The sequence below is a fragment of the Dipodomys spectabilis genome, unplaced genomic scaffold (genome assembly GCF_019054845.1).
Source record: "Dipodomys spectabilis isolate Male_0828 unplaced genomic scaffold, ASM1905484v1 ptg000002l, whole genome shotgun sequence".
NCBI classification, from domain to species: Eukaryota; Metazoa; Chordata; class Mammalia; order Rodentia; family Heteromyidae; genus Dipodomys; species Dipodomys spectabilis.
Genome location: NW_024870679.1, coordinates 46399135 through 46460082, shown reverse-complemented (window position 1 = coordinate 46460082; position 60948 = coordinate 46399135). Strand labels below are relative to the sequence as shown.

Below are 60948 nucleotides of genomic sequence, written 5' to 3'. Positions count from 1 at the left end.
GCTCTTTATCTGACTTACATAACTATAACCCCTTTGTATATCACCTTTATAATAACAATAGAAAATAAATTTTAAAAGATTGCAATCTGTTTTAAAAAAATGCCAGGTAGTGTGGGACTCAAGTGGTAGAATGCTAAAAAAACTAAGAGCACAAGAGGTGAAGTTCAAGCCCAAGTACTAGAACAACAACAACAAAACCCCATTGACTTTGGCTATATTTTTTAATGGTTTGTGGACAGATTTATTAGTATAAATTATTACATATTACTTGACAAATTTATGTGTCTCATGTCTCTAGCAGGAGGACACTAATAACAGCATGACATCTTTTCTTCTGATGAACAACAAACTATTATCAAAATGAAGCTTTAACAATATAAACATAAAGTAAAACTTGCATAAGGAAAAAAACATTATTAGCTGTTAGCACACAGTATAATAATCATTATCAACATGAAAGGAAATGTTTGGCAAACTTGACCTAATTTATAAACATGGTAGGGAATATTTGCAGATACTTTCTCACTAAATGAAAAAGACAACATTGGTTAAAACACTTCAGAAACTTCCTAAAAATATGTACAAAAATCCTCAAGAAAATATACATAAAAAAGTAAATGGTACAAAATCCACATAATAAACATCAGTTGATCTGAAAAAAAGGACTATGATGATTTTCATTGTAAACTTGACTGGACTTAAAGATACCTAAGTCTGGTAAAGCACACTTCATGGTGTCTGTATTACCATTTCCAGAGATGATTAGAACAAGAGGGCTCTGGATCCAATGAATTGACTCATGCCTTGAGTTTATAATACGGTGTCATCACTAGGAGGTAGGAGCCTATGTTGAAGGAGTAGGGAAGGGATGCCCTAAGGGGCTTTGTCTTGCCCTGGCCTCTTCCTACATAGGCACTCCTTTGCTCCTATTTGCCATGTAAACTGCTTGCTTCACCATGATGAACAGACACCTCTGAAATCATGAGCAAAATAATTGTTCCCCAAGTTGTTTCTCTCATGTATTCAGTCACAGTGATGAAAAAAGAATGGTAACAAAGAAGCTATATAAATATATAAGAATCTTCCACAAATGTCTAGTAGGAAAATACTAGCAACTAACAAATTAATTTTTAGTGGCACATTAACCACATTACTTTAAAGATATTTAAAATTAAGTCTCCTGGCTTATTAGAACTACAGCTTGCTTTATGCAAGGAACCAAAATAGTTAAAAATAAAAAAAGATAAAAGTTACTACCCATGACTAAAAAGGACACTACCTCATGTCCTATTACTTGAACCTTAGAGGTTACTTTAACACTTCTTTTAGAAGGTGAAAATTGGAAATATAGTCTAAGTTCAAATCCTAATGAAATAAAACAATCCATAGTCCAGAGGTCTATTTTAAGAATGACTTACTAGTAAACACAATATACTTGTAACTTTCAGAACATCTTTTTCAGTTTGAGCAATTTCTAGAGCAGTCTATAGAAATTACTTTGCATCAAGCTCTTCATAAAACTTTTTTGTAGGATTCCATCACAGGAGGAATTTGCCAAATGTTGTTTTTAATGCTCACAAGATTTTTTTTTTTTGTCCTAGGTAAGCTCTTAGTTATGGGATGACAAAAGACTTTTGCACATTTCTTCTTACCACAGTAGGCCATTTTTCTTTTTAATTTTAATTTTTTGTGAACATACTGTGCAGAGGGGCACAGTAGGCCATTTTTCACTTGTGAATTCTGTGAGATGATTAGAGACATCCTTAACACTTTACACTGATTCTAATTCTCTTTCCTCTGTACTGTCATGTTTGTTAGAAAGGTCATGTAACAATGAGGCATTCTCACATTCTATTTTAGAATTCTCTACCTTGTGAGTCCTTTCATGTTTCTGAAGGGAACCAGAGCAAGTGAAGGCTTTCCCACATTGCTTACACACATAGGGTTTCTCACCAGTGTGAATTTGTTCATGTCTTCTAAAATTACTCAGAGAAGAAAAAGCTTTTCCACATTGCTTACATTTGTAAGGTTTCTCTCCACTATGGATTTTTTCATGGCAACGAAGGGAACTGTGACCAGTGAAGGCCTTACCACACTCCTTGCATTTATAAGGTTTTTCTCCAGTGTGAGTTCGTTCATGTATTCTAAAGGAACTGGAAGAGCTGAAACCTTTCCCACATTGCTTACACAGAAAGGGTTTCTCTCCAGTGTGAGTCCTTTCATGTCTTCGAATGGAACTTGTACAAGGGAATGCTTTCCCACATTGCTCACACACATAGGGTTTCTCTCCACTGTGAATGCTCTCATGATATCGAAGGGAAGTGCGACTAGTGAAGGCTTTATCACACAGTTTACATAAATAGGGTTTCTCTCCGGTGTGATTTCTTTTATGTGTTTGAAAGGAATTGTAATAGGTGAAGGCTTTCCCACATTGCTTACACACATAAGGTTTCTCTCCTGTGTGAGTTCGTTCATGTTGCTGAAAATTAGTCAAGTGACTGAAAGCTTTCCCACATTGCTTACACACATAGGGTTTCTCTCCTGTGTGTGCTCGCTCATGCCTTCGAATACTACTCAAAAAAGAAAAGGCTTTCCCACACTGCTTACACACATAGGGTTTTTCTCCAGCGTGAATTCCTTCCTGGTATTGAGGGACACTGGAACAAGACAAGGCTTCACCACTTTGGTTATACACATTTGTTTTCTCTTTGTCATTTTTTTCATGTATTTGACTATAATTATGACTCCTGAGGGCTTTCTCACATTCCGTATGTTCAAAGGGTTTCTCTTCAGTATGAGTTGGTTCATGCTTCACAAAGCATTCAGGATAACTAACAGCTTTCCCATATTCCCTGCATTTATACAGATTCTCTCCACAGTCCTGATATTCATAAGGCTCATGTCCAGTTTGAACAGTGATAGGCACACTTAGGAGTGAAGGACCAATGAAGACATCACCACACACCTGGCTTTCACACCACTTTACTCCAGGAGGAGTATCATTCACAACAGGATCTGGAATCTGGCTAAAGACTTCTTCACCTTCTTCACTATGTTCACAGAGTCTCTTGAGCACTTGACTTCTTATACTTCTCCTGAAATTTCTGTAGTCATCTTCAGTGTTCTGGTCTTCCTGTGTTTTTCCTAAAGAAGTCAGGTTCCTGAGGATTTCCCACATCACATCTCTATAGAGTTTCTTCTGGGAAGGATCCAGTAAAGCCCACTCCTCTGAGGTGAAGTTCACAGCTACATCCTCAAAGCTCACAGACTCCATTTTTGGCCTCTGTGGTACTTAGTATCTTCTTCTTGGACCCAGGGGTCAGTGAAGTTCACAAGAGCAATGGAGGATAGGCCAGTTGGGACACCTCTCAGTAGTCAAAAGAGGAAAGTGAGTAGGGTAGTGTCAGAAAGGAAGACTCAGAAAGTTATGGAGCAGTTACAACTTTTTCTATAAAACAAACTTAATAGGTTTGTAAGATCAAATCAATAATTTTAGGAACCTGTTTGTAGATTAAGGAAATCAACCATAATTTCAGCTAAATAAAATTATTTCTGATAGGGAATCCTGTAACTTTCATTTTTGCTGCTGAGGAGCACAATACGCGTATACTCCACCATTGAACCATACCCCAGCACAACAATTCTATTCTTATTTTTTTGTATTGGACCTGCATCTTGAACTCCTTGAGCTGTTTCGCTCAATGCTAGTACTCTACCATGTTAGCCACGGCTCCACTTCAGTTTTTTTGGTGGTTAATTGGGGATAACAATCTCACAGACTTTCCTGCCTGGGTTGGCTTGAAACCATGATTTTTTAGATCTCAGCTTCCTGGGTAGTTAGGATTATAGATATGTATGAGCCACCAGCACCCAATTAATAATTCTATTCTTAATAGACAAGATATACTATGTATCATTTTTTTTGCACTCGTACATGTGATTTTAAATCTCTAAACATGAAATATGTTCTGCTATAGATTACTACTGCTATTTGTAGTAAATGTGAAACAATTAACACATAAAAAAAGATTATTTGTGCATATTTTGGCTATAGGTTTAAGAACTATTGCTCTCTTCATAATGGAAGATTTTATCTGCCTCCTATTTGCTAGGATTCAGAGCTACGATGGCTGAATAAACAAATATGGGGGATTGGAACCTTCTTGGAGGTGTTCTGGAGGAAGTCCATATTCACTCTACCATGATTGGAAAGATCTGGCTCACCATCTTGTTCATATTTCGCATGCTTGTTCTGGGGATAGCAGCTGAAGATGTCTGGAATGATGAACAGTCTGATTTCATCTGCAATACAGAACAACCAGGTTGCAGAAATGTGTGCTATGACCAGGCTTTTCCTATCTCCCTCATTAGATACTGGGTTCTACAAGTAATATTTGTGTCTTCACCATCTCTGGTCTACATGGGCCATGCTTTATATCGACTGAGAGCTCTACAGAAAGAGAGGCATCGGTTAAAAGCTCAATTGAAAAAAGAACTGGAGGAAGTAGAGTTTAAAATGCCTGAGGATCAAAGAAGACTGGAACAAGAGCTTTGCCAGCTGGAGGGGAAAAGGAAACCAAATAAAGCTCCACTCAGAGGAAGCTTGCTTTGCACTTATGTGATACACATTTTCACTCGCTCTGTGTTTGAAGTTGGGTTCATGACTGGACAGTACTTCCTATATGGATTTCACTTAGATCCTCTATTTAAATGCCATGGCCACCCATGTCCAAATATAATTGATTGTTTTATCTCAAGACCAACAGAAAAGACAATATTCCTATTATTTATGCAGTTCATAGCCACAGTTTCACTTTTCTTAAACATTCTAGAAATTTTCCACCTTGGTTTTAAAAAAATTAAAAGAGGGCTTTGGGGACAATATAAATCAAAGGATAAACATAATCAATACCATGCAAACAAGTCAAAGTTAAACCTAGCCAAATATCAGGGCACACCAACAAATTCACTGAAGAGATTCTGTTCTGTATCTGATGACAACTTGTTGGTGGAAAAACCAACACACACAGCAGTACACCAGAGTTTAAATTCATTTTCTGTGTTTCAGGCAGCTCCTAACAGTCACATTTTGGATGAAGAGGAAAATAATGGGATGTGTACACTTAGTACCAGCTGTAGTGTCCTTCATCCTATAGACTTAGGTAACAACAAAGGCACTCATAAAGTATCTGGAAAAGAGGTTAGTGGTAAGAATTTAAGGAAACAAGGAGGAGATTCCCAACCAGTTGACACTCCTGATTCTTTAGGACAGTTGTCCTTTGAGCCAAAGTCTGTTAGAACCTACAATAATCCTCCCAGTAAGTCAGTGTCCCTGAGGAACAACTTCATTGGTAGGCGGGTTTCCACAGACCTTCAGATCTGAACACATGCTGTCTTTTGGACATTCTATATATTATTCCTACCACAGAAGTTGCCTAGTGGTGGAGGAGGAGGAAGTAGATAGCTGTTAGACAGACAACTGCTAGTTTCCTTCAGAAACTAAAACAGTTCTAATTTTGAATTTTGATAATTCCAAATTAAAAAACATAGGATAACTAAACCAAGATTTCTTTATCCTCTCTTCAAAATATGTGAAAAACTTATTTAGAGAAAAAAAAAACAAACACATGCTCCAAACAGGGGCTAAATGGTTTGGGACCAGGTTTTCTTGTGGCTTTGGAAATTTTTTCTTGATCTGTATAGTTTTTCCTTTTAGTTATTAATTTTTTTCCTTTGGACACGAAATTGATTTTGTTTGCTCTTTTATTAGATAACTTAAGAGACTTGCTGTTGAACTAACACTTGCAAACTGACGGGTGTTAAGTACAATCACAATGCTATCTGGCAAATAAAAATGTTAAAAGGGGCCCAGGCTGGCTTTCACAGGTTTTGCAGCCTGGGGATTTACTTCCGGGATTGGAGTCTGTTTCGGCTCTACTTCTGCTCCGGCAACCTCGCCCATTTACTACTTGTCCTACGTGGGTGGTGTGAGGATTAAAACGAAAACTCTGTTTAGAACGCGGACCGACACACAATTCTAGCTCAAAAGCGTAGCTTGTTAGCACACGGCTTACTTCCAGAGGCCCCTGGGAGTCAGCCACAAAAACAGCTTTTCACAGGAAAAGCCGGGCTTCAAACTCGATCTAACCAAACACTCCCTGCTCCAGCCATGAGCGCCCGAGCCCCTGCGTGCGTCCAGCGCGTTTTGTTCCCCCTCCTCTTTTTTCGGACGAAAGCCAAGAAGCCCGGCACAAACAGATAGGCCGCCACGACTCCCAAGGCCCAGGTCAAGAAGGGGCGTCCTCCACCTCCCCACCTCCCAGGGCCAACCCTCCCCAAGCCGCGGGCCCGCGCTCCGGCCCCGCCCCGGCACCACGCCCACCTGGGGCCCCACCTGGACACTTGCGAGGAGCTCCCGAGCCCAGGCCTCTCCGCTCAGCAACCGCCGCGCCGGGGGACCGGAAGAGGAAGGCTAGGGGGAAGGAAAGGGCAGCCGCAGGGGCGGGCGTACGCAGCCTCCCTGGGCTCGGACTGCCATGGCAGAGGCACGGCGTCCTGGTCGCCATGAAAACAGGCCCCGCCCCGGCCACCCGGGCCCGAATCTGGTCACAGCGCAGGCGCACAGCCCCCGGCGCGCATGAGCAGTGCTCCTCTGAGCCCGCCAGCCCGAGTCTCGGCGCCAGCGACGCCGCTGTCACTATGGCCCATTACAAAGTGAGGGGGGCGCGGCGTGGCTGGGGGCGTGCGGGCGGTTGCCAGCCGCTGGTCGGCTCCGGGTGGGAGCTGGGGCGCGCGTGCAGGTTTTAGGGGCTCGAGGTGGCGAGGCGAGGCGAGGCGGGGTGGCCGGACTCCCAGCGCCTTCTTCCTGCTCCGGCCCCCGGGCTCGGGTCACTACCCCGCGGTGTCTCCTCAGGCCGCCGACTCGAAGCGTGAGCAGTTCCGGAGATACTTGGAGAAGTCGGGGGTGCTGGACACACTGACCAAGGGTGAGCGTGGGCCAGGACAGGGCTCCTTGGTGCTCTTCAGTGCGGCTCCCGAGGGGCTGGGGCGTGGGGACCCGAGGGGAACAGGTGGGGCCCGTGCAGCCGGGGATCCGGAGAGGTGAGCCCGGGGGCGCGGCGGCCCAGCGAGCCCGGCGCACACCGCCGCCGGATGCCGCCCAGTCCGGCCCGGCCCTCGAGCCTCGCTCCTGCCACCGCTCGCCGCGAGGAGTGAAACTCTTGCAGCTGTTGCAAAGTCTCTCCAACTTCCGTTGCTTTGCCTCGAGCAGTTACAGTGGACATGTTTGCTAAAGACCTTGAAACCCCAATCCCTCCCGCCCTCGCACACTTGGCGGAGTCTTAAGAATCTTAACATTTTTCCTCGAACCAGGAGCTCCTGGATAAACGACCAGATTTGAAAGTAGGCTATAAAGTGACTCAGTGGGGTTAAATTCCCTAAATGGGCAACTCGTAGACAACTTGGCTATCCACAGGCTTTTCAACTTCCATTCCTTAAGACTGATACAGCAATTCTTTTGTGTAGATTTCATAACTAAAGTAGAATTGACAGTTTAAGGAGCTTGAGAGCACTCTGAAGATGATTTTGTTGACTGTGTGCGCGTGCACGTGTGCATGCGCGCTGGTCCTGGGCTTGAACTCCGCTGTTACCGGAGGTTTTTAAATTTTTTTTTTCTCCAGGCTAGCACTCTACCACTTGAGCCACAGTTCCACTTCCAGGTTTTGTTTTTTTTTTTGGTGTTAACTGGAATAAGAATCTGATGGACTTTCCTGCCTGGGCTGGCTTCGAAGCGCTTCTAAGATCTCAGCCTCCTTTGTAGCTAGGATTTCAGGCATGAGCCACAGTGGGTGCCCAGCTATTGCTGACATTTTTTTTAAATGGAAGCATACTGTTATTCCGTATCTCTTTTGTCTTGAGTTTGAGTAGGTAAGGTGCTTGAAACCTGAGGATTCCAAGATTGTGTAATATTGCTTTCTTTATTAGCTGAGCATTAAGTAATTTGAAGGCCTTGTAACATCTCAGTGCACTGGGTAGGATTTTTCTAGAGTTAAGTGAATTGCTTGGTGGATGAGGACCATGGTCCATATGAGAATAGGAAGATTAGAAAGCAAAATAATTTGGTTATCTTATGGGGGAAACAAAGGTTAGGGGAAAATTGGGAGAATGGACAAGTTTTAGCAAGAAGCAGGGCTTTTAGTTCTCATACCTGGATGGGTTAGCAATTTTGAATAGCTACCAACTTTGGTGAAGGTAGATTTCGCTGTCTTTACAAATAAACTAGCAAATACTAAGAAACTACTTCATAAAAACACTGTGCTATGTTGTCTCTGGTAGTGTCACAGATGCTTGGAGTGACATTCTCTCAAGAAATATGTTCCTTCCTTTCAGTGGATACAGTGGTGAAGTAAGGCCTAGTTCTTATGAGTTTGTATGGGAATTAGGGAGACAGATGATCTGCAAAGAAACGTATAGTGCTATGTCAGATAGCGGTAAATGTTCAGACTAAAGTCTTGGTACACAGTTAAGGGAATAAAGTTACATAGAGTACTGGGGACAGCCTTGCTTATGAGATAACTGAGCAGAGATTTAAATGAAACAATGTGGACAGCCTTGCTTATAAGATAACTGAGCAGAGATTTAAATGAAACAATGTATGATGTCAAGAACTCTTGGAAATAACAGGTCAGGCATCCCTAAACTGATCTGAAATCCAAAATGCCTCCCCCCCCCTTTTTTTTGTGTGTGTGTATGTAGTAGAGCCACACATTCTTGCTTGCCTTTTTTGCTCAAAGATGGTGTTCTTCCTCTAGAGCTATAGCTCTACTTTTGCTAGTGAATTAGAAATAGTCTTTGTCTGATTGTGCTGGTTTCAAATGTCAATCTTCAGGTCTTAGCCTCTGGAATAGCTAGTATTAAAGGTGTGAGGCACTGTTGACATGTAACTGTATGTGACATGTCAGTTGAAATACAACAGCCTAAAAGTATTGTATAAAATTACCTTTAGGCTTTGTATATAAAGTGTATTTGAAACAAAAGATCTCATGTTTACTCTTTGATTCTATCCCCAAGATATCTCATTTTATGTATGTGCAAGCATTCCAAAATCTGAAAAAAAGCTGGAAATATTTTTGGTTCCAAGCATTTTGGATAAGGGATACTGAGCCAAGATAAGAAGGCCAAGGTGAGCCGGGCGCTGATGGCTCACGCCTGTAATCCTAGCTACTCAGGAGGCTGAGATCTGAGGATCGCTGTTCAAAGCCAGCCCGGGCAGGAGAGACCAGGAGAGACCGTGAGACTCCTATCTCCAATAAACCACCAGAAAACCGGAAGTGGCGCTGTAGCTCAAGTGGTAGAGCGCTCGCCTTGAGCTGAAGAGCTGAGGGACAGCGCCCAGGCCCAGAGTTCAAGCCCGACGGCCGACCAAAAAAAAAAAAAAAAAAAAAAAGGCCAAGGTGGCTAGATGGAGTTAATAAAAACAGTATAGTAAAAGGCAGAAAAGTGACAGTTTGGAAAAACTGAATGCACAGAATATGCACAGGTTATAGCTATTCAAGGATTTTCCTTCATTAGTGATGGAAACCTGGAGATTTCTTTTCCTTTGCACACTTGTACACAAGAATCTAAGCCCTCAGTCTCTTAAATTTCCAGTCTCCTGAGTAGCACCAGATAACAGAATCTATTGGTTTTGAGCTTTAAACATATATGCTTTGTTTTTTTTTTTTTTTGGTCCAGTTGTGGGGCCTGAACTCTGGGCCTGGCCGCTGTCCCTCAGCTCTTCAGCTCAAGGTTAGCGCTCTACCACTTGAGCCACAGCGCCACTTCCGGCTTTTTTCTTTTTGCTTATGTGGTGCTGAGGAATCGAACCCAGGGCCTCATGCATGCAAGGCAAGCGCTCTACCACTGAGCCATACTTCCCAGCCCAACATATATGCTTTGTACAGATTTAATTTACATTATTTTTACCAGCTATTTAAGGAGGATTTGAATTTGCTTCTAACATTAGAACACTGTAAGAGAAAGGGTAAAGATGGGTCAGCTCAACATTGGTAGCTCATGCTTGTAATCCTTGGTACTCTGGAAGCTGAGACCTGATGATTGTGATTCAAAGCCAGCTCCCACAGGAAAGCCCTTGAGACTATGATCTCCAATTAACTACGAGAAAACTGGACGTGGCACTGTGGCTCAAGTGGTAGAGTGCTGCCTTGAGCTGAAGAGCTGAGGGACAATGCTCAGGTCCAGAGTTCAAGCCCCATGACCCCCCCCCCCCCAAAAAAAAAAAATACAGTATTATCATCTCTATCACTGTCTTTTTAAACTGGGTTTCTCTATTAGCTTCTTATATCAGACTTGAACACAAAAGCTTCAGGACATCCTCTAGGCCCTGAGTTCAAGCCCCAGGACCAGCATACACAAAACAAATCGTTTGGAAGAGGAGACATTTTAGTTTTTTTTTTTTTTTGCCAGTCATGGTGCCTGAACTCTGGGCCTGGGCACTGTCCCTCAGCTCTTCAGCTCAAGGCTAGCACTCTACCACTTGAGCCATAGCACCACTTCTAGCTTTTTCTGCTTATGTGGTGCTGAGGAATCGAACCCAGGGCCTCATGCATGCAAGGCAAGCACTCTACCACTGAGCCACCTTCCCAGCCCCATTTTAGTTATTTTTATATGGGTACTAAAAATTTGAGTTTATTCAATGAATGTACAAAGTAGTACTCATGTGAATTATTAGATATGAAAATATGACAGTATATTTTATTGCTGATCTGAGTGTACTAATAGTTTTTAGTTGGTGCTTATTTAGCATGCTGTATATGAAACTTCATGCTTAGAATACTTTGAATAGAAAACTTATAGGGACAGTGCCAACCTCTAAGAATCCTGGCTTCTGGGCTGGGAAGATGGCTCAGTGGTAAAGCGCTTGCCTTGCATGCAGGAGGCCCTGGGTTTGATTCCTCAGCACCACATAAGCAAAAAGAAAACAGCCGGAAGTGGCACTTTGTCTCAAGTGGTAGAGCCTTGAGCTGAAGAGCTGAGGGACAGCACCCAAGCCCAGAGTTGAGGCCCCACGACCGGACTCCCCCCCCCCCCCAAAAAAAAATCCTGGCTGCTAAAGCAAAAAGGGGAACATGATTTGGTACGAAGCTTTCTTTATCTGATTAAAGGAAGTGTATTCATCCATAGACAAGCACAGGAATCTTAATATTTACATTCTGCAGTTATCAACCTCATAAGTTCCACTGACCGATTTAGTAGCTGAAGGTAAAAGTAGTTGCCAGTTCGATTTTCCATATTGTCTTTATTATTTTAAGTTATTAAAAGATAAAAGGGACACATGAATTGGTTTAGCACAGGACTTCTTGAGCTGTACATATGCATTTTTTGTAGAAGTATGTATTTTTTGCTTTTTGTCAGACTTCAGAGTTTCATGCTCTAAACTGTTAGCTACTGCTTTAAGACATTAATAAATTCTAGGAGGCATTTGCTTATCAATAGATAAGCTAGTGCTCACAGGAGCTGTTATATATATTACTGCATATTATATATATATATGTGTGTGTATATTTATATATATATATATTTTTTTTTTTTTTTGTCGGTCATGGGGCTTGAACTCTGGGCCTCGGCATTGTCCCTTAGCTCTTCAGCTCAAGGCTAGTGTTCTATCACTTGAGCCACTGTACCACTCCTGGTTTTTTGGCTGTTAGTTGGAGATAAGAGTCTCATGGACTTCTGGTTTTTTGGTGGTTAGTTGGAGATAAGAATCTCATGGACTTTCCTGTGGGAGCTGGCTTTGAACCACAATCCTCAGATCTCAGCCTGCTGAGTAGCTAGGATTACAGGCGTGAGCCACTGGTGCCTGGCTCTAATATATATTTTAAAGCTGATCTGAGAACATTGATAAATGGTCTTTGGCTGGTGATTATTTAGTATGCTGTCTCAAAACTTCAATCTTAGCCTGGTACCTATAGCTCATGCCTGTAATCCTAACTACTCATGATGAGATCTGAGGATCATGGTTCAATGTCAGTCCAGTCAGGAAAGCCCCTGAGATTGTTTTTAAAAATTTAATCTCCAATTAACCACCAAAAAGCCATAAGTAGAGCTATGGCTCAAGTAGTAGATTACTAGCTTTGAGTTTTTAAAAAAGCTCTAGGGCAGTGCTCAGTCTTGAGTTCAAGGCCAACTACTGATACAAAAAAATCCCCTTCAGTCTGGACATTTTGAATTGAAAGATTCTTCTCAGCCCTATTGCTTTTCTCCTAAAATCTCTGTCATTGTCTTTTTTTTTTTTTTTTAGGTGAAAGCATTTATATTACATTTTTATTTTGCAAGAAAACAAATTATGCAACTTGTAAAAATTAAACAGTTCATCAAAATCTTTTGGTCTACTGCATAGAAACTGCTGCCATTAAAATCAGCTGGGCACCAGTGGCTCACTCCTCTAGTCCTAGCTACTTAGGAGGCTGAGATCTGAGGATCTGGTTCAAAGCCAGCCCAGGCAAGAAAGTCCCCACAAGACTCTTATCTCCAATTAACTACCGGGAAAGGGGAAGTGGCACTATGGCTCAAGGGATAAGAGCTCTAGCCTTGAGCTGAAGAGCTGAGGGACAATGCCTAAGCCCAGAGTTCAAGCCCCATGACTGACCAAAAAATAAAAAATAAAAAATTATACATCATGATCTCTATCACTGTCTTTTTAACCTGGGTTGCTACATTAGCTTCTTAGTCATTATCCTTGCACTTAAGAAAGTGCCTGCCAATAAGCAGTCTGGAGTGACTCTGTCAGTCCTCTGCTTAAAAAGGTTTAATTATATGCTTGTTGTTCTTAGGTTCAAAGTCCAACCAAACTTATATGTCCCTCCCTAGTTTGGATCCAGATCTTTCCATTCACATAACCCATAACTCCACCTAGCCATACTGGAATTGTTCTTGTTCTTTTGTCTCCTAAACCTTCCCTTGTCTAAACCACTTATTGCCAAGTCTCTGTCTTCTTTTCCCTTTCTGGAGCCTTGTGCTCTGTATCAATCATTCCAGTGCTGCTATTTGTTATTCTATTCAATTTTTTGCTTATCTTATGCAATGGATTCTAAGTTTTAAGGAGGGACCTTGTTTGATGTGTTCACAACTGTGTGGATAGTCTTGGCATGTAATTGTTGTTACACTTAGTGAATTATAAAGCATTTCAGCCATTCAAATTTAAGACTTTAATTGTTGCTTTTTTCTTGCTTTCTGATTTGCAGTGTTGGTAGCCTTATATGAAGAACCAGAGAAACCTAATAGTGCTTTGGAGTATCCTTTTCATTTTTGGAGTCAGAAAAAGGCACCTTATTTTTGAAATTCTTATTTTCTTTCACATTAGATAAAAACTTGCCAGGCACTGGTGGCTCTTGCCTGTAATCCTAACTACTCAGGAGGCTGAGATCTGAGGATTGCTGTTTAAAACCAGCCTGGGCAGGAAAGTCCATGAGACTTTTTTTTTTTGTCGGTGGTGGGGCTTGAACTCTGGGCTTGGGCGCTGTCCTTGTGCTCTTCAGCTCAAGGACAGCACTCTACCGCTTAAGCCACAGCACCATTTCTGGTTTTCTAGCGGTTTATTGGAGATAACAGTCTCACAAACTTTCCTGCCCAGGCTGGCTTTGAACCGAGATCTTCAGAACTCAGCCTCCTGAGTAGCTAGGATTATAGGCGTGAGCCACCGGCGCCCGGCTCTTGAGACTCTTAATCTCCAGTTAGCCACCAGAAAACTGGAAGTGGCACTGTGGCTCAAGTGGTAGAGCACTAGCCTTGAGCTGAAGAGCTGAGGGACAGTGCCCAAGCCCAGAGTTAGCTCAAGACTTACGACCAACAAAACAACAAAAACAACCTTTAAAATATTTTTGCTTATTAAAAACGTTTTGAGTTTTTTTTTTGGGTCCAGTCGTGGGGCCTGAACTCTGGGCCTGGGCGCTGTCCCTCAGCTCTTTAGCTCAAGGCTAGCACTCTACCACTTGAGCCACAGCGCTACTTCTGGCTTTTTTCTTTTTGCTTATATGATGCTGAGGAATCAAACCCAGGGCCTCATCCATGCAAGGCAAGCGCTCCACCACTGAGCCAACTTCCCAGCCCCAGGTTTGAGTTTTTAGATGGTGATTTCTGGGTAAATATTGGTGGTCTGGTGGGTAATTCTGGTCAGGGATGTTTATGCTACTCTTAACATTTCATTAATTTTATTCAACACTACGAAGTAATTTCTTTAACATTGATGTTAGTTTTTTAAAGCATCACTTAGGAGCTGCCACCCCAGAAAATGCAGAAATAGAGCTGCTTCGCCTAGAATTGGCAGAAATGAAAGAAAAATATGAAGCTACTGTAGAAGAAAATAAAAAACTGAAAGCAAAGGTAAAATTTTGAAAGGAATTTATGTTTAACTTTTTACTTTTAATTATCTAATGAAAACTTCACTAAAAGGCTGGGGATATAGTTCAGTGATAATTTGCCTAGCATGAGCAAGGCAATGGGTTCAACCGTTAGCACTCTAAAAGCCAAACCAAAACAAAATTTCACTAAAATGAGCAGTCAGGGAAAGAGGAAGGTAAAAATCAAGCTGAATCGAATGCAGGGAAAACTTAGGCTTCACACAGTACAAACTAAACAGGACAAGCAAACTGGTCATGAAGAAGTTCTTTGGAACTTGTTCAGCAAAAAGATGGGAATACTGGTTAATGCTGTGTCTAAATAAATGCATAATTCTAAGATAGTTAAGGTCAGGATAAGGCTACTGCTTTGTGAACAGTGCCTTTTAGAGTTGCGCAGTGCACAGTTTGCACTATTGTGTCTAGTGGCCTAGGGTGAGTAAATTTAGAGAACTGAACTGCCCTTAATTTTATCTAGCTTTAAAGTTTTTTTTCTTTGTTCAAACTCCCATGAAACTTCATATACTTCAAGATCTACTATAAACCTTTGAGGTTTTACTACATTCTAAATCATATAATGCATTTTATGTTCCTCTAGGTATTTCTCATAGTATGAAGTAGTAAAATAGGTATATGAGGCATTTGAAGCATAATAAACTTTTCATTCTGACAGCCAGTTGGAAGAACCCTATGTGTTGTTTCAAGGAACCACAATTTAGTATAAAAGAAAACCTAGGGCCAGATGCCGGTGGCTCACGTCTGTAATCTTAGCTACTAAGGAGGCTGAGATCTGAGGATCACGGTTCAAAGCTAACTTGGGAGGAAAGTCTGTGAAACTCTTTTATCTCCAGTTAACCACCAGATAAACCAGAAAGTGGTGCTATAGCTCAAGTGGTAGAACACTAGCCTTGAGCTGAAGAACTGAGGGACAGTGCCCAGGTCCAGAGTTCAAAGCCCCATGACTGACAAAAAAAAAAAAAATAGGGCTGGGAAGGTGGCTCAGTGGTAGTTTTTGCCTTGCATGCATGAGACCCTGAGTTCGATCCCTCAGCACCCCAAAAGCAGGAAAAGTCAGAAGTGGTGCTGTGGCTCAAGTGGTAGAGCACTATCCTTGACCTGAAAAGCTGAGGGACAGTGCCTAGGCCCAGAGTTCAGGCCCCACAACCGACCAAAAAAAACAACCAAACAAAAAACCCCACAGTATCTTCAATTATCTTAAGTTTTTACATTGTGCAATTGCTAGTTAACCTTCTAAGTCAAAGACCTTAGTGACTGTTCATTGACTGACCAAATCAATATGTTACGAAACACTTTTCCTCTAGGGGGAAATTTCAACAAACTTGGTGGCTAGGATGATGGATCCTTATAGCATGTTTGGGAAGATGCAAATGATTGCATATAAAATCTTTGATATGCAAATATCAAATGTTCAGTCAAGAACTGAAATTAAATATCAGTTTTCCAGTAATAGTAAAAGTTTACAGAAAAGGGCTTTCATTAGTATAGGTTTATATTGTAGTTAGTGATTAACTAAATGGGATATAATTATCCAAACTTTTTTGTTACTATGTTTTTTTTACCTTAGAATAAAATTTACTTAAACTACTCTGTCTTTGCCCCATAGCTTGCTCAGTATGAACCACCTCAAGAGGAGAAGCGTGCTGAATAGGATTCTTCTCAGTTGAAAAGACACTGAAAAATGGTTTTGTATGACTTGAATAGTTTGTATAGTATATAATCTTTTCTGGACAGATGCTATAAAACTCTTTTAATATGTTAAGTTCACTTATCACAGTTTGTTATTAAACACATATATTTAGAATCACTAATAAAACTTAATATTACATTCATTGGGTCTTAAAGCAGGAGAATCCAAAGGAAATTCTGAAGGAAATCTAAACCGTCAACCAATTAATTACCTTAAAGGACACTGTTTTATTAGTCTGGTTGAGAATGATGGTACTGGTTGTGGTTTAGCCAAGGAATTTTAGCACAGAGTTGTATTTCTTGGTTTGGTTCAGGATATGAGCATAGATACAGTCATTCTTTACAATGTTGATGACAGTAGTTATATTCCTTTAGGCAGCTGGAAAGATGTGTGACATAAGATGCTTTTGCACGAGTTTCTAGGAGTCTTCTGCTGTTTATATAATGCAGAACAAATAACTCTTCTTTGCCACCACTTTGCCTTAGAGAACTGTATGTGTCAGTGTGAACTTGACAACATGTTTCCCTTCTATGCAATCATGCCCTGTCACATATGTTGCCTTTGTTCTGTGCTTTAGTTAGTCCTAGCTGTATACTAGCCTTGTTTTCGGTTTGCTTAATAATGCAGTTACCACGATTGCAGTTTACATAACTCTAAACAGGATCACAATGATATGCTGCCTTACCTAACTGCTAAGTTGAGCACAAAATGAAGTTAATATAATTGTGGGCCCCGGCATAAGCTGGGATGGAAAGGGAAATGAGCCATATATGATGGAAAATTATAGTTTGTGAATTTAATTCTGTAGTGGTTTTTTCCTCTCTCAAAATATTTTTCTAGCCTTCAACTCATTTTATCTTCGTTATCCCTGTGAAGTAGGTAGGGCAAGAATGAGGAGATTGGGTATTGAAATTTTAGGCCAAAAACTGATACTTAATACAAATTAGTTTTTAACCTTGGGCACATTGGTTAGCCACTCCGATTTACTTTCCTTAACTCTTAAGTGAGAAAGACTATCTGTACTGCCTACCTCACAGGGTTGTTGTGAGGGTCAGATGAGAATGTATGTGCAAGATCTGTAAATGGTAAAGCACTATATTCCTGTTTGTTAGTCTTTTTTCCTGTCTTTTTGAAGACTTAAGGGTCAGATGTTTTGTCAATCACTTATTTTCTTCACTGGTAGACTAATACTTAGAAGTGCTCCTGTTTCTTGTACTCTATCCTTGTAATTAGAAAGCCTACCTTAGTTTTTGGTCAGAATGCACATCCAATGAAAGCTGGTTTAATTAGCAAAGGCACTGGCATCTTCTCGAAAATGAACAAACTAAAGATAATGGCATTATAATCTCAAATTGGCTTAAAAGTGGCCATGCTGTATGTTTCCTCCTGTCACAAGTTTGTTTTGGGAGTGATGCCAGATACTGATGGAAGAACATTCACTTGGATAGATTTCTTCCTCTTTTACTAATGTGAGTGCGACTACATGGATAGCAGGTTTCTTTTTTTTTTTTGGTCATGGGGCTTTTGCTCTGGGCCTGGGTGCTGTCCCTCAGCTCTTTAGCTCAACGCTAGTGCTCTACCACTTGAGCCATAGCACCACTTACAGTTTTCTGAGTGGTTTATTGGAGCTAAGAGTTTCATGGCCTTTCCTGTCTGGGCTGGCTTTGAACATCGATCCTCAGATGTCAGCCTCCTGAGTAGCTAGGATTATAGCACCATGCCCAGCTGGATAGCAGTTTTGAGCTAAGTGCTGGTTATGGTAAAGATGAATGACTGGAAGTTGATTATGATACATAAAAGATGGCTTAGGATTTGCTAAGATGTCCCTTTGAAGGCTTCCTCAAGTAATTATGATCATTCCCTTGTGGAAAGAGGCTTGTTTTTTTGGTTGTTTGGTACTGAGGCTTGAGTCTCATGCTTGTTTGGCCTGCCTGTTCATGGCTGCTACGCTATCACTTGAGCCACATCTCCAGTCCAGGGTTTTTTTTTTCTCCCAATGTGCTGGTTAAATAGTGATGGATTCTCAATGACTTTTCTGCTGGGCCTGGCTTCAAACCACAAGATTTTCCAGGTTTAAGTCTCCTTAGTAAGCTAGGATTACAAGTGTGAGCCAGCAGCAACCAACTAATAGTTTTATTTCTGAAAGCCAACCATTGTTTGCTTTTTTCTCATGGGGCTAGTGTTGCTATTTATGTCAGTGAGTTGAACACATTCTGTACCATCCTTTTGGACAGAATGGGATGGATAATCACACTTTCAGGTGGAACTACCCTATTCAAACTGCTCTACAAGTTAGTAATATGGGTTAGCCTTGCCTAGAGGTTTTTTTTTTTTTTTTTTTTTGGTGCCAGTCAAGGCCTGGGCATTGACTCTGAGCTAGTTTTTCTTTCGGTTAGCTCTGAGCCACAGTCCTTCTTTGGGCGCGTGTGTGTGTGTGTGTGTGTGTGTGTGTGTGTGTGTGTGTGTGTGTGTGTGTGTGTGTGTGTGTGTGTGTGTTTAATTGGACATTAAGAGTCATATGGGCTTTCCAGGGTTGGCTTTGAACCACGATCCTCAGATCTCAGCCTCGTGAGTAGCCAGGATTACAAGTGTGAGCCGCTGGTGCCAGGCTATCTTTTTTAACATTCCTGTAAAGGATTTGAGTGAAGACTGTCTACAAGAAGATGATCAGTGGAACTGAAGATAGATCACACCAGTTCAGTTACACTTTAGCTGCCTTATCTATAAAACATAAATTTCACATCTTGCCTACCTCATAAAGTTGTTGTAAGGATCAAATATAATGGATACAGAAGTGCTTTGTATACTGTGAGGCCTACATATAGACCAGGTGGTAGTAGTGCTAAATTGTAAGTGTCACTGAATTAGAAGAGCGAGCTGTTAAACCAAATTGGAACAAGTTTTTTTTTTTTTTTTTGTCGGTCGTGGGGCTTGAACCCTGGGCCTGGGCGCTGTCCCTCAGCTCTTCAGCTCAAGGCGAGCGCTCTACCACTTGAGCTACAGCGCCACTTCCGGTTTTCTGGTGGTTTATTGGAGATAGGAGTCTCACGGTCTCTCCTGGTCTCTCCTGCCCGGGCTGGCTTTGAACAGCGATCCTCAGATCTCAGCCTCCTGAGTAGCTAGGATTACAGGCCACCAGTGCCCTGCTTGGAACAAGTTTTTAAATGGTAATCTGGGACACCCAAACTGCCAGGCCTAAATGAAAAAGTTTAAAATATCAAGTCTTAGATTTAAATTCAAAAATGCAGTTATACAAGTTTAGTTAGTAAGATTACTGACATAGTACTATGAATGATTACCAGTGTGAACCCCTTGTACACTATGATTACTGAAAAAACATTAATAGAAATATTGTCCAGGTGCTATTATCCTGAAGGCTATATACATCTCCTTTTTGTTCTCTACTTGACAGGCAATAATAAGGCCCAAGGAATCATTTGTTACAGAATGGTACATTGTCAGCTGCCTGTAGCCTATATTCACAATCTTTTATGGCCCATGAGTGACATTATAAATATCTTTGTCAGGAAGAAGGTTCCCCACTCCTGATTTGGAAGACTTGAAAATATAAGGCTTGTTTTTCCAACATGGTAACTACCAGCTATAAGGCTGTGTTTTTCCAACATAGTAACTATCAGCTACATGTGGCAAATAAAAAAGAATTCAGTTCCTAATTCACACTAGCAACAATTCTAGTGGGCATTCCATATGTGGCTAGTGGCTATTAGACTGAATAAAATAGACATAAAACATTTCTGTCACCACAGAAAGTTTTATTGACACCATCATAGAAGGAATGATTGAAGGAACTGTAAATGTTCAAGGAGGACAGAGACAACTGTCTTGGTGGGTAAAAATAACTGCAATTTAGTATTTGAGGGGTTGCTATAAAAAACATGAAGACCTCTTCTATTTACATTATAGACTTAGGAAGTGTGACTTGAATATGTTTTTAGACAAAACTGCTATGGTGGAATTGGCTCTTTTGAGTTAGCTATCCATTTGAACTATAGCCCTCTATCCATGAGTTCTGTGTCTGTGGATTCAACAAGTCGTGAATTGAGAATATTTGAAAAAAATTTCTGTACAGAACAGTCTCTTCTTGTTTTTATTCCCTAAGTAATATAACTCCATACTATTTCCAGTGTTGTATTATTATTTTGGTTGGTTGTGGGGCTTGAAAAGAGGGCCTGGGCACTTGTCCCTGACCTTTTTCCGCTCAAGGCCAGTGCTCTACCACTTTGAGCCAGAGCACCACTTCTGGTTTTCTGATGGTTAATTGAAAATAAGTCTCTCACAAACTTTTCCTGCGTGGGCTGGCTTGGAACCCATGATCCTCAGATCTCAGCCTCCTGAGTCACTAGAATTACAGATGTGAGCCACCAGTGTCTAGCCCTACTAGATTATTTTTAAGTAGTGTAAAGATTATATGGGAAGAGGTGTATGGGTTGTATGCAAATACTAAGGCATTTTATATAAGGAACTTGATCATACTTTAATCAGTTAATAGAATTGGGAGGTATAATCCACAGGGGAACTAATCCCCCATGAAAACCAAGAGTCTAGGTACATTCTATATGTCTGTCAAGATACTACAGAGTTGATTTTAGGTGCAAGTTTGGACTAGATGTTTACTGGTTTTTCCTACCTTTAAATTCTAGGTTTCTATATAACTGGTGAGGAAACATACTCTCCCATCAAGAAGTCAGTCTCTGGGCATATCCAGTGGTAGACCATTGGTTTAACATGCACAGAGGACCAGGGTTTCATCCCCGGTATTACAACAGTCTGCTTGAGAGATCAAGTCCACTACATTGCCTTTTTTAAATGTATAGGGGCCGTGCTTTGAGTCTTAATTTTCAACTCTAGATATGGAACCATGAAATTTCCTTAAGCTTTCTCAAACATTTGGTAACGCATTTGCTTTTCATTAGTCATTTCTTTAGTCTCTAATCTGAAGGCGATGTGGAAGTTAACAACATTCTATAGAAACAGTTACTAGAGGGGCAGACTTGACTGTCTTGGGGAGAAGCAGCTGAGTCCTGAGTTTGAGGTGGTAGCAGTAGTCACTCAGCCATCTACTGCAAAAAGATGTTCCAGCTTGGTTGGATTTGCTTTCCTGTCTGGTCTAGGTACCTGCAAGAAAAAGTGATCACACTGACCCCTACCTAGCTACCCTGGGTTGAGTTTTGCTCGCTGACTTCCTTTACCTTATCCCAACCTTATTCATTCATCTACACGTGCTTAGAGTCTAGTCTCTCTCACCCAGTTGTCGAGCATTTCATCCGTGCCCGTGGCCTTCCTACATAACAGCTCACACCGAGGTTACTTACGCAGAGGTTCAATCTCGGTTAGTCTTCAACTCGAGGACAGGCCGGGCCCGAGTCGATTTCAGTTTCAAGTCCCCCTTTAGGCATCCAGGATATCGCAGACATCAGTATTAGCTGAGTGAATACAAACGCAGGAGGAGGACAATAGACTCCCCGAATTCCCAGAACATCTCTGGCGGTGTTATCGGTGCCAGAAGGCTGGCAGACAGCGCGAAGGGGAACTGGGGAGCCCAGGGACGGGCCGAAGCTTACTAGCTGGACCAGAGGCGCGGCGGGGCCGCCCTCCTCGTGACTCCTCCCCCGCCCCTCGGCGGCCGCGAGTCAGGTGATTCTGAGCACGTGATGTACACCACCAACCTTGCTGCTTCCGAGTGGCGTCTCGGGGAGCCAATGAGGGGCTGGGTCCCAGCTAGAAGCCTATCATAGCCAGGCTTGGGGGCGGGCAGGACGGCGGTAGCGGCCGGGGGCGGCGGCAGCGGCAGTGGCAGCGGCTGGGGAGGCGGCGGCCTGGCCTGGCCTGGCCTGTCAGGGCGCGGGCGGCGGCGGTCCAGCACCATGTCCCTGCAGTACGGGGCAGAAGAGCCGCCCCTCGCCGGCAGTTACGGCGCGGCGGATTCGTTCCCTAAGGACTTCGGCTACGGCGTGGAAGAAGAGGAAGAGGAGGCGGCGGCGGCGGGCGGCGGCGTCGGGGCGGGGGCTGGCGGCGGCTGTGGCCCGGGGGGCGCGGAGAGCTCCAAGCCGAGGATACTGCTTATGGGGCTGAGGCGCAGCGGCAAGTCCTCCATCCAGAAGGTGAATGGAAAGGCGTGGGGTCCTCCGCCCGCCCCCTCCCCTCGCCTGGCGAGGGCTCAGGTGGCCGGGCGCGGGGGTGGGGGGACGGAGAGGGAGGGCGGCGGCCGAGCCGGCCTGGCGCTGGGCTCCAGCGCGGCACTTTCTCCTCTGCTGCTGCGAGTGCAGAGGCCGAGGCGCCGCCCGCGCGGGGACCCCGGAGTCGGCGGGGGCCGGGTAGAGTTCGGGAGGCGAAACTGACTGAGAGGGGTAGGTGTCCCGGGCCCCGCCCCACGTCGCCGCCCCTTGGCACCCAGTCCCTGACGCCTGGACGCGACGGTTCTCACGTGGAGAGAGCCTGGGAGACTCCCTGTCCTGCACTAAGGCTCCGGGGCACCTGAGTTCTTGTGCTGAAGTCTTGAAGACTTCGCTGAGACATTATTAGAGCGGGTGCTGTTCCTGTACATATCTGAGTACCTGTGATCAAAGTGTAGTTACAGTGACACTTGTCTGGTAGGTGTGTAGTTATAAAAACCTTAGGAGTCTTTCTGTTTGGTGACAGTCTCTCTCTGTGTAGCCCTGGCCACCCTTGAACTCAAGATCGTCCTGCTTCCTTCTTGGGAATGCTGGGATTATTACAGCTCTACACCATTACCCCAAGCCAAAGATATCTAAGAATGTTACACCTCAACATCAGACCATTTATTTTAACTTTGGGTTAAGAAGGAAAGGTGAGGGCATACTTTTTCTTTCTTGGTTCGGTCGTGGAGCCTGAACTCTGGGCCTGGGCGCTGTCCCTCAGCTCTTCAGCTCAAGGCTAGCGCTCTACCACTTGAGCCACAGCACCACTTCCGGCTTTTTTCTTTTTGCTTATGTGGTGCTGAGGAATCGAACCCAGGGCCTCATGCATGCAAGGCAAGCGCTCTACCACTGAGCCACCTTCCCAGCCCTGGCATACATTTTTTTTAATTAAAGGGGAAATAGAGGCAGAACTCTGTGTCTGTTTTTTCCGCCTGCCATCTCTGTTAGACACACTGCGAGCTTCTAACAATTTATATCCTAGATCCACTCTATTGGGAAGGCCTATCTTAAAAGTAAACCTCGCGATGTTTTTTTTTGTTTTTTCATAGAGAAACTCTCTTTCGAATTTTCTGCATTTCTGTGTTTTGTTTTTCATCTCCAGCAAGACTTGCCTGTGTTGATGTTTTCAGCAAACTGATTTTTATTCGACTTGTTACCGACAAAATTGTGCAAGTAACTTCAAGTAACTTTTTATCTTTATAAAAGATTAAAGTAATTGTGAGAGCCAAAGTATTACTTAGTATTGAGGTTTTTTTTTTTATTTTTTTTGAGCCTAGAGTTAGTAGGCTAACCTCTACCAGTGATACATCCCCAGTCATGAATTGACTTTACCCTTTCTTGTGTTATGGGAGCTGCCTATTCCCTACTTCCATAGGCCTTCCTCCTTTGGATATTTTCACTTTCTACTTAGACTGCGAACTTAGCCAGGCCAGGATCCAATGTTTCATTTTTTATTCCAGAACTAGTTAAAGTAGGCATTTGAGTAACTGGTCCTGTGCCTTGAACTCTGGGCCTCTGAGCCTCTTTCCCCTTCCTCAAAAAAAAAAAAAAAAGCTGGTCCTACAGCACTGAAGCCACACCTACTTCCAGCTTTTTGCTGGATAGAGATGTGTCTGCCCAAGCTAGCTTTGAACCTAGATCCTCTGATCTGAGTTTCCTGAGTAGCTAGGATTGAATGACTTTGGATGAACAAAACTTAAACTAAGCCTGGCGTTGGTGGCTTATGCCTGTAAGAAGGCTGAGACCTGAGGGTCAGGGTTTAAGCCAGCTCCGACTGGAGAAGTCCCTGACTCTTATCTCCAATTAACTAGTAGAAAACCAGAAGTGGAACTGTAGGTCTAATGATAGAGCTCTAGCCTTGACCAAAAGAGCTCAGAGATAGCACCTGGGCCCAGAGTTCAAGACTCACCCCCCCCCCCCCAAAAAAAAAAAAAAAGACCCAGTTTCTTAAACTTCCATGATCTCCTAAATGGATTTTGAAAACTTTAAATGCTTGTCAGAAAAACAAAACAAACAAAAACAAACACAAACTACAAAAACTTGAATCTTTTGTGTGTTGCATTCCTCTAATCCCAGCATTGGGGAGATTGATGTTGGTAAATCTTTTGAAGCCAATCTGACAGGCATAGTGAGACAATGTCAAAGTAAATCAAAACCAAAACAAACAATGTAGGTAAGTGACTACTAGTAGTACTACTAATGGTACCATTAAAATAGCAGAAAACTTTCAGCTTCAAAATAGATTGAAAATGGGAATTAATTTGCTATCTTTTGTCAGAAATAAGAATAGTAGAGTCAACATTCAATTTTTACCTTAATTTTCTTTCCTTCTTTTCTGCTACAGGTTTAAAATTTTCAGTGTTAATCCAGGGTAGCATTTTGAATGTACTTGTAACTCATGGTTAAATTCTGAGCTTGTGCAGTCGTAAAATTGTCATTCTTTTTTAACAGGTGGTGTTTCATAAGATGTCACCCAATGAGACTCTTTTTTTGGAAAGTACCAACAAGATTTATAAAGACGACATTTCCAATAGCTCCTTTGTGAATTTCCAGATTTGGGATTTTCCTGGGCAGATGGACTTTTTTGACCCAACCTTTGATTATGAAATGATCTTCAGGGGAACAGGAGCATTGATATATGTCATTGATGCACAGGTAGTTAGGAATAATGATGTCTATTCGTTCTTCTTTTGTCATATATTCATAACTTTTTACTTTGTTGCTAGGTTCCCTGATAGTAGAAGAGGTACAGCTGCAGAGTGTTTTTTGGGGAGCAGGCTTGTTATTGTGCAGTTTTAGAGTATCAGGTGGTTAGAAGTGATTGGTATCTTTGAGTCCTAGTTAATAAGTATTTTACTCTGGTTTCCTACTTTTATTGGTTAATAGTAGGTATTTCTGTACTTTATTATAATAGTGATATACTCACTGAAAAGAACTCTGGGCCTGGGCTCAGCTCAAGGCTAGCATTCTACCACTTGAGCCACAGCGCCACTTCCAGCTTTTTCTGCTTATGTGGTGCTGAGGAATCAAACCCAGGGCCTCTACCGCTGAGCCACCTTCCCAGCCCGAGTCAGTATATATCAGAATGAGTAATTTACTTAAATTGTTTGAATTGAATTTAGTTCAACAAGCACTTCTTAAGGCCTACCATGTGGCAATTAGTCAGATGAATCCCTGTTCTTAAAGAGCTTACTTTATGTAAGCTTAAATATTCCAGTTAGGAATGCTTTCCAAGTGTTAGGTGCTTTCATATACATAAGCCAATCTATACAATATTGTGAGGGTAGGTATTATAATTCCAGTTTTTCAGATGAGTGAGCTGAGATCAGAATTTAAGCAACTTGCCTAAAGCCATGTGCTTGATTAATGGCAGAGCTGGGATTACTTTAAAAATTCTATGTGGGAGAGATGTTTGTTTCCCTTTTCCTTAATATTACTATATTCAAATAACAGGCTTAGGTTTTGAATTTCTAAAGAAAATGCAGAGCTATTTATTATTATAGGTTGGTGTATTTGAGTATTTGAATATTATGATTAGGTTGATATATTTTCTGTAATTGGGGTGGTTTGAGGCATAACTCATTACTTGCTTTTTGTATGATTTCTTAAAAAATATTTTGTTCTGACTTACAGGATGACTACATGGAGGCTTTAACAAGACTTCACATAACTGTTTCTAAAGCCTACAAAGTTAACCCAGATATGAATTTTGAGGTTTTTATTCACAAAGTTGATGGTCTGTCTGATGATCACAAAATAGAAACACAGAGGGACATACATCAAAGGGCCAATGATGACCTTGCTGATGCTGGGCTAGAAAAACTCCACCTTAGGTAACAACATGTGTGCTTGATATGAGAGCCCTGAAAAAAAAAACCTGTGTGCTTGATATGTATTCCCATCTCTGTCATTACAGACACTGTAGCTTCCTATCACTGGTATTCCCTTTTCCAAGTATAGAAGATTTTGATCTCATCTCTCTGTTGAGTTCTAGTCTGTTTAGGGAGTCTGATATTACTGAGAAATTGCTTTTCCCTGTTTTTGCATTTTCCTGGTGATTGAAAGTCATGTGAAATCATTGGTGCTTTTGCAAATTGATCTCAAGAGACTGGAGTCAGGCTGTTTCCTCATGGCAGAAATCTGCTTCAGGACATTTCCTCTTCGTTTCATCATTTTTCTTTCCTTGCCAAATTCAAGAACTCTTGGTCACATTTGTTGTCAGAGTTAGACTTGGATCCAGATAGCATCTTTCTCAATAGGAAGAGCCTTTTAAAGGAAGTACGTTTTAAAGCATAGGTTCTAACGTATCTTAGGTTCTTTTCTTTGCAAGTACTGAGGCATGGCCAGTATCCCTTAGTTTTTTTTTTTTACTCAAAGCTGGTGTTCTGCCACTTGATCCACAGTTTCACTTCTAGCTTTTTGGTGATTAATTGGAGATAAGAGGCTCATGGACTTTCATGCTTGGGTTGGTTTTGAACTGTTATCTTCAGATCTCAACCTCTTCAGTGGCTAGGATTACAGGTATGGGCTATTGGCGCCCCGCATGTATCCTAGTTCTTACAATAGTACTTTTGTAAAATTCTGAACTTTGGGTTAAGTGAATTGATCCTATAAATTGAACACTTAGTTAGGATTGTGTATTTGCATTTTGAATGTATAAGAAGACTTATTTTGGTACTTTATCTTTTTTAGTGATGAAGGTAAAAATAACTTTTTTAAAAAGTGCCTGAGAAAATGTTCCTGTTTTGTGCTGGTCCTGGGGCTTTGACTCAGGGCCTGTACTCTATCTTAGCCACTAGTACTCTACCACTTGAGCTGTACCTCCACTTCCATCTTACTGGTATTTAATTAGAGATAGGAGTCTCACTGATTTTCGTGCTTCATCTGGCTTTGAACCACAATCCTCAGATCTCAGCCTCCTGAGTAGCTAGGTGGCATGAGCCACTAGCATCCAGCTGAAAATGTTGTCTTGATATTAACAGCCTAAAGGGGTAAAGCATAGGAGAGACAGGTGTAGTAATTTCCTCATCCTTGGGCCACTATAAAGACTTCCATTAGGCTTAAGCCAAATCTATTCCTACACCTACCTTGCCTTAGGCTTCAAAATCTTCCAAACTTCTAGCAAACTTTGTAGAAGAGTCTCACCTCTAGTTTACCTACATTTCTCCCACCCCCTCTTTTTTGGTGATACTAGGGCTTGAACTCATGGTCTAGTGCTTGCTAGGCAGGTTTTCTAGTATTTGAGCCATTCCTTCAGCCCTTAAAAATTAAAAACAGGTGAAATTATAGCTTCAGAAGTAAAATCCTTTTTTTTTTTTTTTTTGCCTGTCCTGGGGCTTAAACTCAGGGTTTGGGTGCTGTCCTTGAGCCTGTTTGTATTTAAGGCTTGAGCTCTACCTCTTGAGCCTCAGTGCCACTTCTGGCTTTTTTGAGTAGTTTATTGGAGATAAATCTCTAGGGATTCTGATGTGGGTGGCTGTAATCCTAGCTACTTAGGAAGCTTCGGATCTTAGGATCGAGGTTCAAAGCCAGCCTGGCAGGAAAGTCTGTGAGACTCTTATTTCCAACAAACTACCAGAAAACCAGAAGTGGCGCTGTGGTTCAAGTTGTAGAGCACTTGCCTTGAGCTAAAGGGTTGAGGGACAGTGTCCAGGCCGAGTTCAAGCCCCACAACCTACCAAAAAAAAAAAAAAAGTCTCCTGGGACTTTTCTGCCTCAGCTGGCTTTCAACTAGGATCCTCAGATCTCAGCCTCCTGAATAACTAGGATTGTAGGTGTGAGCCACCAGCACCCAGCTAGTTCAGGCTTTTTGATGGTTAATTAGAGATAAGATTCTCAGGTTTGTCTACTTGGGCTGGCTTTGGTCTTTGATTCTCAGGTCTCAGCCTCCAGAGTATTTAGGATAATAGGAGTGAGCCAATGATAGTCTGCTCCCTTATTTTTATTTTTGGCAGTCTACTGTTTTTTATGGAGGGTGGGGGTGTTAACCCTTGTTTATCTGTTCTATACTGCTCCTGGGGAATATGATTCCCCTAAATTATCTGTGCATCCTATTGGTATACATTACCCTTCTGCCTGTATCCAGTAGAGCTGTAGTAAGTAGAGCTTATTAGTTTCAGTAGAATTTTCAGTAAGCTTTCATTTTTAATTTTTATTTGCTAGGGACTAAACAGAACATTGTGCATACTAGGCAAGAGCTCTACTACTGAAATATGCTCTTAGCCTGCATCGAGCTTATATTTAAAATTGACCGGCCTAAGGATAAGGCTCTATTTGATTTCTGCTTTCTCAACTTATGAACATACTCTGGCTTTCAGGTTTTCCCTGTCTCCATTCACCTCCAACTCTTTCAAACCCTGGAAGATCCTCACTTTGCTAATCTCTGTGCCTAAAAGAAAGACTTAAATTCTTTTTTTTTGGTCAGTCTTGGGGCTTGAACTCTGGGCTTGAGCGCTGTCCCTGAACTCTTCAGTTCAAGGCGAGCGCTCTATGGCTTGAGCCACAGCGCCACTTCTGGTTTTCTAGTGGTTTATTGGATTTAAGAGTTTCATGGACTTTCCTGCCCAGGCTGACTTCGAAGTGCGATCCTCAGATCTCAGCCTCCTGAGTAGCTAGGATTACAGGTGTGAGCCACCGGCGCCCGGCGATTAAAATTCTTTTCCTTCCTGCTTATGAGATCATTTGTTATTACATGCCCAAGTGCTCTTTGTGTATGTGTGTGTGTGTGTCTGTGTGTGTGTATGTCTGTCTGTCTGTCTGTGTCGATTGTGGGGCTTGAACTCTGGGCCTGGGCACTGCCCCTCAGCTCCTCAGCTCAAGATCCAGCGCTCCACTACTTGAGCCATAGTGCCACTTCCGGTTTTCTGGTGGTTCATTGGAGAAAAGAGTCTCACAGACTTTCCTGCCTGGGCTGGCTTTGAACTGCAATTCTCAGATCGGCTCTAGTGCTCTTATAGCTAGAGTAAAGCCCCTTCTTTCATAGGATTAGGTTCTTAGGTTATTAGTTCCTTGTGTCTTTAAAGTAGCCACAGAGCGGTAAACACAGTCCTGTATTTCTGAGCTTGATAGAATCATGTGGTGATAGGTGTACTCTTGAGTGAAAAATCAGGCAGAATTGTCCACAGTACTTAAATTGTTAAAGGCCTCTCTCTTTCAACTTATGTTTCATATTTACAAGTATTACTTTTCTACTCATACATCCTTTTTCAGGCCTTTAAGCTCTTGTTTTCTGGACTCCTACATCCATTCTTCTTATGCTATGTATCTAAATCTAAATGCCAGTTGTATATTTTCGTTTATTCAGATGAAACCAGGGTGGAGTGGCAGTAGACTTATTTACTAAGCAAATACTTAGTGCCCAAGACTAACAAAAGTCTCTTTCCTCATAGAGCTTACAGTTGAATGAATAATAGCTCAAAGCTTTTACAAATTAATGCATGGTATAATTTTAATTACTTAGTGCTATGAAGATAAAATGATTAGTGCAAAAGATAGAAAGCAGGTTCAGGATTACTGTTTTAGGTAGATTGGTCAGGAGGTGGCATTATAGTAGAAATGTGAATTGTTATTTAGTGTAAATATTACAAATCTAGATTTCTCTTGGAGTCTGGTCTTGGTGTTTTGACTTAGTTATATACTTAAACCAAGTTTTATGGGTTAGATTGCAAAGACATAGTTCAAGTTTCTGCATCTGGAAATGCTTTCCAGTATGGGTTCCCTTAGTCGCTCTCTAGTAAATGCAGTAAAATGAGTGATCCTATAATAGGTCAGGTTGGAAAAATGGTCTTATCTTTAATAATGGGTATGGTAAACATCTTTTTAAATTACTGGGAGCAAATGTTAAGAAACATTAAATATTACATATTATGGTAGTTATTACTGTTTTTCTGGTAATTTCCAAATTAATCTTCCCATGTTGTGTTTTTACAGCTTTTATTTGACTAGTATCTATGACCACTCAATATTTGAAGCCTTCAGCAAGGTGGTGCAGAAGCTCATTCCACAACTGCCAACCTTGGAAAACCTATTAAATATCTTCATATCAGTAAGTGAGCTATTTAATTCAGTCTAATTGCCAATTTCATTTTTGTTAAATATATTTGTGTTTTCAGGTTTTCTCCAGAAATGGAGCTTGAAATACCCTTCTGTATTTTCCAATGAACTACTAAAATTTCCCCCATGCTTGCTTTTTTTTTTTTTTTTTTTTTTTGGGTCCGGTCATGGGGCTAGCGCTCTACCACTTGAGCCACAGCGCCACTTCTGGCTTTTTCTTTTTGCTTATGTGGTGCTGAGGAATCGAACCCAGGGCCTTGAGCATGCAAGGCAAGTGCTCTACCACTGAGCCACCTTCCCAGCCCCCCCCCCCCCCATGCTTTCTTAATTATAAACATCTTCATAAGGGTTTGGGAGCTGGAAATGTTGCCTTGTGGTAGAGCCCTTTCCTAGTATGCACAAGGCCCTGGACTCAATCCCCAGAACCACAAACACAAAACAAAATTCTTTGTTAGGTGTGATGGTTCACATCTGTTAATCACAGCGCTTAGGAGGTTAAGGCATATAAATTTGAGGCCAAACTGCTCTACATAGCAAATTGCAGATCAGTCTGGCCTGCAGAGTGAGACCCTGTTTCAAGAGAAAATGAAAAAACAAACAAAAAATCCCTTCATCTTCATAATATCTGTATCCTTTTTTTTTTTAAATTAAATTTAATTTTTTTTTGTGAACATACTGTACAGAGGGGTTACAATTACATGGGCAGGATAACGCGTACATTTCTTATCAAGCATTGCAGCCTCCTCCTTTGTTTACCCTTCACATCCCTTCCCTACCTCCCCTCTCCCCCCTATCTGTATCCTTAAGAAAGAGTAAAGACTGGAAAAAATTGGGTGTTGGGAATGTGACTCAATTTAATTTTAATCTTTGCTTCATTGGAGATGACATTTAGAAATACTTTCCTTTCCTTGATAATTATAATTTTACTATCATATTTTACTTTTTTTTTGGTGCTAGTCCTGGGGCTTAAAATCAGGGCCTAGGCACTGTCCCTGAGCTTCTTTTGCTCAAAGCTAGCATTCTACTGCTTCAGCCACAGCGCCACTTCTGGCTCTTTTTGTTTATGTGGTACTGAAGAATCGAACCCAGGGTTTCATGCATGTTAGGCAATCACTCTACCACTAAGCCACATTCCCAGCCCATATTTTATATTCTTCTTTTGAGCATTCATCTTAAGGAAAAAAAGACTAACATAAATAAATTGAACACTTATTTTCTAAACATTATTTTGAAAGGACTCAGTGAGTGATATTCCTCACTGTGACTCTTTCTAGCTTTTTGGCTGAGCTAGATGTTGGCATCAAACTAATTCTTTTATGTTTGGCTAATTGCTCATATAAAGGCTTTGATAGGTTACTCAAAATAGATTGATTATAATAGGGCAGGATTATTGACAATATAGAATAGTTCTGTTTGAGGAGGTTATTTTTTGTTGGGGATATGGCACTGCTAGGCAAGCTTTCTATCACAGAACTATATGGGCAGCTTGAGAAATTCTTTGTTATTCAAGTTTGTTGGTGTCTTAGAAAATAATTCATTTAAGAGAAAGAAGAAAAAGATGGAAGTAAATCAAAGGAGATAATTCCACTTTTATTTTTTAGAGAGAATTATCTTGCAGTCTGAGCATGGTGGTACATGGTTATAATCTTAGCACTTGGGAAGTTGAGGATCAAACTTTGAGGCTACTCTGGACTACGTAATGAGGCTTTGTTTAAAAACAGGTCTTATAAGCAATTATTATTTATTTTTTGGTATTGGTTGTGTAATTAAAAATAACAGGTGGGGTTGCATATATGCAGTAAAACAGCGTTTGCTTAGTATGTGAAAGGCCCTGGGTTTGATCCTTATCACCATAAAAAAAAAGTTGTAAGAAAAATGACCTTTAATGTATAATTAAAAGTGTTTTTCAATAATTCCTGTCTTTGATAAGTTACAAATTGTGATTCTTACAAGTAACTCATGGCTGGGCACTGGTTGCTCACGCCTGTAATCCTAGCTACTCAGGAGGCTGAGTTATGAGGATCTTGGTTTGAAGCCAGCCTGGGCAGAAGAGTCCCCGTGAGACTCTTATCTCCAATTAATTATTCAAAAAAACTGAAAGTTGGAGCTGGGAATGTGGCTTAGTGGTAGAGTACTTGCCTGGCATGCATGAAGCCCTGGGATCCATTCCTCAGTACAACATAAACAGAAAAAGCCAGAAGTTGCTCTGTGGCTCAAGTGGTAGAGTGCTAGCCTTGAGCAAAAGAAGCTCAGGGACTGTGTCTAGGCCCTGAATTCAAGCCCCAGAACTGGAAAACAAAACAAAACAAACCCAAAATGAAAAACAAAACAACAAAAAACCTGGAAGTAATGCTGTGGCTCAAGTGGTAGAGTGCTAGCCTTGAGCAAAAGAGCTAAGGGACAGCTCCCAGACCCTGAGGTCAATCCCCATGTCCAACAACAACAACAAAAGTTTCTGAAGGGTCTAGGAAGGTGGCTCAGTGGAAGAGCGCTTGCCTTGCATGCATAAGGCCCTGGGTTCAATTCCTCAGCACCACATAAGCAAAAAGAAAAAAGCCGGAAGTGGTGCTGTGGCTCAAGTGGTAGAGTGCTATTCTTGAGCTGAAGAGCTGAGGGACAGCTCTCAGGCCCAGAGTTCAGGCCCCATGACCGGGACTCCCCCCCCCAAAAAAAAAAAAAAAAAAAAGGATCTGAGGCTAGATACCAGTGGCTTACGCCTATAATTCTAGCAACTCAGAAGGCTGAGATCTGAGGATAGTGGTTTGAAGCTAGCCCAGGCAGGAAAGTCCATGATCCTCTCATCTCCAGTTAATCACCAAAAAAAAAAAAAAAAAAAAAGCTGTGGTTTAAATGGTAGAATGCTAGTCTTGAGCACAGAAACTCCTTGAGTAAAATCCCTAGTACTGGTGTGCACATGTATGTGCACCCATGCACATAAAAGTAACTGAATGCCCCTCCCCCCCAAAAAGTAACTGAACACTTCCCCAATTTTGTTTTTCCAAGAATTCAGGTATTGAAAAAGCCTTTCTCTTTGATGTTGTCAGCAAAATCTACATCGCAACCGACAGTTCTCCTGTGGATATGCAGTCTTATGAACTTTGCTGTGATATGATTGATGTTGTAATTGATGTGTCTTGTATATACGGGTAAGTTCTATACATATTTCTGTAAGATCTCAGACAAGTAGCAAAACACCAGTATTATTTGTTCAGAGGACTAATTTCAGAGCCCCCTGTACCGAATAAAGTACCGAATAAAGACTATCATTTTGACCACAGTGATTCAGCTTGGAGCATGATTTCTCTGTAAACATTGCTGGTTCTTAATTTCAGAGAGGATGGCATAGAGCACTTGGGAAGTGAATGGTGTTGGATTTATTTATCACTAAAAATTTTTCTTGCCTCAATTTGTAGAGTTTGTATTGTTATCTTCTCTTAGTGTAACTTAGGTAGATTGAAAAGCTAGATTAATTTATTTTAAGTGGTATGAATAAGAAAATAAGTGCTGGTTCCTCATTTAACCTCAGGCTTTGTAGAACAGGGATTCTAAATCTGTTTCAGAGTACAAAGAAACAAGGTAATCAGAATTTTATTTGTTAAAAGGACTTAGACAGGACATTTAACTCATACATCTGACTTTCCAGAATAAATCTCTAAAATGTGAGGTCTCCTGTACTCTGTATAGAAATTTAGAAAAGAGAGCAAATAAGTGATTTTGTAGAAAATAAAACTTTTGGGCTGGGTACCAGTGGCTCATATCTGTAGTCCTAGCTATTGAGGAGACTGAGATCTTGGTTCAAAACTAGCCTGGGCAGAAAGTCTATGAGACTCATATCTCCAATTAACCATCTGAAACTGGACATGGCACTGTGGCTCAAATGGTAGAGTGCTAGCCTTGAGCAAAAAAGGAGCTCAGGGATAGTGCCCAGGCTCAGAGTTCAAGCCTCCAGACTGGCAAAAAAAAAAACAAAAACAAACCCCAAATCCAAAAACCCAAAACAAAACATAAAATAGCTTTTGACTTGGCACTGTTGACTCACAACTGTAAGCCAATAAACTATGCCCTTGCCCGCAAAAAAAGCTGAATTGGAGTTGTGGCTAAGTGGTAGAGCACTAGTCTTGAGCTTAACAGCAACAGGACAGTACCCAGGCCCTGAGTCCAAGCCCTAGGACTGGTACAAAAAGTAAAAACCAAAACATAAAACAACTTTGGGAGAATTTACTGATAACATTCTTTGTACCTCTGATAATCCATATTCATCTAGTTAATGTCAGAACTCCCAAGGTGTTTTTTAGGCTCTCTTACTTTCTAATACCTGTGTCTTCTGTTCTGCTTCACCTCTGATCTTACCTGTTAGCTTGATCTCCATACTTAGCTTTTCCTGGCTGCCTCTGAAAAGGAGAATGCATTTGTCTTACCATTTCTGGACCTGTCTCATTTCAGTTTATTCCTTTTTTACTTTTATGATCACATGTTCTTTTATTTTTTTCCATAATGAAAATGAGACAAGACTGTTATATTACTCAGGAAAGTTTCATGTTCCCCATTTCTAAAAATATATGAGTAGAACATTTGCTTTTTCTTTAAAACAAATCAAGATTTCATAAACAACCTTTTTCATAATTTAAAAATCAAATTTGGCTGGGTGCCGGTGGCTCATGCCTGTAATCATAGCTACTCAGGAGGCTGAGATCTGAGGATCACCGTTCAAAGCCAGCCTGGGCAGGAAAGTCTGTGAGACTCTTATCTCCAATAAACCACTAGAAAACCGGAAGTGATGCTATGGATCAAGTGGTAGAGCACTTGCCTTGAGCTGAAGAGCACTGGGACAGTGCCCAAGCCCAGAGTTCAAGCCTCATAACTGACAAAAAAAAAAAATCAAATTATAAAATTATTTTTACTATAAGATTGATGATAAATTGCATATACTGTAGAGTTTTTTTTTTTTTTTAATTTTGGATCCGGTTGTGGGGCCTAACTCTGGGCCTGGGCACTGCCCCTCAGCTCTTTAGCTCAAGGTTAGTGCTCTACCACTTGAGCCACAGCACCACTTCCGGCTTTTTTCTTTTTGCTTATGTGGTGCTGAGGAATCGAACCCAGGGCCTCATGCATGCAAGGCAAGTGGTCTACCACTGAGCCACCTTCCCAGCCCATACTGTAGAGTTTTTAAAATGAGACCATTATTTCACTATTCCCAACATTATATATGCAGTGTGATAATGTTCTTGTAATTTACTTCTTACTTGATTATTGTTTTATGTTTTTTTGGAAGAGACTGTATATAACTTATTGTAGTTTTTAGCTTCTAAAATTCACTTTGTATTAAGATTCTATAATATATTTAGTAGACTATATTCTAGTTTTTATATTCATATTTTTTACTTGTAGCAATCTTCATATTTAAGATCTTTCATTTGTAGACTTGTCAGTACCGATTAATCTGAGGGAAGATTTGAAGCCAGCTATAGTCCATGTAAACAAGATAGCGTGAGTGAACACTGCATTCTTAGAGAGGAAGTGTCTGTTGTTGACACTGATGAGCTTTTTATCCTAGCTGTCTTGCTAGAAGCTCTTCAGTTTATTCAGTACTAAGTTCTTTCTCCTTTCATTTGCAGTCCAGAGTAGGCTGCTTCAAAGTCTGCTCCTTTTGACCAAACCTTTTCTACTTTTGCCTGGACATATTTTCAAATAAAATTCAGATAAATATACTTGCCTAAAAGCCTTCAAAACGACCAAAACAGCCAGGTGCCAGTGGCTCATGCCTGAAATTTAGCTACTCAGGAAACTGAAATCTGAGGATCAAGGTTCAGAGCCAATCCTGGCAAGAAGGTCTGTGAGACTCTTTAACTACATTAACTGCCAGAAGAAGTCATAGTGGAGTTCTGGTCCAAGTGGTAGAGCACTACCCTTGAGCAAAGATACTCAGGGACAGCACTCAGGTCCCCAGTTAAAGCCCTAGGACAGGCACAAGAAAACAAAATACTGAAACAGCTGGGTGCAGGTGGCTCATGCATGTAATCCTACTCAGGAAGCTGATATCTGAAGATTATGGTTCAAAGCCATCCTGGGCAGGAAAGTCTGTGAGAATGTTATCTCCAACTCTTAACTGCCAGAAAACTCTGGAAGTAGATCTTGGCTTTTGTGGTAGAATGCTAGCCTTGTATGAAAAAAAAAAACTCAGAGATTGTGCCCAGGCCCTGAATTCAAGCCCCAAGACCAGCACAAAAAAATAGAAACAAAAGACCCTCCCAAAATATTTTGGAGCAATAGAGCAAGCCTTAAAAAACAGTAACTAGCATATTTAAAATTTTAACTTCATTAATCACTAAAATAAAATTAATCTTCAGACTTTGAATAGAATATTCTTTTAAAAAACATTGTGTGTGTGTGTGTGTGTGTGTGTGTGTGTGTGTGTGTCTGTGTGTGTCTGTGTGTGTCTTTGTGTCTGTGTCTGCATGTGCTTGCCCAGTATGCTTGGAGTCAAGTCAGATCCATGGTAGGCAAGTAAGTGTGATTCAGGATCATGTGCTGGCTCAGTATTAGAAGCGTTGCAGCTTCTTGCAGCTGCTTCCTCTGGATAGATGTAGCTTAGGGACTTTTTGCCAGGCATGTTTGTTGTTGGCCTGTTTCAGAGTTAGTACCTGTTCACATTTTCCATGTGGCACAGAAAAGGATCTACTTGACATCTAACTCTTAAGCTAAGAACATGTAACACAACTTCCTCTTCTCTAGTCAGGAGGAAGTAGTTTTCTTTCATATTGTTAAAACAGATGAAACTTAACTTTCCTTCCTTACTTTGCCTGGCCGAATCAACTTTATAAAAGGTATTAGAAACTGTCGGATTGAGTTAAATAAATTTGAGTTCTGACTTTGCCAGGTCATTTTACCTTTAATGAGCTTCTGTTATTGCAGGCTTAAAATGAGCACAGTCCTCTTATTGTCTTAATTTAGTTTACTTTGAATTTTTCCAGAAAGGAAATAGGGTAAATAGGACTGTAGCAGTAATTCTGTTCTCCAGTTTATTTATTTATTTATTTATTTATTTTGGTCGGCCGTGGGGCTTGAACTCTGGGCCTGGGCGCTGTCCCTCAGCTCTTCAGCTCAAGGCGAGCACTCTACCACTTGAGCTACAGCTCCACTTCCGGTTTTCTGGTGGTTTATTGGAGATCGGAGTCTCACGGTCTCTCCTGCCCGGGCTGGCTTTGAGCCGCGATCCTTAGATCTCAGCCTCCTGAGTAGCTAGGATTACAGGCGTGAGCCACCAGCGCCTGGCTTTCCAGTTTATTGTAAATAACAATAAGATAACTTATGAAAAGTAAACTGGAGGGCTGGGAAGGTGGCTTAGTGGTAGAGTGCTTAGCTTGCATGCCTGAGGCCCTGGGTTCGATTCCTCATCACCACATAAGCAAAAAGAAAAAAAGAAAGCTGAAAGCAGTCAGACCCATGACTGGATCCCCCCCCCCCCAAAAAAAAAAAGAAAAGAAAAGTAAACTGGATAGATAGCATGCTTAGCAAATCTAATGTCCAGAGTTCAAATCTCAGTATTGCCTTCCTCTGCACCCAAAAAAAAGTAAACTTAAGTTTCAGTATAGTTTTAAATCAGCCCCTTTTCAGTAAAATTCAAAATCAGCCCCTTTTCAGTAAAATTCAGCTTATGAAAAATAGAGACAAGTAAAAACAGAAAAAGAACAGGCATTGTTCTACTACCAAAGACAACTGCTGGTAACATTTCTTTTTAGTATATTTCCTTTTTTGTAAAAAGCAACCCTCTCTTTCCCCTTTCCCCTTTTAGGCAGTGTCTTGCTATGTATCTTAGACCTGGCTTTGAACTCTCCATCATGCTACCTCAGCCTCCTTTATCCTGGGATTATAGGTGTATATTGCTAACTTCCTCCCTGTACGCATAAACTTTTTTAAAAAATGTGGTGGCAAATGTATCTTTTAAAAAGGCAATTTTGATAACTCTTTCTGTTGGAAACTAGATAACCAATAGACTTTTGCTGAGCAGATACAGAAGAAAGGACACTGAGAATCTACTTAAAAGTTGTTGGGCCAGGTGCTGATGGCTCGCACCTGTAATCCTAGCTACTCAAGAGGCGAAAATTTGAGGATTGTGATTTGAAGCCAGCCTCTGCAGAATAACCCCATGAGATTCTTATCTCCAGTTAACCATTCAAAAACCAGAAGTGGATCTGTAGCTCAAGTGGTAGAGCACTATCCTTGAGCACAAAGAGGCTCTGAGTTAAAGCCCCACAACTGACCAAAACAAAATAAAGTGGTTGGTTTCAGTGTAATTCCTGTAGGTCTCTAGGTAGGAGTGTTCTTGTATAATCTAAGAATTTTCTTGTTTTTGTGAAGAAGAAAATTCTGAGAAAAGACATGATTGGCTTGGCATGTAAAGTATGTTTTGAAGTAGCTTGTTGAGATGGTGGCAGGTCCCATGGGGGCTCTGTTGTCTGAGGGAAGAGAAAAGGTAGCTCAGCTGAGCCTGCACACCATGATCTGAGCAGGTACTAGTAGCCCCATCTGGCATGGTGTTGGAAATGTCCTTTTTTGGTTAAGATCTACATGTATTTTTACTGTTTTCTCCAAATGTTTCATTTTAGTAAGTAATGGATATGTATAGAACTTTCTGTTTAGAACAAAAATTATTGATTCTAAGATTCTGCTTGGGAATCCTATATTGAAATGGCAACTCTGTTGTGATATATATAAGCCAGTACCATTTTTTCTCATAGACATTTGGGAATCTGGGTGGACAAACTTGTAACTGCAAATTAAATGTGACAAAATAACAAGTTGGGCAATGTTAATGAGTGGTACTTTCTTTTTAAAATAGGCTAAAGGAAGATGGAAGTGGAAGTGCTTATGACAAGGAATCCATGGCAATTATCAAGCTGAATAATACAACTGTCCTTTATTTAAAGGAAGTGACTAAATTTTTGGCACTGGTCTGCATTCTTAGGGAAGAGAGCTTTGAACGAAAAGGTAATGGCATTTTCAAAAACTGTTTTCATGTGTTTGTCACTGTTTTTCAGGTCCTTGAAAACAATAGGAAGTAATATTGCAAGGTTGCAATATTGAACACATAAATACATGGCTTTATTTATTTGTTTATTTTGTACCAGTATTAGGGCATAAAGTCAGGACCTCAAGCTCTGGCTTAGCTTTTTCTCCTTGTGGCTGGTATTCTTTCACTTGAACCACTCCACTTTCTTTCTTTTTTTTTTTTTTTTGGTCCAGTCGTGGGGCCTGAATTCTGGACCTGGGTGCTGTCCCTCAGTTCTTCAGCTCAAGACTAGTGCTCTACCACTTGAGCCACAGCACCACTTCTGGCTTTTTTCTTTTTGCTTATATGGTGCTGAGGAATTGAACCCAGGGCCTCAGGCATGCAAGACAAGTGCTCTACCACTGAGCCACCTTCCCAGCCCCTCCACTTTTTTTCTTTTCTTGTTAAATAGAGTCTGCTCTGGTTGGCTTCAACTCATGATCCTCAGATCTCAACCTTCTGAGTGTAACTGATTATAGTTGTATACTGTTGACAAATGGTTATCTTTAAAAATAAATGAGCTCATAGGGATTTTTGTTTGTGTGCTGGTGCTGGGTCTTGAACTTTATACTTTCGCTTAGCTTTTTCTGGTAATGTTTTGTGCTCTACTACTTGAGCCATGCCTCCACTTCTAGCTTTTTACTGATTAATTGGAGTTGAGTCTTTTTATTTTTTCTGTCCAGGTTGGCTTCAGACCACAATCCTCAGGTCTCAGGTCCCTGAGTAGCTAGGATTACAGGCATGAGCCACTGTTGTCTGGTTCAGTTCATACTTTTGTCCCTTCCAGACTGAAGTCCAGACTGTCCTTCCTTTGATATTTTAAGTCAAGTTATTTATATATTGTTATTATAAAGGTGATAAAGGTGATATACAGAGGGGTTATGGTTACATAAATCAGGTAAAGAGTACATTTCTTTACTGACAAAGTCACCTCTCTTTCTCTCCCAGTTTTTCCCTCTCATCCCACCATCTCACCCACAAAAGTTTTTATTTTAGACCTTTTCTTTCTTCAAAATTCTTTTTTTTTTTTTTTTTGCTAGTCCTGGAGCTTGAACTCTGGGCCTAGGCTCTGTCTCTGAGCTTCTTGTGCTCAAGGCTAGCATTCAACCACTTGAGCGACAGTGCTACTTCTGGCTTTTACAGAGTAGTTTATTGGAGATGAGAGTCTCACGTACTTTTTTGCCTGGGCTGGCTTTGAACTGGGATCCTCAGATCTCAGCCTCCTGAGTAGCTAAGATTACGTAGGCGTAGCCACCAGTGCCCAGCTCCCTGAGTTCTTTTTGCTCAAGGCTATAGTGCTCCTTAGTGCCTTAGTTTTCTGGTGGCTAATTGGAGATAAGAGTCCCAGGATTTTATGCTGGTCTGACTTTTAACCTCAATGCTCAAAGACCAGCCTCCTGAGTAGGTAGGATTACAGGGGTGAACACTAATGCCTGACTTTTCAAATCTTTTTATTAGCTGTTGATTGACTATAGTTTGTTTCTAGCTAAACCAATCTACTGAAGCTATTCCTTGAAAGGTGGTGCCTTTCATGCTTCATTCACTCAGTCTTCTGACAATTGTGGCCCTGTAAGTCCTTCCTTTTTCAAAACTTTCTTCTCTCTGTTTCCTTAAAACTGATTTGTCTGGATCATTTTGTGTTTGGATTTCTGTCTGTCTCTCCTTTTTCTCTAGCTGCTTTATTTTTCTCCTAGTTCTATGTTCTTCAGAGTTATCTTCCCAGATGTTATTTTATCTTTTCTTTTGGCCAGTCTTAGGGCTTGGACTGAGGGCCCCGGCACTGTCCCTCGGCTTGTTTGCTCAAGGCTAGCACTATACCCTATACCACTTAAGCCACAGCGCCACTTCTGGCTTTTTCTGTTTATATGGTACTGAGGAATTGAACCCAGGGCCTCATGTGTGCTAGGCAAGCACTCTACCACTAAGCCACCTTCCCAGTCCCCCAATTGTTACTTTTTCTGAAGTCAGTTTTTCTAGTCCATGGTTTGGGTTAATCTGTTTGTGACTAAAAAATTTACATCTACAGCTCTCCCTTGAGCTCATGTTCCATTCCTGTATTTGGAGCTATTAGTAAGACATCTTCATTTAAATATTTGGTGTGGTGATCACTGTGGCAAACGTGGACAGATGTTTTATGACGTTTCATGATTTGGCCATCTGACTTCTGTCACAAGTTAAGCCATTTTTCTTGTGTCCTTTTTTCTTCCTTTCCTCCCTCTTTTTACCTCTCTCTCTCCCTCTTTCTTTCCCTCCCTTCTTCCCTTCCTCCCTCTTTTCCTTTTCCTTCCCTCTCTCCCTCTCTCTTCCTCTCCCTCTCTCCTTCTCTCCCTCTCCCCCTCTCTTATCCCCTGCTCTCCCTTCCCTTCTCCTCCCCCCTCCCCTTCTTTCCTTTCTTGTGTGCCAGTTCTGGGCCTTGAACCTCAGGACCTGGATACTGTCCTTTAGCTTTTTCTTTTCTTTTCTTTTTTTTGTCAGTTGTGGGGCCTGAACTCTGGCCTGGGTGCTGTCCCTCAGCTCTTCAGCTCAAGGCTAGCACTCCACCACTTGAGCCACAGCGCCACTCCTGGCTTTTTCTGCTTATGTGGTGCTGAGGAATAGAACCTAGGGCCTCATGCATGCAAGGCAAGCACTCTACCACTGAGCCACCTTCCCAGCCCTCCCTTAGCTTTTTCATTCAATGCTAGTGCTCTACTACTTGAGCCATACCTTCACTTCTGGCTTTTTGGTGGTGAATTGGAGATTTGGTGATTGGAGCCCAGGTTGGCTTTGAATTGCTATCCTCAGATTTCTATTTCCTCAGTAGCTAGGATTATATGCATGAGCTATCAGAGCCTAACTCCTGTTATTTCCTGCCTTCCTGCCTTCCTTTTCTGTCTGTCCAGGGCTTGAACTGTGGGCCCTGGGCACCCTCCCTCAGCTCTTCAGCTCAAGGCCAGTGCTCTACCACTTGAGCCACAGCGCCACTTCCAGTTTTCCCAGTTTTCTGGTGGTTAATTGGAGATAAGAGTCTGATGGACTTTCCTGCCAGAGCTGGCTTTGAATTGAGATCCTAAATCCCCAGATCTCAGCCTCCTGAGTAGCTAGGATTATAGGTGTGAGCCATCGGTGCCCAGCTTCCCTGTGGTTTTCTTGGAATTTTTCTTCCTGTTCTGCATAATTAAAGTCTTGCTGGTATACTCAAAAGTTTAGTCATACCATGTATTTTCATATTTTACTTTTTCTGAATGTGAATTGAATGATTTGAATATTTGGTGCCAGTTCAGAGTTAGGATCTGTGAAGCTGTGAAGCTTTTATTGACAACTTTGCCCTGTAGTTGTTTCTCTCTTCATTGGACGTTTTTCACATTTGTGATTAATTGACACCAGATTGTTTTGATTTGTTTCTTATGTGTTGGCCTTATGCTGCAGCTAGCACATCCTTGAAGGCTAGATCATATCTGCTGGTTCTGACACATTGTACCCTCTGTCATACTGTTCAATGTTTAATGACGTTCATCAAATTGAATGTAAATTATTGGAAGATCACACTGTGTTTAGACCACACAATGTATTTTTATATTTTACTTTTTCTGAATATGAATTTTGTGATTTGAAAGTTTGATGACAAGGCTGTTAATTTGGTCAAGGTGACAGTCAGATTGCGCATTGTGGTGCACACAGAAGGATGCTGTGATGGTAGATATACATGACAACCTAGCTCTTAGTTGGAGTGTAAGTTTTTTTTTTTTTGTCGGTTGTGGGACTTGAATTCAGGGCCTGGCCTGCCGTCCCTGAGCCCATTTGTGTTCAATACTAGTGTTCTACCACTTAAGCCAAACACTGCTTCTGGTTTTTGAGTGGTTAATTGGTGAGAGTCTCATATGGACTTTTCTGATTTGGCTGACTTCAAACCATGATCCTCAGATCTCAGCCTCCTAGCTAGGATTATAGGTGTTAGCCACTGGCACCTGGCAAAGTATTTATATTTTTGTTTGTTTTTTTTTGTCAGTCACAGGGCTTGAACTCAGGTCCTGGGTGCTGTCTCTGAGATTTTTTTGCTCAAGGCTAGCACTGTACCACTTTGAGCCACAGCTCTACTTAGGGAGTTTAAGAATTTCTAACATTTTATTAACCTTGGCTGCAAATCCAAGTAATGGAGGCTTAAATAAAATGGAAGTTTATGTCTCTTTCACCTTTAAAGAAGCTTGGAGGTTGACAGTCTAGTGCAGCTAGGCAACTTCTCTTCCTGTCTTGCCCTTCTTAGCATAATGAAATGTCACCCTGTTCCAGAAAGGAGCTCCAGCCATATTACCGCTATTCTAGACTTTAAGAAAGAAGAATAGAGGTGGAAAAAGGAATAAATGCATCCTTTTCCCCATAAAGAGAGTTCACAGATGACCTATAAAATTTCTACTTACTGCAGTGGCCATAATTGGCCATTTGGCTGTACTTAATTACAAACTGCAAGGAAGGCTGGGAATTGCATTTTAGCTTGGCACCAGTATGTTCATTCAAAATTAGGGTTCTGCTTCTAAGAGAAGAAAGGAGATATGGTTAGAGTTGGTAGGCAGCTAGCTATTTTTGTCCCAAATTAACACTTGTCCATCAAAAAACTTACATGGAGCCGTGCGCTGGTGGCTCACACCTGTAATCCTAGCTACTCAGGAGGCTGAGATCTGAGGATCATGGTTGAAAGCCAGCCTGGGCAGGAAAGTCTGTGAGACTTTTTTTTTGGGTCTGGTCGTGGGGCCTGAACTCCGGGCCTGGGCGCTGTCCCTCAGCTCTTCAGCTCAAGGCTAGCGCTCTACCACTTGAGCCACAGCGCCACTTCTGGCTTTTTCTTTTTGCTTATGTGGTGCTGAGGAATCAAACCCAGGGCCTCATGCATGCGAGGCAAGCGCTTTACCACTGAGCCACCTTCCCAGCCCATGTGAGACTCTTGTCTCCAGTAAACCACCAGAAAACTGGAAGTGGTGCTGTGGCTGAAGTGGTAGAGTGCTTGCCTTGAGCTGACGAGCTGAGGGACAGCACCCAGGCCCAGAGTTCAAGCCCTCGGACCAACAACAACAAAAACAAAACAAAAAAACCTTACACAGAACTGGTAAACTGCCCTTCCTGAAGAGGCATTGCAGGCCACTTAGAACTCTTGACAGTCTCTGCCGCTTACCACTACTCAGCAGTTTTACTAGGTTGACTGCTTGTTTTCTTCAGTCCTTTAATGGCTGCCCGAAGAGTGGTAAAAGGGAGTTTATAATTCAAAAAGTATTTTTCCTTGACTCTGGGGTTTATTGTAAACTTAGTATACTTACCTTTTTAGTAGCTCTGTTAGATTAATTGTCCTCCATGTATACCCTGAGGCCCTAAAGAAACCAGTTTTAGGGACTGGGAAGGTGGCTCAGTGGTAGAGCGCTTGCCTTGCATGCATGAGGCCCTGGGTTTGATTCCTCGACACCACATAAGCAGAAAAAGCTGGAAGCGGCGCTGTGGCTCAAGTGGTAGATCGCTAGTCTTGAGCTGAAGCGCTCAGGCCCGGAGTTCAGGCCCCACAACCGACAAAAAAAAAAAACCCAAAAAACAAAAAAACAGTTTTAATAATTTTCTATGTGCTTTATAATTTTCCCAGTGTATAGAATTCCTCAGGTGTGAGTGTATGTCTTTTCTGTCACTGAATATTTATTTCCTGGTGGATATGTTCACAGTCTACATTCAACAGGGGTGATTCTTTTTTTTTTTTTCTTCCTCTTGCAGGTCTGATAGATTACAACTTCCACTGCTTCCGAAAAGCTATTCATGAGGTTTTTGAAGTGGGTGTGACTTCTCACAGGAGCTGTGTTCACCAGAGCAGTGTCCCCAGCCTGAAAGCATTGGCACACAATGGCACACCACGGAATGCCATCTAGTCTGAATCTCAGCAGCTGAGGCTTGGTGCCAGCTTACTCCTCACTCCAGGTTCAGATGCCACATGCTACAGGACATGGGAGCTGCTGCTTGTGGGAGCCTAATGCCTGTCTCACTATAGACGAGGCATAGAGTGTCTTATTTGGATGAAAACCTTTTTTCAGTCGGCAGTGTACAACTGAAGCTACTATTCCTTCCTTCCTTCCTTCCTTCCTTCCTTCCTTCCTTCCTTCCTTCCTTCCTTCCTTCCTTCCTTCCTTCCTTCCTTCCTGTCCTTCCTTCATCCTTTTAAAAAATTTTTTAATTTTTTATTCTTTGAGGCCTCAGAACTCAAATAGGTCTTTCTTTTTTTGGTCCTACTTCAAGTAATTGGATATTTTGGACCTGGAGATAACACCAGTTACCTATCCTTTTCAGGGAATACTGCTGTCAATTCCAGCTGAAAATAATAGAAAAAAACCCTGAATTTTATGTGCTTCCCTTAAGTTTTTCATTTAATTAGTTCCTAAAAACCCTGCTTTGCTTACCTTCTAACACTGCCTCTCAGATCTCAGTATATGTAAGACCTTTTAAATTCATTCACTTGCTCACTCAGAAGATGCGTCATCTGAAGCAAAGGACATTCCTGTATTTGTGAGGAAGGAATGAGAGGAGATTTCTGTGCCGCATCGGGTGGAGAGCAAGGCTCAGCACTGGCTGCATTGGTTCTCCTGGAAGTGTTGAGAAAAAACTTTGAAACAAGAAAATTTTTGCACCTGTGTTTTGGGTACCAGATGTGTGGGTTCTCCTGCACTTGATAAGTGACCATTCACAATGTAAACAAAGGGAATTTAAGACAAAGTAGTTTTCCCACAGTCCTCTTATAGGGGAGAAACTCATGTCCCTGAAATATTCAGCCCATTTTCTTTTAACCTTGATAGCAACTTCTGCATCCCTTCATTGTGAGCTATCTAGATTATTTTAAGAACTGCTGTTTGTTGACCAGGAATGGCCCTATGGCACTGGTGGACTGTCACTGGGGTTGGAGAGAGTGTGGTGCCACAACTTGTGTTGTTTTACACTTTGTCTCCAGTATTTTGACACCACGTGTCAACAACTGGTACTTCGTTTGCCTAGAGTTTGAATTCAATAACTGTTCCTTTTTGTTGATGGTTGATACCCCCTCCATTGATTTAAACTTAAACACATTATTTTTATTCCACCTGCTCAGTCATGTATATTCCAAAGCCACTGGACCACTTGAGTACATAAGTGCCACTGTTGAATGAGATCTATATATTCAGGTCTGTAACCTAACAGTGTGACTTGGAGTGCTTCCTGCAAATGACTCTGACTGTTGAGTATTTACATGGACCATAGTGATATCCAGAAGAAAAATGCTTTTATATTTATAGATTATTTCATTGAACTATATATAAATTGGGTATCAATAAATGTATTTACTCCAAAATCAGTTTTCATCCTTGCCTAAGGTACGGGAGGGTGACATGATAGAATATTGGGTTGTCTCACTTTCGTTTTCCATTTCCTGTTCTTTTGCTACCTTGTGTGGTTAACAATCTTTCTGTTTCAGGACTTTAAGGTTCTGAGAATTCCATGGTCTTTTTTTTTTTTTGTCAGTCATGGGGCTTGAACTCTGGGCCTGGGCGCTGTCCCTCAGCTCTTCAGCTCAAGGCTAGTGCTCTACCACTAGAGCCACAGTCCACTTCTGGTTTTCTGAGTGATTTATTGGAGATAAGAGTCTCATGGACTTTTCCTGCCCTGGCTGGCTTTGAACCTTGATCCTCATATCTCAGCCTCTTGAGTAGCAAGGATTATAGGCGTGAGCCACTCTGGCGCCTGGCAGTTCCATGGTCTTGTGTGTAGACATCTTCCCCTGCCCAAGTGAAAATGTGTTTTGGCTGGGTATTTGTTATCAAGAATCTTCATTCCTGGGTGGGGAATGTCAAAGCCTAGCATGGCTGATGTGTCTAAGCTAAGGAGTAAGAAGATAAGTAGAACAGGACTAAGTAGAGAGTACCGATTCCAGTTTGGTTGTGTTTATTAATCTTTAAATGTTTATGGAAATACGTTGGTGGTTGGCATCTAAGGTGATAGGTGAAATGTCTTCACTAGTTTATCATCCGGGAGGTAGAGTTTGAAAGTTATTTAGTTAAATCATTGGGACTGCTTTAGAAGCTAAAATTTAAAACTCTTGAAATGGACATCACAAAATCAATGCGAAAAAAACCTCTTTAAATACGATATATAGCCTTTTTTTGGTGCTTTTCCTGGGGCTTGAACTTAGGGTCTGTGTGCTATCCTGAGCTGTTTTTGCTCAAGGCTGATGCTGTACCACTTGAGCCACAGTTGGACTTCCAGCTTTATTTATTTATTTATTTATATTTAATGGGTGTAGGTAGTTGGAGATAAGAGTCTTGAGATTTTTCCTGCTTAGGCTGAATTTGAACTATGATCCTTAGATCTCAGCCTCTTGATTCTGTATCCTTTTTAATGCGATAGGGGCTGGGAAGGTGGCTCAGTGGTAGAGCGCTTGCCTTGCATGCATGAGGCCCTGGGTTCGATTCCTCAGTACCACATAAGCAAAAAGAAAAAAGTCAGAAGTGGCGCTGTGGCTCAAGTGGTAGAGCACTAGCCTTGAGCTAAAGAGCTGAGGGACAGTGCCCAGGCCGAGTTCAGGCCCCACGACCAGACCTCCGCCCCTCCTCCAAAAAGAATCCTTTTTAGTGTGATAGAAACAAGTCTAGAGAAGTAAGAACTCTTCTGAGGGCTGTAGATAGGCTGGTTGGTGTTTGGTGTTTGGTGTAAAATCCAAGTCAGGGTACTGGAGAGTGGAAGGGATGCTGTTATTCCTGAACAGCAAGTACAAACTGACACTATCCCAGGTAAGCCAAGGATGGTTAAGCTAGTCATGGGTATGGCTAGTGGCAAAATTGGATTTGGCCCAGTACTGGCTAATGCTTAAAATCCTAGCTACTCAAGAAGCTGAAATCTGAGGATCATGGGTTGAAGCCAGTCTCGGCAATGAAGTCTGTGAGACTTGTATCTCTGCTTACCTTCCAAAAAGGCAGAAGTGGAACCCAAGTACTAGAGCAATAGCCTTGAGCAAAAATGTTCAGGGACAGCTTTCAAGCCCTAAATTCAAGCCCCAGGGCTGGCACAAAAATTTCATAAAACGAATTTATACTCCAGATCTGGCAGCTCTGTGCTGGCTTTCCTCACATCTGGCTTCAGGCCTCCATTGGTTAAATGGAGATATTACTTAAAGTCATGTATAGTATAGGTGCTGTGCTATATGACTATAATCATAGCTACATGGAAGGCTAAGGCAGGAGGCTTACTAGAGCCCAAGAATAAGGCTAACCTTGTCCACATCCCCCTACTCTGCCCCTTCATCTCTCTAAAAAAGATCAATAATAATCCACCTGGTACATAAGGCCCAATAAATGCCAGCCCAAGCAGGAAAGTCTGTAAGACTCTTATCTCCAATAAACCACTTAGAAAACCAGAAGTGGCACTGTGGCTCAAGTGGTAGAGTGCTCGCCTTGAGCTGAAGAGCTGAGGGACAGCATCCAGGCCTGGAGTTCAAGCCCCACAACAAAAAACAAACAAAAAACCCCCAGATTATGTAATTAGGTTTTGGTAGCAAGTGCAGAGTATGGTAGTTTGTATTATCAGCTACCCAGGACGTATAGTTGAAGGTTAAGGTTAGCCCAGGTAAAAAGTTAGTGAGACCCTGTCCCAACAAATAAGTCTGCATGGTGGTACAGGTTTGTAATTCAAGGCTGGCCCTGGGTAAAAATGTGAGACACTATCTGAATGGCTAAGGAACAAAAGGCCTTGGGATTTTATCAAGCAGTAAAGAACCTATTTAGTAAGTGGAAGGCGGTGAGCTCAAACTTCAGTACTGGAAAAAGAAAAGAAAGGAGGTGCCTTGTTGGTCAGGGCAGCATTATGTCTCATCTGTGGTGTCCTGTTTCTTAACTTTTTGCCTCTAGGTGGCGGTGTTGTATTATGTATTGCAGCTTTCTGTCTTCTGCGTTCTGAAAGTTGGGATCATAGGTACTATCAAGTGCACACCTGAGAGGTACAAAGAATTTCTGAAGTTATTTCCTCTGGGATGATATTCAGGAGTGATTTGAAACATTTAAATAGAAGAGGAGCAGTTGGCTGTTTTCTCTTTTTAGCAAGGAGTTGATGGGATAAAGATCATATCACCACTTACTATATGGAGTTCCAAAGGGATCGTAAGAAGACAGGTTCCATTCACATCCCAATAGCAGGTAGAACTTCTTGCTCTCTAAGGTGTGTGTGTGTGTGTGCCTTACAGACTGCCGTGGAAGGAAATACTGCATATTTAAACAAGAATAGTGTCTTTGTTCACTTTGCTTTGTCTTAAGTGAAGTTTGGTACAACGATTTCACTCTGGGTTGAGAAGTAGGATACACAGAAGGCTGCGGCACTAGGTCCCTTCCATAGTATTGGCTTTTCTTCTAGAGCCACATCATGGCTCTCCAATCCTTAACTACCTTTGTTCTGCAAAGGCAAATTTTAACGTCAGAGGGAATAGATACACCAATGCATTTTCAGGCTTGTTTAATATGTAACTGGGAAAATGGCAAGTGGCTATTAGTATAAGAGACTGAATAGCAGGAAACTGTTCTTTTTCCCATTTCAAAGTGCCTAATCAGGGCTGGGAAGGTGGCTCAGTGGTAGAGCGCTTGCCTCGCATGCATGAGGCCCTGGGTTCGATTCCTCAGCACCAAATAAGCAAAAAGGAAAAAAGCCAGAAGTGGCGCTGTGGCTCAAGTGGTAGAGCGCTAGCCTTGAGCTGAAGAGCTGAGGGACAGTGCCCAGGCCGAGTTCAGGCCCCACGACCGGAACAAAAAACAAAAAACAAAGTGCCTAATCATTACACTCAAGGTGTTGCAATGTCTGCCTAAAGATGCTTAACACTTTATAAAGTATCTTTTGAACTAGACTGACCACATACCAGAAGGCACATGGGAGATGATTAATTTGGTTTATTACCCTAACCTGCAGAAACAAAGGAAGGGTGGGCTTTAAAAATTTACTCTTAATCTTCTACAATATGCTTTTTGCTTTTCTTTCAAAAACAAGTAGGTGCTGGCACACAGTAAATTGCACATATCTCATCCTTCCCCTATCTACTTGTCTCTATTCAAGTTGCCATGCAAACTTTGTGTTCCAGGTAATGAGCCAGCTGAGAAGGGAATGTTAATTTGTTGGATTATCTTATTCAAAAAAACAGTGTTGGAATTCTCTTCTTTCAGGCTTGGTTCCAGAAAAGGCACTGGCTCTACAGCTTTGGAAGATGGATTGAGAAATGAGCCTATAGTTCTGATATTTGTCTTGACTTTGGAAATGGAGCTGTTGGCTCCTTCCAAGCATGGAGATGATGTTATGCTCCATTGTAGCACTCTCTGCTACACTGCATTCACTGTGATAGTCTTAGCATGGATTTGATTGTTGAGAAAAGCAGGCTATTTTGTAAGAAGAATCACGTTTAGAGACTCGGTTCCCTTGATCCTAGCAGGAGTGTCCTGTGACAAGTGAAGTGATGAGGCTAGTTGGAGGAAAAGGAGGCTGAGTTGGAGACCAGGTAAGCACTATGTGCAAACTGAGCTTTGAAGTTGGAATGAGCAAAAGTAAGCCTTAGGAAGGGCTGTGGTTAAGCAGTGGAGGGAGACAGCTGAGAGAAAGGTTAGAATGAGCTTTGCAGAGAAGAAGCAATCCAAGTCGATAGGATGAAATGCTTACCTCTGAAATGCAGTACAGAGATTTATGGGATAATGAATAACATACCTTAATTTTGCCTAGGATTATTGATGACCTTGAAAGACCTTCAGACTAGAGATCTAGGACCTTGACTGTCTGTGTTCATGGTATTAAGTCAAATGAATTATTCTTGATCCTTTTTTTTTTCTTTGGTGCCAGTCCTGGTGCTTGAACTCAGGGTCTGGATACTGTCCCTGAGCTTTTTTTGCTCAAGGCTAGCACTCTACCACTTGGGACACAGTGCTATTTCCAGCTTTTTGTGCATAGTTTTTATTGGAGATAAGAGTCTCCTGAACTTTCCTGCCTGAGCTGGTTTCAAACTGCAATCCTCAGATCTTAGCCTCCTGAGTAGCTCACAGATGTGAGCTACCAGCACCCAGCTTCTTGATTCATTTTTAGACCAAGATAATTGTTGAAAAACTGCTTGTATTATTTTCACTCCCCCTCAGTCTATGCCATTATCATTTTCTTAATTCTTGTAGGAGTCTCACTGCTTGTTTACCTTAGATTCTTTAAAAAAAAATCTAATCCGGGTATGGTTAATGCACACCTATAATCCCAGTTACTTCAGAGATACAGGCAGGAGGATCTGGAGTTTGAAGTCACCCAGGGGAGAAACATAGTAGGAACCTGTTACAAAAACAAAATGTAAACAAAAGAGCTGGAGGAAATAACTCCAGTGTTAGAATACCTGCCTAGCAAGTCAAAGTTTCTGGGCTCAATTTTTAGTGCTGAAAAAAAGAAAAAAGAAGTAGATGTATTGGCTCAGAGGTAGATTAGCCATCCTTGATCAAAAAAGCCAAGCTAGAGTGTGAAGTCCTGAGTTCAAACCTCAGTAGCAGTGCATACGCATGAGTGTGCATGCATGTGTACACATAAATCATAGCCAATTTATAATGGTAATAACAGCATAAGTAGTACTAATGTTTGAATGTTTACAACTCACAGGTTTTTCCCTAAGATCTTTATTGGTGCCTTCTCATCCACTTAATGGTATGAGATTGGAGCTTTTATTGGGGTTCATTTTACAGATGAGACAAGGGAGGCACCAAGCGGGGGAAACCTAGGAGAGCATAGGATTTGAAGTCGTATCTGTCAGAGCCAAGGTCGTCTGCTTCTTGGTGAGACAGAACTCCTAGGCTGAATCTACAAAATAAGGAAAATGGCTACCTGAAGACTCTGAACAACTCAGAGAGTAGCTACACCACCAAAAGTCAGACACCTGGTTGTCAGATCAACTTTCTTTTCTTCTTTAGCACAAGGATTACATTTCCAACCTCCCTTGAAATCAAGGATGACTGCCCAAGTTCTAGCAATAGTGTCTGAGTAAATACCCAGCATGGTCCTCCACACTCTCTCCCTCCAGCCAGAGTGTTGCAGATGAGCATAGTGATTTTGACATAGAAGGTCTCTGGATTCTTGGATCACATTGTGGATCTCATCTACATTGGTCTGATGTGTACAGGGATATCTCTGATGGTGAGTCTTTGAGCTTCTGAGTTTTATTTGTTATAGCAGCGAGCCTTATCCAACACACACACACACACACACACACACACACACACACACACAGCTCCATGTTCTATACACTGTGGGTCATGTGTGACCTCAGGCCTGTGAGAGAGAAAAAAAATCTTTGTGGAGAAATGAGCCTGAAAGATAATGGTGTCTGTGACAAGTGGTAAAACAACACAAACACACAAACCAGTTTCTCAGGCCAAGGAGATTATGAGTACTGGATTTGATGTCTTGAGGTTTTCTGGATACTTTTCAGGCCAACAAGCTTCTAAGGCAAGGGGTTCGTCAAGTAAGCTGAAGAGTCAATGGATGGTGTCCAGAGTTTCTGAGAGCTCTGGAGTTTGTGGGCACTATTATATGTGCCAACTGGACAGAGGGAAAGTGAACTTTCTCTGTATCCAAAAAGGTGAGGAACCAGGGAATTTGAACATAAGCCATTTAAGGAGCCTTATTTAGAATAGAAATTCAAAATTGGATTTGGCTGCATGTTCTGGATCTCACACTTTTCCCCAGGGTTTCCAATTCTGCCCCTTATGTATGTAAAAACTATAAAAGGAGAGCTTTTCTTGAAACTCATACATTAGCATATGGCACAAGTGTCAATGAGCAAGTGAAATAGCTTGGGTGAAAGAAACCATGATCATACTACATAACTGCCTTGTGGTCAAGTAGGACATTAAACAGTAATGTAGGAGAAAAGCAAACCTAGATGATGTGTTTCCTGTGTGGCCTGCCAATCTCCTTCATATATCTGACATATTTCCAGTATTCTACTACCGGAGTCAGTCTTTTATGACCTCTAACCCCTGACTCCACTTTTCCCTTTCTCATCTCACTTCTCAGTAAGATGGCCCTCATTTCTTTTGTGCTGACACCAGGACTTGAACTCAGGGCCTATCACTTTCCTTCAGCTTTCTTGTTTAAGACGGTCACTCTACCACTTGAGACATTCTTCTAGTCTAGCATTTTGCTGGTTAATTATAGGTAAGAGTCTCTCAGATTTGTCCACTTGGACTGACAACCCGAGATCTGGAAAACCCTGAGATCTCAGCTTCCTGAGTAAGTAGGATTATAGATGTGAGCCACTGGCACCTGACTATTTATTTATTGTTGGTTGTGGTGCTTGAACTCAGAGTCTGGCTGATGTCCCTGAGCTTTTACACTCAAGGCTTGTGGTCTACCACTTTGAGCCACAGCTCCACTTCTAGTTTTCTGGTGGTTAGTTGGAGATAGGAGTCTTGCAGACTTTCCTGCCTGGGGTGGCTTTGAACTGCAATCCTCAGATCTCAGGCTCCTGAGTAGCTAGGATTATAGGGTGAGTCACTGGCACCTGGCTTTTTTTTTTTTTTGAGATGAGTCTTTTACTCTGTATCTCAGGTTGGCTTGGAATTTATAATCCAGGCTGGCCTAAAACTGGTGATCTCAAGCCTCTGCCTCCCAAGTGCTAGCATTACAGGTGTACACTGCCACTCCTGGCTCATTTCTTCTTTCAATTCTGTTGTATGTGTAACAAAGCCCTGTTTGATGAAAGGCCATTACTAGGTGAAGGGCAAGGTTTGGGCACTAGCTCTCTTCTCCATCATGGGAGCTGAGCACAGGGTTGGGCTCCTGCAGCACACTCAGTCTATTAGGCGGATGGGAGCAGTGTAAGCCGCAGGACTGAGAGATAGAACTTCTGACCCATGAAGACTGCCTGGGCTTGTTGTGGAGGGCAGTGAGGTTCAGCTAATGTACTGATTTTCTGCTTTAGACACAGGTCCAGGCTAGCTGTTTGGTCACTCATTCAACAGGTATTTATTGGTTGTTATGGATATAAAGTTCTGTAGTAGGGTGTACAGAAACATCAGAGAGTACTATAGCAAAGTCCTTGCATTATAGTGTGGCATGAATTTCATCTTGACCAAAGTTGCCATATAGAGGGGGAAAAGCAGAAAATGGCTTTCCTCTAAATGCCACAGCTTGTGAGTGTGTGTGGGTCATCTGACCCTGGGTATCTCCAGCTGTTATCTCAAGACTTACATGAGGCAATTTTGAAAATTGTGTGTGTGTGTGTGTATGTGTGTGTGTGTATGTGTGCATACAAATGAGAAGCTTCTTTCTGTCAAAATGTACTATAAACAAAACAAGAAAAACAAGGGGAAAATGTTTGCTCTGTGTAATTGACAAAGTGAGTATTTTTCATACACTTTTACAAATCTGTAAGGAATACCTTCCAAAATTAAACGAGGAAAAGATATTAGTATGTGGTACAGACATCCAAAGTAGAAGGGGCCAAACTCAAGACAAACCAGAAACCTTCACTAGTAATAGCAGAAATGAAAATGAAAATAAGAAGCTTCCCTTCTTCTTTACTAAACTCACTTTTTCAACCCATGTTAAAGAGAAGATCTTCAGACATGCTTCAGCAACCAATTTTAGGATGTTCTGAAATAGATCAATTCTTGTATTCCTTTAAAATAACATCAGTTTGAAAAAAAATCACAGTACTTTTTATTTTTTTAACCATATTAAGTGTCTTCCAATTTTTCTAGAGTAAATGAATATGTATCCTTTTTATAATTAACAATATAGAGACATGCATCTTAAAAAAAAATCCTTAAGCCGGGTGCCTGTGGCTCACGCCTGTAATCCTAGCTACTCAGGAGGCTAAGATCTCAGCAGATCTCAGTTCAAAGCCAGCCCAGCAGGAAAGTCCGTGAGACTCTTATGTCCAATTAACCACCAGAAAACTGGAAGTGATGCTGTAGCTCAAGTGGTAGAGCACTCACCTTGAGCTGAAGAGCTGAGGGACAGTGCCCAGGCCCAGAGTTTAAGCCCCACAACCGACCAAAAAAAAATCCTTAAAAAAACTGAAGAGAAGATGAGATGTTTATTGGGTTTACATGTGGTGGATTAAGCTCCTCCACTCAGGGCAGGGGATGGAATTTATTGTATGCAATTTTCAAGGTGTCTGATTCTTGTTGTTTTGTGAAGACTCTCTACCACCTACCCTCTGTGCTGGCTTCTGTTCAGATACGAATCAGCAGGCCATCATCAGAGCCTCCAGTTCTGAGCATAGGCTGTGAATCTTGTTTTATTGTAAGTGTCCACAGCAGTGGTCATCAAGCTTATAGTCACTTAAGCTGACTTTAGGAAATAATGATAGCTGGGTGCTGGTGGCTCATGCCTGTAATCCTAACTACTCAGGAAGCTGAAATCTGAGGATGGTTGTTCAGTCAGTTCTGGCAGGAAAGTCCATAAGACTCTTGTCTCCAGTTAATAGAGCATTAGCCTTCAGCATAAAAGCTCAAGGACAGTGCCCAGGCTCTGAGTTCAAGCCTTACAACCAAAACAAACAAATGAACAAACCCCAGGAATGATAATAAGCTGGGAGCCAGTTGCTTACTCCTGTAACCCTAGCTGCTCAGGAGGCTGAGATCTGAACATTGTAGTTCAAAGCCAGTCCTGGTAAGAAAGTCTGTGTGAGACTCTTACCACCAATTAACTACCAAAAAGCTGGAAGAGGAGCTATGGTTCAAGTGGTAGAGCACTAGCCTTGAGTAAAAAAGCTAAAGCACAGTGCCCAAGCCCTGAGTTCAAGCTCCAGTACCCTGATTTCAAGCTCCAGCACCCTCCTACCTCTCACCCAGAAAGAAAAACAGAAATAGTGATACTAAGAACTGGAGGTGTGGCTTAAGTGGTAGAGTGCCAGCTGTGAGTGAAAAGTTGAGCAAGACTGTGAAGTCCTGAGTCCAAGCTCTAGAACCGAAACAAAAAGAAAGAAATAGATTGTCCCAATTCAGTTAAGAAAGAGTGTCCCTCTGCCATTCACTGTCAGTTAGGATTGGAAACCACTGGCCTTTGGGCTGATCAAAATGTATCTATTTATTTTCCACACCAGGCTTTGGTCATGTGACAGAATATAGACTTGTTGAATTAAGTGGGTTTGGTCTCCTCAGGCATAAAGAATTGACTTTGCTGCTGTTTCTGCTATTGCTGCTGCTGCTGCTGCTGTTGCTGCTGCTCTGTGTGTGTGTGTGTGTGTGTGTGTGTGTGTGTGTGTGCATGCACGTGCATGAGTGCACATGTGCATGCACACAAGGACGTTAACACAAAGTGTCAAACAGATACACATGAGGTGTCAGTTGTGTGTCTGTCACTACATTGCTTGATTTTCTTCTTAATTCCTGGGTTGTGACATTTCAAAGTATCTACAGTTAGCACAGGTGTATTGGGGGTATTTCAGAGCAAGATAAATTTTGATGGTTAAAGAAATCGGCTATCATATTACATTATTTGATAGAAACAATAATTAGCCACCACAGCACAGTGTGGTTCATTCTACTCTGCAGATACTCAGTAAATAAATATAGGTTGAATCAAGAGATGGATTGATTACACCAAAACCAAGTTGTACAGTGTCTCTCACTTTATACTTGTCTCTTGTAAGGATCTCTGGGCCTTTCAATATCTTCCTATGCTACCTGTCATTGCTTACTTTGTACTTGGAATTTATGAATACCACTGGTTGGGGGTGATGGTGTACTCAAAGCGAATTGGGAGCACTAACTAGCCTGCAAAGTAAATGGATTTGTGGGCTGGATGTTTAAGAAATATAGGTCCACAAAGACAAGTTCTCATTTTCACACGGTTGGTTTCATGCCAGCATTTGCTCTCCAGATAAGTCTTCTTTCCTCTCTCTCTGAGTCAGGTCCCAAAGCCGCAGGTAAGAGCCTGCCGAAACTTCTTTGGCTGCATCTGCTCTGGAGGCAGGCATGGGAATGTGAAAGCAAATGTCACTGCCGCCGCCATAATTTAAGACGTCCTTTTAAAAAATTCCAATTTCATCATTTCACAGAAGAATAGATCAATATTTCTACAGTTAAGAGTTTAGTTAAAAACCCTGCTGTGCAATGAAATAATGCATCTGCTATTGGCGTAGAGCGGCTGGGATGTTAATTCTCTGATTTTGTGTCAGTTAAGGGCAAATTAGCCTTCCAGCAGTAGTCATGACTCATTATGTCATTATGTGGAAGGCACTTACTGTACCTCCACTACTATGCAATTTAGATCCAATAAAAATTGTGACAGCGTTTTTATCCACTTCATTAAGCTACTAATTTCTTGTAAAAAAATGTACATTAATCTTTTTATAGCTTCATGCAGAGTGGCATATTTTTAGACTCTAACATTGATTAGATCCTGGTTAAGAATAATTTTCACAGTACTTTTAAGAAATGTAAATAAAGTTACAATAATTTAATTTTTCAACATAGTTATGACAGTATTGATCTTAAAATGAACATGTTGGCTGAATTAAATGTGTAGCCCAAATGAAATACAGACTGAATATTTAAGCATGCAACAAATTACAAAGCAAAGCTTAACAATACCCTGCAAACCAAATGAAGAGAGGAGCACGAACCCTCCATGGAAATATTAATTGCTCATATTTTAAAAGATGTAAATGGAGATTTTTTTTGACATCTGACTTTTCTTACCCAAATGTTTAAAAAATATAGTGAAGAAAGCCTTTCCCTTTTGATTTTCTCCTTCCTTGTGAAGTATTAACGACCCTTCCGCCTGCATGTGTCAGGGAAAAGTAGAAAAGGAGAAAGTTCCTTCTCTTATTAGCAGATTGGAGTCACAGAAGACAGTGCCGAGGGTTTTCAGAGGGTCCCCTGGACAGTCAAGAGCAGGAGTTGGCATCTGCACTTGATGGCTGGGGCTGTTATGTTTTACTGTAAGCACCTATGCTGCTTAGATCTTCTTTTGCACAGCACTGACACATCCATGAGTCATGTCCTCACTGGCTGGAAAGGTGAGCTCTGAATGCTGGCTAGCATTTGATATGCTCATACTTCCCTCAGATCCTGACCTGCCTTGCTGTACCTTTTCTCCTTACTCCACACTCCTAGCTGTCTTCTCCTTCTCCTTCTCCTCCTCCTTTTTCTTTGGTCTTTTCTTTTTGGTACTGGGGATTGGTACTGCTTTGCTACTGAGCTGTATCTCAGCACCCTAGCTGGGTTCTTGTTCCCTTCTGGATCATGGTGGTACTTGCTTTCCCAGGACAGGAAAACCTAGCTCTGTCCTAGTGTCTATATGTGGGTGGGGGGGGTGGGGGTGGGAGGAGGCAAATTTATCTGTTCTAGCCCCTTAGCATGTGCCCACAGTGCTAGTCCCAAGGATCTGAAGCTTACTATACTAAGTGATGGGTAGTTAGACTTTGTCATAGGAGACAGCTATGGTGTGACTAGAACTGTTAAGAGCCAAAGACTTAGATTTTCCAGGAAATACTGTGTCCTTCTCTAAGCCTTTCCCTTTCTCCTTCAAGAAGACTTTGTACTGTGATGACAAGGGGCCGTTCTAGAACAAAAACTAGAGATTATAAAGACAAGCTTCTCATAGTGAGAACTCCTCTCTCGGAAAGATGACCCTCTCATAGTGAGAACTCCTACCTGGGATATCTCTGGCAAGCTTTGCTTGAATGCAATGCTTCCCACCTGGGGGAGCTCAGTTCTGTTGATTTTTAAATTTAATTATTGTTGTTTTATTTGTTGTTATTGTCAGTCCTGGGGCTTGAACTCAGGGACTAGGTGCTGTCCTAGGCTTTTGTGTTCAAGGCTAGCACTCTGTCATTTGAGCCACACAGTTCCACTTGTAGCTTTTTTTAGTGGTTTATTGGAGTCACATGGACTTTTGCTTCCCAGGCTGATTTTGAACCATGATCCTCAGACCTTAGCCTCCTGAGTAGCTGGGATTATAAGCATAAGCCACTGACTGGTGCCTGGCTTTAATTTTGAATGTGTTGAGCCCTGTACCTTGATTTTTTTTCCCAGGGAAAAAATCAAAGACAAGCACTTCCGTGTCATGGCATACACTTTTCTTCCACTGAAAGAGGACATGGTGGAGTGGTTCTCATTGCTGAGATCAGCTAGTTCGGTCTCTCTGTGGGAAAGATGCTGCAGTGGTCCTAGTAGTTCTCTAACCCTTGTTTGTTCCCTAGTGAGACAACAGGCTGGCATGGACACTCTGCTTTTTGGTTGTCCTAGAGAGCTTTGGCTCAAACAGAGCGTCCTTCAATGGCATTTCTAAAGGCAGTCCTTGTAATTGCTGCTGCTTCTTCTCATTCCTAGGAAGCTAGGTGTGGCTGTTACTTTGATTTGTGCAGTCTTGACCCATAAGAAAGAGCTGCTATGTCATCCTTCATTTTATAAGAGCACCATTGTGGCTGCAGGGAGGCAGGTGACCCAGAGAGGCTAAGTAACTTCACTCCAGGAGATGGGAAGAGCAGTTTTCAAGGTCCTGCACTTAGAACATCAGATTTGACAATAGACATTTGGTGATGGGACAGAAAATTGTCTATGAGCTCAGGTCTTAGTCTGAGGCAGGAAGATTTGGACCCCAACTCTAGCTCTTGAATTTATTGGTTACTTCTCTTGTAGAAAATGGAGGTCAGTACTTGTGAGCCTCATGTGATTAGGTTGAGGACAAAGGAGATAAAGTGCCAGTCACTCAGCTTCATGCCTGCTACATCTTAAGCTCAAATGGTAGCTATTATTATATTTATTATTATTATTATCATTACTACTCATTCGTTTGAACTTTGTAGTGCAAGTGGTATTCATTCAGTCCTTGATAGATATTTATAATCATAATGGCTAAATTGGTGAGATGGGAAGATGAGATGGGTATAAATTTGGTAGGATCTCCTTGAAGCCTGTTCTGAATCACTTCTTTCCGGTGCTCACAGTGCTTTGTCAAACCAAGCTCCTGCTCACGCTCAGGAATGCTGGGCCTCAGGCTGAATGAGTGACCTCTGATTCTCAGGCATGACACTCAGGCAGTGGCCAGGGAAGCAGGATCCAGTTTAGAGGAGGAGCTCAGCTGTGCCCCGGGCACCCAGCCTGCCTCTCTAGGAAGAACTAGTGCTCTGGGGGGTCACATAATTACTCTCTGCAGAAAGCTCTTCCGACTTAAGTATAGGGTTCCGTATGTGACGCTGTCTGCCAGGCAGCCTGGGGACTGTGGGGAGGTTAAGTTCTGTTTCTCTGCAAAACAATGACTCCTTTGAGGTTTATATAAATACTCAATCAGTTTCCTATTATGACAATGTGAAGGAGCAGTTGGTTGTATCTTCATAATTAAGACTTGAGAAGTCAATGACAGTGAATAAATTAGATGTGTTTCACCCTCCTCGTTCTTCTTTTCCCTGCATCCCGTGGTCCTCTCCCAGGGTGCACCTGCTGGCCTGGCTGCGGGATTCGCCAGCAAGTCTGGCCCTTGGTGCTCTGAGCAGGAGGTGGAGGAGGAGGAAGGCGGAGCCTGTGGGTTGACCCTCCCCACTAGGCAGGAAAGTCCCAGAGTAGGAGACAGTTTCAGTGTGCAGGTTCC

At 41.8% G+C, this 60948-nt stretch overlaps 4 protein-coding genes across 5 annotated transcripts; 3 read left to right on the top strand and 1 right to left on the bottom strand.

Annotated features, from left to right (window-relative positions):
• Nucleotides 1–202: 202 nt before the first annotated feature.
• Nucleotides 203–4301, bottom strand: LOC122108994 (zinc finger protein 709-like). 2 transcript variants are annotated; one of them, XM_042681132.1, is made up of 2 exons: nucleotides 4225–4301; nucleotides 203–3365 (listed from the first exon to the last, which is right to left on the bottom strand). In XM_042681132.1, the coding sequence occupies exon 2, from the start codon at nucleotides 3272–3274 to the stop codon at nucleotides 1772–1774; it is 1503 nt and encodes a 500-aa protein (XP_042537066.1). In that variant the 5' UTR covers nucleotides 3275–3365; nucleotides 4225–4301; the 3' UTR covers nucleotides 203–1771. The 2 variants fall into 2 exon arrangements, with proteins under 2 accessions (XP_042537066.1, XP_042537058.1); XM_042681124.1 differs by having other exon boundaries at nucleotides 203–3367; nucleotides 4201–4286.
• Nucleotides 3800–6568, top strand: Gja9 (gap junction protein alpha 9). Its single transcript, XM_042674457.1, has 3 exons — nucleotides 3800–4881; nucleotides 6222–6280; nucleotides 6324–6568. The coding sequence occupies exons 1-3, from the start codon at nucleotides 4145–4147 to the stop codon at nucleotides 6566–6568; spliced, it is 1041 nt and encodes a 346-aa protein (XP_042530391.1). The 5' UTR covers nucleotides 3800–4144.
• Nucleotides 6569–6628: 60 nt separating this feature from the next.
• On the top strand, nucleotides 6629–17207 carry LOC122106183 (MYC binding protein). Its single transcript, XM_042677489.1, has 5 exons — nucleotides 6629–6714; nucleotides 6914–6986; nucleotides 13242–13290; nucleotides 14250–14379; nucleotides 16018–17207. The coding sequence occupies exons 1-5, from the start codon at nucleotides 6700–6702 to the stop codon at nucleotides 16060–16062; spliced, it is 312 nt and encodes a 103-aa protein (XP_042533423.1). The 5' UTR covers nucleotides 6629–6699; the 3' UTR covers nucleotides 16063–17207.
• Nucleotides 17208–21879: 4672 nt separating this feature from the next.
• Rragc (Ras related GTP binding C) lies at nucleotides 21880–46708 on the top strand. Its single transcript, XM_042681221.1, has 7 exons — nucleotides 21880–22223; nucleotides 24732–24935; nucleotides 25914–26113; nucleotides 30210–30324; nucleotides 33336–33478; nucleotides 39172–39320; nucleotides 45109–46708. Exons 1-7 carry the CDS (start codon nucleotides 21987–21989, stop codon nucleotides 45258–45260), a joined length of 1200 nt encoding a protein of 399 aa, XP_042537155.1. The 5' UTR covers nucleotides 21880–21986; the 3' UTR covers nucleotides 45261–46708.
• The last annotated feature ends 14240 nt before the right edge of the window (nucleotides 46709–60948 follow it).

What these genes read in the sequence shown, in the direction of transcription:
- LOC122108994 (XM_042681132.1), bottom strand. Translation starts at nt 3,274, where the DNA reads ATGGAGTCTGTGAGCTTTGAGGATGTAGCTGTGAACTTCACCTCAGAG.
- Gja9 (XM_042674457.1), top strand. Translation starts at nt 4,145, where the DNA reads ATGGGGGATTGGAACCTTCTTGGAGGTGTTCTGGAGGAAGTCCATATT. An exon ending in AAAAGAGGGCTTTGGGGACA is followed by an intron (nt 4,882 to 6,221) that starts ATATAAATCAAA and finishes TCCCCCTCCTCT; the next exon opens with TTTTTCGGACGAAAGCCAAG. An exon ending in AGGCCGCCACGACTCCCAAG is followed by an intron (nt 6,281 to 6,323) that starts GCCCAGGTCAAG and finishes CCCACCTCCCAG; the next exon opens with GGCCAACCCTCCCCAAGCCG.
- LOC122106183 (XM_042677489.1), top strand. An exon ending in GCTGGACACACTGACCAAGG is followed by an intron (nt 6,987 to 13,241) that starts GTGAGCGTGGGC and finishes TCTGATTTGCAG; the next exon opens with TGTTGGTAGCCTTATATGAA. An exon ending in ATAAAAAACTGAAAGCAAAG is followed by an intron (nt 14,380 to 16,017) that starts GTAAAATTTTGA and finishes TTTGCCCCATAG; the next exon opens with CTTGCTCAGTATGAACCACC.
- Rragc (XM_042681221.1), top strand. Translation starts at nt 21,987, where the DNA reads ATGTCCCTGCAGTACGGGGCAGAAGAGCCGCCCCTCGCCGGCAGTTAC. An exon ending in GCAAGTCCTCCATCCAGAAG is followed by an intron (nt 22,224 to 24,731) that starts GTGAATGGAAAG and finishes CTTTTTTAACAG; the next exon opens with GTGGTGTTTCATAAGATGTC. An exon ending in GATGTGTCTTGTATATACGG is followed by an intron (nt 33,479 to 39,171) that starts GTAAGTTCTATA and finishes TTTTTAAAATAG; the next exon opens with GCTAAAGGAAGATGGAAGTG.